This window comes from Amblyomma maculatum, chromosome 7, assembly GCF_055883805.1.
Source record: "Amblyomma maculatum isolate TAMU_Amacu chromosome 7, ASM5588380v1, whole genome shotgun sequence".
Taxonomy (NCBI): domain Eukaryota; kingdom Metazoa; phylum Arthropoda; class Arachnida; order Ixodida; family Ixodidae; genus Amblyomma; species Amblyomma maculatum.
The window spans coordinates 75,256,166-75,328,254 of NC_139350.1; the positions used below are offsets into that span (position 1 = coordinate 75,256,166).

Here is a 72,089-nt window from a genome sequence, read left to right on the forward strand (position 1 = left end):
ATGTCAAGTAAAACGGCTGTGGGGATGTACCAAACGTGAAGGTACTCTTCAAGAGATGAGACATGGGTAATGACATTATCAGTCACAGACCTATTTTGGCGAAACCCGTTCACTTTTTGAGAATACTCATTTCGGCTCTCGAGAAACCAGGAGACGCGTTAGGAGATTATTCCCTCCATAAGTTTACCTACACAGGGCGATGGGTCGGAAGGATGCGTAACTTATTGTTTGTTTAGAAGTTTTCAAAATGGGCACTATTTTCGCCAACTTCCATTCCGCAGGAACATTACCAGACATCCTGGAAAAATTGGTTTGGTTTGGTTTGTGAGGTTTAACGTCCCAAAACGACTCAGGCTATGAGAGACGCCGTAGTGGAGGACTCCGGAAATACCGACCACCTGGGGTTCTTTAACATGCACTGACATCGTACAGAACACGGACGCCAATCCGTGTCGCCTCCATCGAAACGCAGCCGCCGAGGCCGGGATTCCATCGCGCTTCTTTGGGCACAGTAGTCGAGCGCCGTAACCGCTGCCCCCTTCCCCCCCGTCGGGGAAGGAAGAATGATAGAGTCGAACGCTGAGCTAGTTGGTCACACATCTCTTGGAAGAAAGACAAGGAGGAAGTTGGCTGCAGACGTGAAGTGAAGAGAGAAGATGTGCGGTTTCTTGTCAATATAGTTGTCAGTGCAGTGTTGTCCTGGTGTGTAACAACACTTATGCTTTGTGTTGCTACCTGCTTTGCTGCCTTCTTCCAAGAGAGGGGTAGGCAGAATTGTAATACCCCAGGAGTCGAAGACTGAAATTGTGAGGTAGCTCTCCCGGTTACGTCCGTCTGTTTAATTCCGTGATAGCAATAGATAGCTCTTCGATTGTGAAATATAGGTCCATCGCTGGCACTGCCGCCTGGGGAATGTCTGACACGCCATGTGTGGAGAGTGCTGAAGGCCCTGATCCCACTGATAGTAGTCTGCAGTATTCTTCTGAGACTTTTTTAATAGATTATCGTTCATGCAGAGATAGTGCTGTGAAAGGGTGAAGCTGTTGGAGGGGCGTGCGCATACCATTGAAGCACTGAGACCATTTCTGTATGGGTTCTTTTGCTGCACTGCCGAAATACGCGGATTTTTTTCTGAAATTTGGAACATTTTGAACAGTAAATGGCTAATGCATTGGCGAGGGCACGTTTTCATCGCCAACGAAACCGCTGTAAACTCGGAAGCAGACCTACGCCCCTCGCTTTTTTGCGAACGCCGCCGGATGCCATCCGCACTATAGGAGCAACGGTGGCGCTACCTCTAGGCTGATCTCGCGGCGAATAGTGCGGCAGGGGTTCCTTCTTTGCTCATCTGTTTTGTGCGCGTGTTCTTTTCCCCAAAAAGCAGTGTTTTCGTCCGAAATCAATTGCCTCATCACATGGAAAGAGGGAAGAAAGATTCTTGTCAGCGGCGAGCACAAGAAAGATGTCCTAGTGCATTAAGGAGCACTGAACAAGGGTAATGGGGTACGCCTCAGTTCGCAGGTCGAGCCTTTTAAAACGTTTCCACAAGCGGACTTGTCTTCGTCTGGGCAAAGCGATCATCACTGACAGGTGTTTAAATACGCTTTTGCTCTCGAAGAAGAAAAGCTGGGGAGTGGAACGTGGGTGAGAAGTAGGTGTGAAGGAGTGGGGAGGGGAGGATTGGTGAGAAGAAAGTAGGTAATTGAGTGAAAAAAAAAATCTTCAGTATGTATTTCTCGGCCTGGAACCAGGGATTCTGTATCCTGCAAAAGAAGTAAAAGTGGCAGTACCAGCAAAAACTACAATACCGAGTAGATGATTTGTCACAACTTAAGCGGATTTGGTGAGGATACACCTTACGAAGGGACAGGCTTTGCACATGATAAGGCATATATCTAAGGGGGACAAGTCTAAAAAAGTTTGGGTGAGGGGATTACTAAGTCACAGGATAATAACCCCACAGGGAACCACAACTGACATGAAAAAAAAATCTTCAGTATGTATTGCTCAGCCTGGAACCAGGGATCCTGTGGCATGCAAGATAAGTAAAAGCGGCAATACCAGAGAAAACTACAATACCGGGTAGCTGATTAGTCACCACTTAAATGGGTTTGGTACAGACACACCCTACAAAGGGACAGGCTGTGCAAAGGGCATTGATAAGGCATATATCTAAGGGGGACAATTCTTAAAAGGGAGAGAGAGAGAAAAAGAGAGAGAAGGCAGAGAGGTTAACCAGGAAAGCTTCCGGTTTGCTACCCTGCACTGGGGAAGGGGAATGAGGAGTTTAAAGGAGAAAGATAGAAGAGAATGATAGGAAAGGTAAGGCGGCGAGGAGCACAGTCACAGTTTCTCAATCAAGTTTGTGTCTCTCATAAAACACATAAGGCTTTGTCTAACGGCAAAGCCTTCAAAGGACAATTCTTAAAACTTTCTGCAAGGGTTGGGGGGTAACTACTAAGTCACAGGATAATAACCGCACAGTGAACCACAACCGACATGATAAAAAAAAGTTCTAGGACAACCTCAAGCAGTATGCGATAAGGAGGAAATGTGTTTAGAGGAACATGTACAGGTTATGCTATTGCAGAAGGGAATAGAGTGTGCATGCCTTGTGAGTAAACTGTACAATTAACGCTATGTGGGATTCTTTTCCCAAATAGTTATGATGCAGAGGGAATATACTTAAGGGATTCTAACGTTCCCTTAGATATATTTATTTCTGCTGGTTCCAATGTTCTAAATACATGAATTCGATATGCCTCTGTATATTTTCTGTCTCTTGCAGATTTAAAGCCAGACTGGAGAATATATAATTTATTTTCTTCGAACTTTTGGTCTTTCTGATTGAAATGCTGGGAAACTGCTTTCGGAAGGTTTTTACCTGCGTCTGCCCGATGTCTATTAAGCCTTATGCATTTACCCTTGTTCAGTGCTCCTTCATACATTGTAAACCATCTTCTTCCTCTCGTTCTACCTAGCGCCTTTAAGAGTGACAGATTTTCAAGATATAAAAAAGAACTGAACAAGGGTAAATAGGGTACGCCTCAGGTCGCAGATGATCCAACGTTTCGACAAGTTGACTTGTCTTCGTCTGGGCATAGCTATCATCACTGGCAGGGGTTTAAATACGCTTTCGTTTCCGAAGAAGAAAAGCTGGGGAGGGGAAAGTGGGTGTGAAAGAGTGGGGAGGAGAGGATGGGTGAGAAGAAAGTGGGTCATGAAGTGGAAAAAAAATAAACAATAAAAAAAAATCTTCAGTGTGTACTTATCAGCCATGGAACCAGGGATTCTGTAGCCTGCAAAAGAAGTAAAAGCGGCAGTACCAGGAAAAACTACAATGCCGGTTAGGTGATTAGTCACCACTAAAGACGGTTTGGTGCAGATACACCTTACAAGTGGAGGCTATGCAAAGGGCCCTGATAAGGCATATATCTAGGGGGCCAATTTTAAAAAGGAGGGGTAGGGGGGGGGGGAGGACATAGTCACAGGATTATTATCCTGTGACTATGTACTGCCCCCCTACCCCGTTCCTGCTGTAGAGAAAGCAAGGAGAAAGTTGGCAGAAAATGGAACATTCAGATTTCACCAGAAGGGAATTTGAAAGGCACTCGCCCGGCTTAAAAAAGCTGAAATAGATGAACAAGACTCGCATTTTTTAAAGAGGGCCCATCACCATCACTAATCCGCCTGCAGCCGAGGCTCTTGAAACGTACGCAGCACTGACTATAGCTGAAATAGTGAGTATGGAATGCAGCATGATGTGTTGTCCGTTACGAACAATGATGTCTGAATGTCCAGTTTGCGATACTTCTGGTTGGTTTTGTGGGGTTTAACGTCCCAAAGCAACTTAGGCTATGAGAGACGCCGTAGTGGAGGACTCCGGAAATTTAGATCACCTGGGGTTCTTTAACGTGCACTGACATCGCACAGCACACGAGCGCCTTGCTTTTCGCCTCCACCGAAAAGCTGCCACCGAGGCCGGGATTCGATCCCGCGTCCTTGGGAACAGTAGTCGAGCGCCGTAACCACTGCACCACCCCGGCGGGGTTTGCGATACTTCTGTAAAATAAATATTGATCTGAGTTCTTGTTTTTTGATTTTTCAATAGCAAGAGACGATGTGGTTACACCATAAAGTGGTTACACCATTAGATGAAATAACAGACGTTCGCTTAGAAGGAAAGCTGCTCGAGTATGTGGACACGAATGGGGAAAGATGCCTCTACTTTTTAAGCTTCAGAGCTCTGTCAAGTCAACACTACGAGAGCTGAAAGAACTTGAAAAGGATGCAAAAAAAAAAAAGAATGTATATACTTGTGGCCTCGTCTCTTGGATTTGTCGGCTTGTATTTGTTAAAATAGTTCTTATAGCCATGCGAAGTGCTGGACTTATTATGTTGTTTGCTAAAGCATGCTAAAGCATGAAAGCATTTGGTCCACACTAAAGCATGTGCCAACTATACCCGCAACGCATACTACTTATTACGTTTTGTGGGAATATTTCGAATATTAAGAACCCTGGTAAAAGAGCAGCCCGTGTTTCCGAAGCGGCCGGTAAAAAATTGAAGTTTGGCGTTTTCCTTGTCCTTTGTTGGGCTCAACGACCTACATTTTCATGAATGCTGAATTTCAGGATGGCTACCCTGCTGTTGCATTCGAAGATGGGAATATATATCTGAGTCCAAAAACACCCCTGCTGTCTTTGAAGATCCGAAGGTTGTTTTTGTTCACCTCGTAGCAGGCGTTATCTGCTCTGAATGAGATTTACTGGATTTTGAACGCTAAGTATTGAACTGTGCAGCGCCCTCTCCCACTGGTTATGCGCGCTATTTCAGCTATAGAGAAGGCACACCAAGGCGTCGAATAAGCGAGCCATTTCAGTGCAATAATTCCCGAAAAGGGATCTCTGAGCGCCACTGTCTCTCTGTCCAAGCGTTGGGAAGCGATGCCTGCCCTACCGAACAGCGTCGCAAACAAGGCTTATTAGTTTCTTTAGGAGAATTTAACATTCACCGTAAGTTATATAGGTCTAAAGCATTGCCATTTGGTGAAATTCTCAGGTAAAAAAATAATAAAACAGCCAGTAAAAGTTGCTAGCTTATGCTTGTTCTTCCAACTAGGTTTTTTTGAGTGGTTAGTATCTGCTTCTAGTTAAAAGCTACTGTTGAAAACTAGAAGAATATCTGACCCGGTTAGTTCAGGGTACTAGGTTCCTGAAATAGTAGTCGTTACTGGCACGGCTTTTACTACCGACAGTTACTAAGAACCTAGTGAATAGTGTGACAAGCAGTTACTAGCTTTTTGTTAATGTTACGACCATTTTTTTTTTAAGAGTGTACCTCTTGCTCTTAGCGAGGTCTTTTTGAAGTCGACGGTACGTTAGCCTTTTGTGCCGATAGTGTCGTATTAAATCGTGGTAGGTGCCGAGGGCTTCTATGGCGATGCGAGCAATCGAGTCGCTGCTGACAGTTCGGCCGATAGATACTCGAGCTATGATGTGGCCTGCCTAGTTCACCGGATTTGAAAAGTGAGCCAGCACCCAGATCAATCCCATGTTCTTTCACCCTAGTTATAGCTACCTCCGTAATCACTTGTGCTTTGCCAGTGTGAATGAACAGACCTTCTTCGTTGGCCCTACAACCAGTGGAGTTCCTCAAGGTCCTATATATACTAAGCCCGCTTCTCTTGTCCGTCTTTATTAATGACGTTTTCTGCGTGATCAAGAACGCCTCTCTCCTTTATGATGATGATATAAAATATTCAAGCTAATACATTCTTTTCAAGATTGCTTGTTGTTGCAATCGGACACACCTGCTTTCTCTAACTGGCGCGCGAAGAATGGGCTTAACATCAATTATTCCAAGACTAGGCTTCTCTCATTTACGCGTAAAGCGCACAGCTTTCTCTACCCTTATTCTCTGAACTCTGTGCTGTTGTACAGGGTTGATGAAATTAATGACCATGGTGTACTTCATGACTACCTTCAGCTTCTCGTCACATATTAAACGGTTTGCTCAGCGGGCTATGCGCATAATCCGCTTCATCTGAAGGCTTCCTAGAGAGTTCCGTGCCCCACTTCCGTTCTTAAAGCTGTACCTGTCCGTAAGCTTGCCGCTTTTGAAGTACGCGTCGGTTGTTTGGAATGGCACATGCAAATCGATCTGTGGCAAGGTCGACAGAGTACAGCAAAACTTTTTACGGATATTTCAATATTGCTTTCCTCGCGCAACTTCCTCCTCTCGCTCCACAGGGAGCACGCCACCGCATATTTCTTCTCTTGTCTGCCGTTGTGTCAGGGCAGATAACATTTTCCTGTACAAACTCTTTATTCTGTGCCCTCAGCTTATAGAGTACATCCTACAGCGCCTTCCATGAAAGAGCATCAGGGTATTCATACTATTTAAAGTTTCCCCGCTTCTGCATTCTGTCTCCCCTCAGGACAGAATGCAGAGGCTGTTTAAATCTTTTTGTCGTCACCTTGACATCTCACTAAACTCGTTCCCTTCATTTATATTGGATGTTCGTGGCGTTGTATTTTAAACATTTTTTTATCACGTATAAATTCCACTTCCAGCTTAAATGTTGTATTTACTGAACTATTGCTTTTTCTCCTGTTCAATGCTGTCTGTTACCTTTTATCCGTTTCTTATTCATGTCCTAATTTTTAAATTTTATTTTTGAGCCTGGCTGCGCCACATTGAATTGTATTTCTTTATTGTATTTCCCTGTATTTCTAGCTTGTGTTTTAGGTACCACATATTTCTTCCGCCTGGAATGGTTGTTTAATTTATGTATATTTCTATATTACTACAGCCAATGGCTGTTCCTGGATCTTTTTCTCTATTTATCGTTTTTTTTTTTTCTGCTGTGCTCTAGAAGACATGCTAGTGACTGATTTCATTCTCTCCGTGACTCTTTTTCTCTAAATTTTATATCATGTGTAATTTTTTTGTTTTGTGTTCTGTGTGCATGCGTGTGCATTTTTTTTTCTTATTTGTGCTGCAGCACAAATACCATATGGTGGTTCCTGCACACATCAAATAAAGATTAATTGATTTTCTTTAACGTGCGCTGATACTGCATGGCACACAAACGCATTTTCGATTCATCTCCATCAAGCGTAGCCAATACATTACGCGGGCACTGGATGCACCCCTCGTAACCTGCGCTAATCGCAGTTATTGCCAGTGTTTATGCGCGATCTACTCGGGGTCACAATGTTTAACAACCCACTTCAAAACGCCACCAGAAGTGCATCTTGTATTGATTACATCTTTTGCAATACAGGTAGATGTGTAACCAGGATGAACTATATGTCTTCAGTGGCCAGATGCCGTTACTCGCTGTCCCTTGCGACAGCACGCCTTACGCATGATTTAAGTGAAGTTGTCTCACAATCTGTACTTTGTGTATGCCAAAAGAACACTGGCAACCACGCATTCATTCCTGCAGTGGAATAATCTAGACGCAGCACGGATTAGACCTCCAATTTTTCACATTGCACCAGAGTCGTGTTGAAAACAAGCATGCCAAATCAAACGATAATGGTGTGTCAATCAACATTCAACTGAAGCGCCCAGCAGGCGCCCAATGCTGAGAATCAGAACTGGCGCCAGAGCGAAATATGATCGCAGAAGCGTTATTAGGAGAAGCGCCACTTCCAGCTGTATGACACCTGGTTCGATATATCGAATGTTCCTGAACGGGAGATCGATAAAGGCAAACCACACTCCCATAATTTTGCAGGGCATTTTCAATGTGATATGTTCTGAGAGCTCAGTATAAATAATTTGGTATACCCAGTTCAATCTATCATGAATCGACTGTATTCCAAAAGCACAGCAACCAGACCCGATTAAATTAGGTTTCATTGCTGAGCTATAGGCATGAAAAATAACAAATTACTGCCCAGAGCTGTAGTAACAAGCCAGCCAGTTATGTATCGAAGCCGGTGTCCAAGCTGTCCCCCGCCGTGCTCGTCCTCGAAAGGGTTCTCTTCTCACCCGCCGTGATCGGTTGCGCTGACCGGCGGTCTGTTGAGGTGTACCTGCTGAGCACCTTGGAGAACTACTCGGAGTCGAACAAAGTTTACAGCATGTTTATCGCAACTGGTCTCTTCTCCCCAAACTCACCCCTGACACCTCGTTAAAAAGGGTTAGCTACACAAAGACCGTAACCTTCACTCAATAGGGATGAAGTAAACTCTCTGGGCGGGGCCAATAGGCTCCAGGATAGCTCCTTGTCACACCTGTAGTGCTGTAAACACAACATCACACGTGCGCATTCCATGGAGGTCAAATCCGCAGCCGTCGTCACGTGCGCCCGTGCCGGACAGCCCGATCCCGTGGGAATGAGCTTCGTGGCATTCGCTGCTCCTTTACCTAAGAGCCCAGCACGCACGCACGCACGCACGCACGCACGCACGCACGCACGCACACACACACACACACACACACACACACACACACACACACACACACACACACACACACACACACACACACACACACACACACACACACACACACACACACACACACACACACACCGTGAATGATCTCCTAACCTGCGGTCCCGAAAACTGCTGCTCGCCTTGCCGACGCGCGGATATCCGGAGTCGTCTTACGGGCGGCGTTCCGTCGGCGACTTGAAATTCGCGCCAGCCAGGCGTTCCGCGATCCAAGGTCACGGGAAATGAACGAAAAGGCACGCACCGCGCGCCGGCTCTCAGGTGCACACAACACCGCAGCTGCGCTCTCGACGAGAAGGCGCCAGTCCGGAAGCTGGTGGTGTGGTATGTCGCGTTGGTGAGCGCAACACTTCCTAAGTAAGCTGGTGCCAGATTATTGGTTGCACAGCAGATGAAGCTTAATATAGCGCAGGTAAAGGAGAGAAAGCCCAAGGGTCAGCAGTGACACAGGTCACGATGTTGGTTGCGCATATGCTTCCAATTCAAGCTGCAAACAAAAGTAGTAATAAAGAAGACGGGCTTACGCTCGAGCCGCGTGTTCATCGCCCTGTGCTCGCGTCTTGCTGGCCTCGTAGATCTCACGCTGCTGGTACGCTTACTTGAGTTCGCAGGCATTTAGAAATAACCCGCTTCTTTACATTTGTTGGAGGTGCGGAGTACGATCCATCCTCTCGCTCTGGAACTCCGCAGCCGCACGTCACCACCTCATGGGATGCCTGAAGTAGTCACGTTTCCGGATCTCAACGCCAGCGAGACCTCGTCATCTTCAGCGGCACCGACGACAACGATGTTGAGGAGTATTTCCCATCCTATGAGCGGGTGAGAGCTTACAAAAAATGGGACGCAGAACCCGCTCATGGAAGCGATTTTTTATCTCACCGACGTAGCAAATATTTGGTACCAGAACCATAAAGCGGATTTTGCATGCATGGTCTGTGTACAAAGCTAAAGCTCCCGGCAATGAGAAAACTCCGCGCCGAACAGTGCTTCCAAGCGCTGTCACAGCAGGTCGGCGAAAACTGTACAGCTACATACAGACTTCGTCGACCTGCCCAAGCGCGTGAATGCACATATGTCAGAAACAGATCATCAAGCACATTATCGAGGCAGTCTATGACGACGCATTTACGATGTTGGTAGCGCAAGACCTGAGCACCGTCGCAAAATTTGTCACACTGTATCAGAGTTTCGAAGAACAAAAGCCACGCACATTCATTCACTTGCTGGCCTGACAGATGCAGGTGAGCAGTCATCGCTCCTGCCGTAGATTAAGAGCTCCATCTGAGAGGAAGTTGCTCGACAGTTGTTCCTTATTTGTCTCCATCGAGAGACCTAACCACACCTGGCTATCAATGTGCACCAGTTTATTCAGGAACCGGGGGCTCAAGTTCCTCCTCTTCTTCAAGCCTTTCACTCCATACCTCTCGTGGTCCCATTGACATATGCGGCTGTTGCTGTCCGACGACTACCTGCATACGCTCTGCATAGACAACCTGCCTATTTCAGCCTCCTGGTCCCGTTCTAGAATCTGCAGATTTTATTTAACCGCCTATTTAAAATATCTAGGCACAGCCCAACGTTAAAATAGCGTAGAGTCTCTGGCATATACTAAGGCATGTATTTTCAAGCCCTCCTCGCAAAAGAATATTTCCTTCTAAGATCACCCTTGTCAATGTCTCAGCGGCACCAATGCGCGCATTTGCGCGTCTTTACACAATAATTCATTTCGCCCCCCCGCACCTTCCTCCCTCTCACTACCCAGCTGAACCTCACTGAGCGCTCCACCCGGCGCGGACCACAACCCCGCATCCCCCTCGCGACGCCACAGGGTGCTGGCACATACGGGAATAGGGGAGATGAGTTATCTCGCAGCTCCAGTTCGAGGTTATGTCATCAGTCCCCCAATTCCGCCGGAAATTCTGTCATATCGTTTCACGACTACACTAATCACGTTAAACCAGACAAGTGGATGTATCTGCTATCACATAAGAAGCACAATAAAAAAGACAGGAGGTAACGTGGCGTCCGTTCCACACACGAGCCTTCGAAATTAGCACACATCTGCCAACGCAATGCAATCCCAAAGAATTTTGCGAGATAACCAGATAGATCACATATCAAGGAGTAGTTAAAAAGGCGCCGCTATCGGCGGACTTAGTACAGTCCCTTCCCTAGAGCGGTAGGAGCCTTTACAGGCCAGCTCAGACCCGTTGACTCCATTCCGTGCCACTCAGTGCGCTCACAAGGTTGCCGAGTGCCACGGGCTCGAAGCCACGTAGAATAGTGTCCACATATGGATCAAGGCTGGCAATAACTGTTTTCGAATCCAAAGTATGTACTTTTAAGGTGCGTTTAGGAGTCCCAAAATCTTGCACTGCACTGCCACACTGTCACGGATTTCATCAGGGAATTCTCCTCAAGATTGCCGTTGAAATTTTAGTATCGATCCGAAAGTGAAACAAAACATGGCGTTTTCGCACCTCATATTTGGCCAACTTTGCTAAATCGGCGGCAGTATTTTTTTTTCGTTCCTCTACAGAATAAAGGCAAGCTTTTGGCAACGACAGTTCTTTTTTTTTACGCCATCCCATTGCATGACAGTCGAATGAAAGCAATATGCACGACGGGGTGTGAGGGCAGTTGTGCGCTGCGGGAACTGCAACACGTGATGAACGGAAGTCGCGTGTCCATCAAGCTTCCTGCGCACCTCGTGCGCTCTTTCGGTTGTGTGCGGAAAGAATGGCTAGAGTTCCTTGTCCTGCAGCCTTGAAAAAGCGACCATGGCTTCGATCTCCTCACAGGCACTAACCACTAGACTGCGTTAATTAATTCCTTGTTTTTAAATGTTCGACAATGAACAGCCAAAACACCAATCCGCAGTTCCACAGGCTGGCGAAATCGTGTAACGTTTTACAGTGTTTGTAGTGCTCAGATACTAAAATAAAACCCGTGCACCGCAGCAAATTCGAAGAAAGAAACTTCTTCTGGGAAGCGAGCATGAAACGTCGTAGCAGTCGCCGTGGCCGGTCGGCCCGTTAATAAGGCGAAGACATTATTTGCCTCATTAGTGGCATGAGCAGTGTGTGGGCAGGAGGGACAAAATATAACGTGAATTAATATCGACATTGTGACTCAACTGTTCTCTGTGCAGCATTAAAGGTGACGTCATACCATTGCGCTTCTTAATCAGCACATATCTGAAAGCTGGAGGCTAACATTGTAGAACCATTTCATGTCTTATTTCTAACCATGGGGTCCATGGAGAGCTGAGACGGATTCTGCGCCTTCCTTTCTTCAATAACCACACCAAGAAAAGACGTTTAAGTGTCTGCCAGTATCTCGACGTTAAACCGCCAAACCAACCAAACCATGCTAACAGTGCTTTCACACGTAATCAGTTTAGGCGGAGTTAAATCCCATCAAACCATTTAAGCATTATTTCTTGCTAACGTACGTTCGTGGCGACTGAATGCTCGTTTCTGAAAAGATTTTGTCTTCATTTTGAGCTCCCTAACTCCCAGTTTCTTAAATTGTTCCGTGAGACACCGGGTATCGCAGTATCAGCTCAAAACAATCAGAGGGGCGCTCAAGCTTTGTCTTAAAAGTTCGTCTTTTTATTCCGTGAATGCTTTTCTAATTTTTTTGTTTTTTGGGGAAACGAAGGCTCAGTGTCACACTGCTCAGTGGACACATGAACATTTCACAGGTGCACTGTGTCGACGTTTCGAACCACTATCGCAAATTATCTCGAACTTGACTACAAGATGGATGATAAATGGGAGTCGAAATTGCATGACACGACCATGAACGTTGCATAAAGTGCGGCTGCGTCAGAATATTGACTAGAAATGAAGTGTGTATTTTCTCGAACAACCTTGAGTTTTTTGTTCGTTTTAAAAGCTGATCCGACATTGCTTTATCAATGAAATAAAATCACTGCAGCGTGTCAAAGCGCAACCGGAACTTAACCTGAATGTTTTCCCGGAACCGAAGCTAACCCGAAATTTTTGGCCATCTTGGAACTGAACCCCAACCGGAACAAATCGGAGGAACCGTTAGGACCCTGTTCGTACACGATTCCCACCCACCTTTGCCGGCAACTTACCTTCATTATTTTAATGCGGTAGCGTTAAGGAGCTCGTGTCGCAGAAAAGCCGGTGTCGTCGGCGGCGTTGGCCGTGAGCGATAAATCCCGGCATGCACTTCATGCATGCACTTCATAAATAAAAAGCAACTTCCAAGATGGGCTGGGTGGGAATCGAACCAGGGTCTCCAGAGTGTGAGACGGAGACGCTACCACTCAGCCACGAGTTCGATGCTTGAAAGGGGGTACAAAAGCGCTTCTAGTGAATGCGGTGTTACCTTAGAAACGTGCCGTAGAACGTTATACTGCGGTGTATATCCGTAATTAAGAGCATGTTACTTACAGAAATCGCAGTTACACGAGTAGCGAAGTAAGTTTCCGCTACATTTCTTCTGCGCACATGCAGAGCCATCTTGCGGCAAACACAGAAGAACCCCTCCTCGCAATGTGCGGTGCTGCCCCGACACATGGCGCGCCACTCGCCTCTGACGTTTCGCCGTGCACCCTCACGGGTTGTAGAATCAAGCGTCTTTCCTTTCTTTAGATCACTATCTTCGCTCACCCGCTTCTCCCCTTCGGGCCGCGCGGGTACCGGTGCGAGGATGCCCCAATACCCTTGCGTTTAATAAGTTTTCTCGCTCTCTCCCCTTCCAACATCCAGCGTGCGTCACTCGAACAGTGGTGTTTAGGCGACGCGGCTCCTCTTTTTGCTCACAGCGCGATTGCTAGGTGCAGCGTCTGATGCCGGACGCCTCTGACGTGATATCTGCGCCGTAGCGCTTCTGCTGGGAAAGCGTCCCCTGCGATGTGTGCCGAGCTGCTTCCGAGGAATCATGCTTCTGCGTGGTGCTCCCAAGCGAGATAGAGGACGATCCCATCAAGGCGTCAGCCCCATGATCGCGTCCGCCTTCATGGCGCGTCGCTGCCCGGCTTTCTCCCTCCGAGACACCGAGTTCTTTGGTTCGTTCGGCTTGCTCAGGCGCACGTTTCGTTGCCGCGCCGAACGCTGTGTGACTCAAGAGCATACCGAGCGAATGAGTGGGCGGTGCGAACGAGGGGCAATAACGCTATCGCGTTCCACTCTTGAAGGCGAAGCTTAAGCGTCCTCCAAATTTTTTTCCTTTATCGCTGCTTGCAAAGCGCTCTTCTCCTTTATTTCCAAAGCGCCACTGCGCACAGCAAACTGCATAACCATATTGAAAACTCGACCCTTGCAAAAATAGGACAAGAACCGAGTAAACGTAACAATATATTGCCACATGCACAGCACCAACCTCTGGTGTCGGGCTATCGTTTCCTCCCGAACACGGGTGGCCGCTGGCCTGCGCAATGGCGCCGCTCTGAAGTTGCCTCATGTAACGGCCTTCCTAGGCAGTGTAATAAAAACGCATAATTCGTAAGTTGAGTAACATATTTGGATAAATAATTATATAATCAAGTACATCAAAAATGAAACAGCGAATGTGTAAAAAAAATGTCATGCTGGTAATTTTATTTTTCCATCGTTCGACGCCGTCGCAATGAGTCACATGGTACATGCATAGCCGCCTAATGCGAGGTGACTCCAGCACATGCAATTTCATTTCATTTATTGAAGCCTTAAAGGCCCGAGGGCATTACATAAGGCGGGGGCAACAACATTGTACAACAGCATACCAACACCAGTTCAAGAAGCAAAACAAAGAAAGAAAACGAAACAAACAAACAAACAAAATATACAGGAGCAGACTAGTGTGCATTGTCAAATAGAACACTGAAGGTGACTCGTTAATTTTGCTCGAAAAATTTCACGATCTTTGCATGAAGCAATAGCGTCCGGTAAAGCATTCTATTGGGCTATTGCATCTGGAAAAAAATAGTTAATCATTGCTGCAGTGCGGCCAAAAATCAGATTTATCGGGTGACTGTGATTAAGTCGACGGGACATTCTTGAGGGAGGTTGCAGGAGAGGGTGCCGGTTGTGAGGATGGTAAAAAAAAGAGGGAAGGAGGCAGAGACGTGATATTATGCGGCGTGATTGAAGGCTTGGGAGGGAAAGAGTTCGTTTTAGTGCTGTGATGCCCGTTTCACGTGAGTACTGTGGCATGATAAATTTGGTCGACTGTAGACTTCAGAATGGTAAGTGACGCAGTATACAACAAGCATTTCGTATTTGACGCCGTAGTCTCTACATGATATCCTCAGCGGACGATGCGCTTCTAATGCAACTAGTATTGGTTTTGAGCAGGAAATTGAGCCGGATTATCTTGTGTTGCAGATCTTCAGAATGTGAGTTATTGTTCGTTTTAAAAGCTGATGCGACGTTCTCTTATCAAAGGACTAAAATCATGCCCGATCTCTGTTCTTCTTTTTCCTCTCTTCTGTACCTCGAGTCTATGAGGTGCCGGTCGATTCGGCGGGCGACGTCTAGTTCTCAGACGACGAATTGAACAGCTTTAAAAACAACCACAACAAAAGAATAGTGAGACGTGTTTACAAAAGCGAGAAAGGACTACATTCGTGCAACAAGGGCTACTGACATCTGAGCTCTTTTATAGCTTTCCTATCCCGGCCTTCCACTACAGCTGCATGGGGCCTGCGTGCATCCGCTGTCGGAGCCTAGCCTCCAGCCGGCGGTCGCAGAGGAGCACGAATAACCGCATCCGAATCTTCCAGAAGGGGAAGGGGCGCTGGGAGAGAAGACAAGCACCGCAGCACTGGCGAAGCTATGCTTCTCTTCGGCGACCCGCCAGAGAGTCGTGGAACTTTGCCGAAGCCGCAGTTCATAAGCGCGGTTTTCTCCACGTCGCATACAGCTGGACCCGGTGAGTGCGGTAGGACGCAAAACCTGGCAGCTGTGCTTTATTCCCCATTGCAGAAGATCCTAGCTGCTTCTACCGCAGTCTGTCGCCAGACGGCCTGGAGCCCGTGTTGACGGAGGTGGGGAGGCACGCGCCGCGGTCCAGGGCGCGTAATTGGACGCGCTTCTTTCGCGACGCTTCTTGATCCTCCCGTTTGAGCCTCTTTCCTACGACTGGCCCGCAACATTTGCAAAAAGACGACCGCGGCCTTACAAGCCCCACCATAAGAGGAGTACTGGGTTTGGTTTGGTTCATGGAGTTTAACGTCCCAGAGGAGAGACGCCGTAGAGGAGGACTTCGGAAATGTCGACTTTCGAGGGCTGATTAACGTGCATTGCCATCGCACTGCACACGGGCGCCTTACTTTTCGGCTGCATCGAAAAGGGCCGTTGCGACCGGGATTCACTTCCGCATTCACGATTTCTGGGTTTTTGTTCCCAGCCAAGCTGAAAATCCACAAATTGCCGCGGCTTTTCGTCTGCCGACATGAAGTGCGCATGTGCAGTGCCTGTGTCAGTGGTTTTTCGCACGAACTGGCAAATTTGGGACAAACACAGAGGAGGTGTTCTTCGATGGTTTCCAGAGCACCGCAATCACTGCATGAACCGTCGCCTACAGACCGCAGATGCGCTTACCGGCGCACCGTCACTCGACTCTCTTGGCCCCAACTGTGGAGCGAAGCATGTGGGGCGCATCGTGTGGCTCGCCTGAGGCACCACGCAGCATATTCCATAGGGCGCATCGCGCACCGTCTCAGGTTCCCGGCAGCGTCATGTAGCCAACTCCGCGCAGACCTCTTTACTATCCTGACCGAGGCCGCTATTTCGGAAATCACTTTCGCCGCAGTTGGTAATCCCGCTTCGGGAGGTTGCCGTCATAGACTTGTCGGCCATGGCGCCCTGTTCGCCATTTTCGACCACGCCTGCCGATGTTGGTCCGCTTGTCGTGTTCGTTACCGCCAATGCGTCAGAATCGGCTTCATTACACCCTTTAACTTCTAGGTTTAATATCGCGTCTGTTCAGAAGTTTTACGTTGATCGCTGTCTGCAGCGTGGTTTTGGATGCACCTGACGTGACGTTCACGGCCTCGGCTTGCTGAGCGCTCGCGGGCGCCTTCGCGCCTATAGCTCGTGCAGCGCTTTCTGCGTCGTATGCGGCCCGGAGAGGTGCCTTTTCGCACGCACCGATTGACTCATTCTTTCCCTGCTCACTGCGCGCGGTACCGTCGGCAGAGGTGGACAACCTTATGAACGTCGACCTCAAACTAAAAAAGAAAACCTCAACCTCACGGAGTGAGGTGAGGTTGAGATAAGGTCGGCGACAGCTCGAAATTTTTACGTGAAGTCATGAAATTGGACCTCAACCTCACGCGTGAGTTTGAGGTTGATTGAGGCCGTTATTGTGTCAGGTCGAAATTGTGAGTTCCAGGCTTTTTGCTGTTGCCGAGACTTCGAAAAGTGCCCCTTTTGAGGCGGAGTTCGAACGTACCGCCGAGGTGTGCCCGCGGAGACTCTTGCATGGTATTCGGTTACTCCCCGTTTTTTCTTTTTCTTGTTTACGGAATGAACCCTTCGTGACCTCCCCTCGACCGTACTCTGACTTGTTTGTGCTAATGCTTGGAGCCGGCTCAAACACCCAGGAGCGCGCAATGCACTTACCGCTCGGTGACCCGCGATGCCTGCGTCGAATGCCGCACAGGAACAAGCAAACAAGAAAGCGAAGAAAATTGTCTGCGCAGACGGCGCCCAGCAGTACTGTTTGTCGTCTGCATGCCCGTTTGCAGACGCTGACGTCACGGCTGCTGCCTTACATTCGGTGAAGGACCCCGAGCTACTTTACACGGAGACGTAACAGAAACTGGTGCAGCGAAATTGTTAGAGAACATGATGCTGACAGATAAAAAAAGAACACGAACAAACCAGGAAAACAGGCAGAGACCGTCAGAGCATTTATCGAGGTCCTCTTTGTAATCGTACGCTATATTTCTATATTCCCATCCTGCAAATTTATATTCTTATATTCCATAGAACCGCCTGTCTTTGGTCTTGTGCTTTTTGTTAACGCCGAATCATTGCAGTGTTGCATTCTTGCCCGAGCGGTGGGCCTGCTGCTTTCTCCACCTGTTCAGCTCCCCCTGTTCAGAACGCGCCGTCCGCGGGAAGCTGGGGCCAAAGTGTTGCTGGCTCCGCCGAGGGGACTTAAAAGACCAAACACTCAGCATGGGCTCCCCCCTTTTTCCCTGGACATGGCAATGCCACGCACGGCTAAGCGTGGGTGCTCGGAGTAGGTAGTGTAGCACAGTACACATCAGCACATACTTTAGCAGCTGCCCCTGGCGGCGAAATCAACATCTAAGAATTAATTGTTCACTGGCTGCATAGAGTAACTACAATATTAATGTCTTGGGCTTTTCCTAGAAGCCATTTATTATGTTTAACCTGAGAGAAAACATAGGCCGAAATGACCAAAATGTATACAAAAGACGTCAGAGCAGGAGTCAAGTGCACAAACAAATCGATTTAATTAGGCAGCTTACACTCGTAAAACCTGCCATCAAGGCAGCGGAAGGTAAGGTTGAAACACGCCACGGTAGGCTTGGCATTGCTGGCTGGTGAATGAAACGTTATAGCAAGAGGTGTGAAGAAGAGCGGCGGGAGAGGCGAGTGTCCACACCGTCATGTGGTTTTCCAACACAGCGATCTGCACATGGAAGGCACGAACAGGGCGGCCTGCCGAATCTCGTGGAGCGATCCGCACCCATCCTGTTGGCTGATTGAGGACGATAGTATCGACCACCCGAATATTGTGGAAAGTACTTCCCACTCTCACGGAAATCCTGAAAACACAGACCAGAACAAATGTTAGCAGTACACAACAGTGGCACTGTGCGTTCGTGGTGCTACGCATGCATGGGAGAGAGGCTGAATTTAACCAGCGCTAACTGTTTCGGGCAGCCTCCCTAGCCAGGACAGGGGTTCTGAAACGGTTCCTCGTACTGCTTCGCGGCCTTCACGAGCCACCTACTGTAATTACCCTCCGCCCCCCTCTCCCACAACCACGGTTCCATTAAGCGTTCGGGACGGGCGCAGTGTCTGGTTCTTCGAAACCCATTTTGTAGCGTTAGACATGGTTATTTTATTCCTCTGTTTCGCGCCGTCAGCGAAAGCACTGTCCACAGCACAGACCATCGGATCGCACCAAGTTGTTGTGCGCCGCCTGCCTGCGTAGTTGCGACAGGAACGCTGGCCGGGGCGGTTTGCCCGGTGCACTACAAGGGGCGCCAAGTTGCGTTGTCGTCATACCTATCTCTAGACATCCGGCGAAAAATGTGAAGCTGGCATGGCCAACAAGGCGACGCTCGCGTGGCGGCTGGAATGGAGAGCTCAGCCGCTTTAGTCCACCTAAACCAAGACAGAAAACTTGCGCATGTCAGAGCTATTTTCATGGACAGGGTGCCCAACCGGAACCGAAAACCGGAACCGAGCCCGATTGTTTGCCTGAAATTGGACCCCAACTGAACCCGAATTTTTTTCCACCACGAAATGAACCCGAACAGGAACAAATCGGAGGAACCGTTCCGAACTGGTTCACGGTATGGAATTCCGACGCACTTTTGCTGGAAACTTACGTTCATTATTTTCTAGTTTACGGCTGCTTGTAAAGCGTTTTCGTTTATTTCCAAAGCGCCACAGCGCACCCCTAGTGAAAAATCCCGTATCGCGACAAACGGGTTTGAACCGGTCCTGTATTATCCCGTATAAATTTGATACCAGTGTGACCAGTCCTGTATGAAGCTTAAACGGGTTTATATCGGAGAGTTCATGTCCGGTAAGAATCTGAATCCGTACGGTCCAGTCCGGTATAGAGTTAATACAGGGCAGACCATTTCCAAAATGCATCTTATACATGACATCCCAGTCTTTTATGGATATGAAACCGGGCGGACCAGTCCTGTATTGAGCTCATATACAGGACAGGTCATGTCCGGTTTAACAGAAACCGGACAAATCCGATATGAATGAAACTGATACGGGACAGAGTATTTCCGCTTCTCAGTACAACTCCGGCGGATCGTGAAGCTCAGCCAGGATGACCATGTCGGAACATGCCTTCACGCTAAATAAGCATGAAACCATATATAATACACGTTAAAACGTTTCTGTATATGTGGAGTACGCGTTGTTTCGTACATACCTAGAAGATATGAAGCCGTGGATGTGTGCGCTAGCAAGTACATACATGCATCGCGTTTTGTTTTTGCGTGTGCAACAGTCGCTGCAGCTTGTACGATCTTGCGGTGCATCTTCATAATCTGCGACTGAAGATCTGCCACCTTCAACGCAAAAGTGCAAGCAAGAACGTAGCGTTTCGTTAGCGCGGATAAAATACGCTCGAGAATAAATGAAACATAGCTGACCAGGGAAATATGCACAGGTCAGCCGGACATCGGGAGTCGCTTCCTCGAGTATTTACGCATGCAAAACACTTGGTCAGAAGTAAATTCATTGACGTCGCGGCTCCGCTGGCAGCAGGTGAAGCTAAAACAAGCAGTATTTTAAGTGTTGGTGCACCGCATATATCTATATGTAGCAAAAATTGCATGCGTTCAAAGACGATGACAAAACACATCAGCACTAGTAAATTGTGACATTCGGAGGTTTGTCTGCAAGAAAGCGATACATTGTAAAGATGCGGGACACGGATAACCCTTCGTGATAGCCAGGAAAAAGATGCAGCGTGTTTGAAGGGCGATCGTTCAATTACGACCACAAATTCTACACCCTACAAAAATACACAAACTATAGAAGAGCAATCTCGACTACATAAGCAGGTATATAACCACCATCACCGTGTCCTGCCGTGGTGTAGTGGCTAAAGTGCGTGCTTGTTGGCTGAGAAGACCGAAGTTCGAAATCACATGTGAATTTTTTTTTTATTTTCTTTTTGTTTCTTTTTCTTTTTTTTTCTTTTTCAAATGTAGTGGTGTTATGTAGTGTTCAGCCTGTATCAGTTAACCAGAAACCGGACGAACGCGTCATTTCTGGAACTGATACCGGGCAGAGTATTCCGCTTCTGAACAGAAGCCGGGCCGATCGACGAAGCTCAACCAGAATGACCATGCCGGACACTACAGCGCACTAAATAAGCATGATACCAGACATATTATACAACTGTTCTGCATATAAAGGGCACGCTTCGTTTCCCAAATACCTCGAAAATGCGAAGCCGTCGAAGTGTGCGCTAGCAAGCATATAGGCGCGTCGCGTCGCTTTTGCGCGTACAACAGTCGCTGCAGCTCGTACGATCTTGCGGTGCGTCTTCATATCTGCGACTGAAGATCTGCCGCCTACAACACGAAAGTAGAAGCACGAACGTATCGTTTCGCTAGCGATGACAAAAAATTGTTCGAGAAAAAATAAACAAACATCGCTGACCATCGAAAGATGCGCAGATGAACGCACACCGGGCGACGCGTTCTCAAATGTTTACATATTGAAACCGCTCAGTCGGAAGTGTATTCATTGACATCGATGCTCCGCTGGTAGCACGTGAAGCTAAAACGCCAAGTATTACAAGTATTAGTGCACCGGATATCTCTGTATGCAGGAAAACTTACAAGCGTTCGTAGACGATGAAAAACACATCAGCACTAGTAAATTATGATATTTTGAGGTTTGCCTTCAATAAAGCGACGCATTATAAAGATACGGCACATTTGTGAACCCTCGTGATAGCCTGCAAAGATATTCAGCATGTTTAAAGGGCGATCGGTGAATTACGGCCACAAATTCTACTGCCAAGGAAAATACACAAGCACTAAAGAGCAAAAGTAGCTACATATACTGAATAATAACCACTGTAACCATAACCCGCCCTGGAGTAGTTGTTAAGGTGCCCGTCTGAAAACCATAAGGACGGAGGTTCGATTCCACATTCGGTAGTAAGATTTTATTTTTTTTAATTTTATTTATTCTTTTAAATGTAGTCGTTTTATTTTATATTGTTGCGTGCTTTTTCCACCCTGGCGACGCGTTTCTTTCCGGAAATGAGGGTCATCAACCATACAGGCCATTCCGGTATCAGAGCTTCGCGCGGTTTCATTCCGGACTTTCCAGGGCAGTACAGGAATTTGCTGAAATAGCCCCCAATCCTGTATCCCAGATCCTGCACAGTAAACCTGTATACGATTTTCTGTACGAATTTGATACAGGATTTTTCAGTAGGGACCGCAAACTACGCAACCATATTGAAAAACTGTCTTTAGCAAAAAGATGAAAAGAACAAGGAAAAATATGTTGCCACATGAATAGCACCAATCTCTGGCGGTAGGCTATTGTTTCATCCCGAACACGGGGGGCCGCTGGCCTGCGCAATGGCGCAGCTCATGGAGAAAGTTCCCTCATTCGAGAGCCTCTAGGCAGTGAAATAATAGCACATTATTCATAAGTTGAGCTTATATATATATATATTGTAGTGTGGTAATCTTCATCGTTATAGCCACTGACAAGCGTCGCGTGCTGCCGCTCTCAAGGACGAAGAAGTTGGTCGCTGCCTTGCTCATTCGCCACGCCTGACGCTCCGCTGCGAGTTCCACCTTCTCGACCTGACTTATGGAACTACTCCTACAATACAGACCAGCCCTCGCCGAGAAATCCGCCCGGTTCCGACTTTGTATCTCGTGACAATCAAACGTATACAACTCGCCGATCACCTTCCCCTCGTCGCCGTTCCCCGTCCCCACTTCGACGTTCTACCGGCACTGTTGAGGGAAACTAACAGTCGCAGTTCCCGGGGCAAGAACTGCGCTTGGTTCGAACTCTTCAAGTCCTCGGTGTTCTCCCACTAACGCACTTCAAGTGTCTGTCGACGGCGTCGCCGTACTCACTCTTGTCGACACGGGCGCTGCCGTATCCGTCATCAGTAAAGCTCTTTGCCGTCGTCTTCGTAAGGTGACCACCGCGCTTTCCGACTTTTCGCTTCGCACCGCCTCATCACAGCGCATTCATCCCTCAGCGGCGTGCACGGCCCGTGTTCTCATCGAAGACGTCTTATACACAATCATTTTATTGTACTGTCTCGCTGCTCACACGACATAATCCTGGGCTGCGATTTCCTTTCCACTCATCGTGCCGCTATTGACTGCGCCCGCGCGGAAGTTTCCTTTTTATCTCTTTGTGATGCCGTCTTGTGTGACGTCCCTACCCGGCCTGCAAAACTCCTCGTCGCCAATGACACAGACATTCCTCCATTCTCTGCTGCCCTCGTTCCACTCTCCTGTGAAAGCGTTATTAGTTCGACTGTCTTCTTCACACCTTCCGACGCCGCTTCACGCCATCCGTGCCTCCTGCTTCCATTTGCTGTCCTCAAGTTCGAAAATGGCCTTAGTGCAATGTACGTCTCAAATCTATTTTCGTGCCCGTCCGTCCTGCTACGCGGCGAGTGTCTCGGTCGTATTGAAGAACTTGATCCCGCGCTTGTAAATACTCTTCCTGCAACGACTACTTCATTAGACATTAATGTACTCAGCTCTTGCGATATAGCGACCGCTTCGACACCACCCGATGTTCTTCAACAAGCTATTGACTCAGATCTTCCACCCGCACAACGCGATCAACTCGCTGCTCTTCTACAGAACTTCACTTCTGCCTTCGACCTTCCTCACACTGCTCTGGGTCGCACGTCTGTCGTTGCGCACACAATCGACACTGGTACAAACGCACCTTTACGACAGCGTCCTTATCGCGTGTCGGCCTCTGAGCGCCAAGTCATTGCTGACAACGTGGACGATATGCTTCGCCGGGGCGTCATACAGCCATCTAACAGTCCATGGGCTTCTCCGGTTGTTTTGGTCACCAAGAAAGATGGTTCCATCCGGTTTTGCGTCGATTACCGTAGGCTTAACAAAATCACGCGCAAAGAAGTCTGTCTTCTGCCGCGAATCGACGACGCCTTGGACTGTTTACAGGGAGCCGAGTATTTCTCCTCTTTGGATTTGCGCTCCGGCTACTGGCAGGTACCGATGGCTGATGATGACCACTCGAAAACTGCCTTTATAACACCGGATGGATTATACGAGTTCAACGTTATGCCATTTGGCCTCTGCAATGCCCCAGCTACTTTCGAGCGCCTGATGGACACTGTTCTTCGTGGACTCAAGTGGCAGAGCTGTCTTTGTTACCTGGATGACAACGTAGTTTTTTCTACCGACTTTTCTTCTCACCTTCTGCGCCTAAAGCATGTCCTCACATGTCTCGCCGATGCTGGGCTTCAGTTGAATTTGAAGAAGTGCCACTTTGCCGCTCGAAAACTCCCAATTTTAGGACACATAGTCTCTAAGGACGGCATTCTTCCCGACCCCACCAAACTTTGCGCAGTTACAGAGTTTCCGAAGCACCTCCCTGAAGCAGCTCCGGAGCTTTATCGGCCTCTGCTCCTACTTTCGACGTTTCACCTTGATCTTCGCCTCTATCATCGCTCCTCTGACCCAGCTCCTTGCCGGCAGCTCCGACCTTTCCGCCTGGACTCCAGCCTGCGATAAAGCCTTCGACACTTTACGCCTTTTGGTTTCTCCTCCCATTCTGCGCCACTTTGATCCGACTGCGCCTACGGAGATCCACACTGATGCCAGCGGTATCGGGCTTGGTGCCGTCCTTACCCAACGTAAGCCTGGTTACAGCGAGTATGTTGTGGCATACGCCAGCCGAACATTGACGAAGGCAGAATCTAATTATTCAGTCACAGAAAGGGAATGTTTGGCCATTATTTGGGCCATCGGAAAATTTCGTCCCTATGTGTATGGTCGACCGTTTTACGTTGTGACCGATCACCACGCTTTGTGCTGGCTTGCCTCTCTGAAAGACCCATCCAGTCGCCTTGCTCGCTGGGCTCTTCGTCTCCAGGAGTTTGACATTCATGTCATTTATCGATCAGGCCTGAAGCATACGGACGCGGATGCTCTTTCCCGCTCGCCATTGCCTAGAGATACTTCGACTGACCACGTCTGTGCCTACGATTTGTCGACTCTTGCCACTATCGACATGGCTACCGAGCAGCGGAATGACCCCTGGATCAATGCACTTTTGGGTTTTCTCTCAAGTCCTACTCCCGGTCATTCATCCAAAGCGCTCGTCCGCCAAGCCCACCACTTCTCCATTCGTGACGGTCTTCTCTATCACCGCAATTATTTGCTTGATGGACGGAAGTGGCTTCTAGTCATCCCGCGTCATCTCCGTGCCGATATTTGTGCTGCGTACCATGGTGACCCACAATGTGCTCACGGTGGCGTATTGAAAACCTACACGCGCCTACGTCTGCGATTTTACTGGCGTGGAATGTACCGCTTCGTACGACATTTCGTGCGCGCTTGCGAATCTTGTCAACGCCGAAAAACTCCTCAGAAGTCCCCTGTTTCGTTGCAGCCGTTACCCTGACCTGCTCGTCCGTTTGACCGCGTTGGCATAGATCTCCATGGCCCTCTTCCTACTACTCCTGCTGGAAACCGGTGGATTATTGTGGCAGTAGACCATCTTACTCGCTACACTGAAACATCACCGTTACCCTCTGCCTCCGCAAGAGACGTTGCTTTGTTCATTCTCAACAACTTGATTCTTCGCCACGGGACTCCGAAGGAACTGCTCAGTGACCGCGGACGCGTTTTCTTGTGCGACGCTCTCGAGGCCCTACTGAAAGAATATCGCATCATTCATCGCACCGCTACTTCTTACCACCCTCAGACGAATGACCTGACAGAACGCTTCAACCGTACACTGAGTGACATATGCTGGCCAAGTACGTCAACGACGCTCATTCCAACTGGGACCACGTTCTTCCCTTCGTAACCTACGCGTAAAACACTGCGATACAGACCACCACTGGATTCTCTCCCTTCTTTCTTCTTTACGTGCGCGAGCCAAATTGCACAATGGACGCGCTTTTTCCCTACCGCCCTGATGTTTCTGAATCTACGTCACTCTCGGACGCCGCCCAGTACGCAGAAGAATGCCGTCAGCTCGCTCGTTCGCTTACAAAGGAAAACCAGTGGCAACAAAAACACCATAGTGACACTGGCGAGGCGCCTTCATATGCGCCCAACTCCTTGGTGTGGCTCTGGGTTCCTGCCACAACCGCCGGCCTGTCAAAGAAGCTTCTTGCTCGGTATCACGGTCCCTACCGAGTCCTTCAAAAAACATCTCCTGTGAACTACGTAGTTGAGCCCGTTACGCCATCTGCGGACTTGCGTCTCCGTGGACGCGAAATAGTTCATGTGAACCGAATCAAGCCCTACTACGATCCGTCTGTCCTTTCGGCTCCATGTGTCGCCAGGATGGCTCCTTCTCTGCCCGGGGGAAACTGTAGTGTGGTAATCTTCATCGTTATAGCCACTGACAAGCGTCGCGTGCTGCCGCTCTCAAGGACGAAGAAGTTGGTCGCTGCCTTGCTCATTCGCCACGCCTGACGCTCCACTGCGAGTTCCTCCTGAGCGGCTGAATCCATCTGGGTTTACCGAATAAACACACCCCTACAATATATATATATATATATATATATATATATATATATATATATATATATATATATATATATATATATATATATATATATATAATCAACAACTCAAAAACGAAATGAGGGATCTGATTTCACAAATTTCACACAAATAATTTTACTTTCCCGTCGTTCGATGACGTCGCAATAGCCCGCATGGCACGTGCATAGCAGCCATATGCGGTGCGACGTCAGCAGATGCAGTTTGGTTGACGAGACTTAAGCAGCCGACGCTGATGGTGGGAAGGCCGCCTTGGACGGCAATTTACCGCTCTGTTCTCGAGTTGTACCTGAACTCAGGACAAAGACGATCTCATAAATTGATTTTCCCTTTTGCCTTATCTTCATTTTGTCCATATCGATGTCTGTTTGTTTTTGTTTTGTTTTTTTGCCTTGGAAAGGACTCGGTAGGGGCCGTGATACCGAGCAAGAAGCTTCTTTGACAGGCCGGCGGTTGTGGCAGGAACCCAGAGCCACACCAAGGAGTTGGGCGCATATGAAGGCGCCTCGCCAGTGTCACTATGGTGTTTTTGTTGCCACTGGTTTTCCTTTGTAAGCGAACGAGCGAGCTGACGGCATTCTTCTGCGTACTGGGCGGCGTCCGAGAGTGACGTAGATTCAGAAACATCAGGGCGGTAGGGAAAACTATGTCCCAAGTGAAGCTCGAATGTTCAACTATGAAGACTGGGTGGAGCAAGGAACTGAGTGGACTTACTGGCACGGGCATTAATTCTCAAGCTCTGTTTAGTGTGCTATCGTTTCTGCCTGTAAAGCTATGGTGTCGAAAAAAAAAAAAAAGAATGCGTTTTACTGCTTTATCCACTATGCCTTATGCGAATACCTAAGACAGTCTAGGAAGGTGGCACTGAAAGCTAGATGTGCATCGTTGAGAGAAAATGTAACTATGAGTAACCTGTTCTACGCGCTGCGTGGTGACGGGGGTGATCGGGACAAAAACGCTGAAAACCGGCGAGAGGGACGAGGTTAAGCGGGCCGAAGGAACCTGCGACTAGGCCTTAAGGAAAAAAAAAGCAGACGAGGGAATGGCAGTAATTGTGCAATCGATGAACTTTAGCGCGAGGCCCTCGATATTCGTTATGTTGACAAGCGAGGAAAGGTGCCGACCAAAACAGTTACCACATGGAAGCGGCTACGTAGGATCGCCGGCAACATGTACCGCTAAAGGCGGCAACACAATCTCCACCTAGTGGCTCGTTCACACTTGAGCATTCGGTGGCGAGAGCGTGTGAATTCCGCTGCCGCGGGAGAGAATCCACCCGAAATCTCGGCGGACAGCCAAATCGGTCCGGGACCGATTCTCGCCGCCGGATTTTTTTCCGCCGAGTTCATCAGCCAATAAGAAGGCGAGGAAGTTGAGCCGGCGCTGCCCGCGGCTTCGACCAGTTCGCATCCCTCAGGGGTCAACCTGGCAACAGCTACTCGCAATCGACTATCGGCTCACGATAATTGTGACGGCCAAAGCCGAAATGCTTGCGATGCCGTGACACCGTGAAGCTATATTGTGTATCTTTTTCGGCGGTATCTTTTTTCGAGAGTTTTCACGTTTCGTTACGTCGTTTCGAGTGTTTCCAGAGAGACGATGATCGGTGGGGCTGTGCCTCATAGCACAATGGCGATTAACGTGCAACTAAATCTGGAATTGAAGAATGTGATCTACATGCATAACAATCTTCACAGCGTTTCTTGAGGCCACTCTAACACGATGATTACTGCCAAAATGTTCACTGCAGGCTCAAAACAGGGCCTACGCATCAGATAGCGTAGCCCGAACCGTGGCCCAGTATAAACAGCAGAAAAAGATAGGTAAAACGAGGAAGACAGTAATTTACCGGGCGATGGGCCTATGAAAAAAACAACAACAAAGAGTTCTTGTAATGCACAATACTTAACGTATTTCGCAAGCTTTTGCGCACCTTCTTGCACTACGTATAAACAAACCGATCCCTCGGTCATCGCATTGCTCTTCAAAATGTTTACATACAAATAAGATCTGGTTATCAGCAAACTAGTGTCCCCGCTGCTGCGCTTGCCGGTTTTGAGGTTTCGTCGCACTTCTTTCTTTCAATGTTTCTACTACAGCTCCGTGTTCAGCGAAAATTACGTCTACGGTAGCAGAGCATGACCGCAGAGCCGGCGCTCCTAATTTTGACAGCACTGTGAAACTCCACATGTTAAAATGATTCCAGTACACAATATAGTGCGCACAGGTAACCAGAACATTATAGTTGCAAGTCCTGAGAGCAGGCAGCAAGCTCTGATTGTCAAGAAGTTGTAATTTTTAGAGCGGCAGCAATGGGGGCCTGTGCACCTCGAAACGTGAAGTTCCAGCATAATAAATGCGGCCTTGACATAAAATGCAAAAATATTACCTAGGTCGGCATATTTAGGCGTGGCCGAGTGGTTAGCGCAGGATGCCACGGAGCAAGCGATATTGAGTTCTCATCTCGTTTGCACTGGTAATTTTTTTTCTTTTGCAATTTCCTTTTTAGGTTTTTTAATGTATTTGAGGTGCTTCGTTACCATTTAGTTTTTACTTTTTCTCCGGGCGACAAGCGCAATAGGGAAGAATACAATAGGGGAAGAATGACATTTGGAATCAGATCGACGCTTGGTATGAGCGGCAAATAGGGCCCTTTTATTTACTATGCCTGCAAATGGCACGTTGAAGTTATTGTTGCCAAAATACGTGGGTCAAATGTGCCATGATTTAGTGAACAAGTGAATGATAATGAGTTTTTCATTCGGCACTCAGCATATGTATGCTTTTCGTGGCATTCGTAGCTGCAGCCGAGCAGTCAGGTCAGGGTTAACGGGAGCTCGCAGTCAAAGCGGCGACGGCGGCGATATGTTGGCTCAGAAGTGTGAACGAAGGAGCGTGTCGGCGGCAACGGATTTCGCTCGCTCATTCCGCCCAATGCACAAGTGTGAACGAGGCATAAGAGTTTACAAGCCGAGGACAAGCCTGAAGCGTTTCTTGTGGCAGGAGAAAACTGCCTGCAAGGACGTGGAGACAACAGCAGTTCTCTGAAAACGGAAGTACGCAGCCTGCTCTACGCCTTTGAAACGATGCTCAGAATAAGCAGAGTCGAGTGTTTTGAAACTTTGTTTGTTTGTGCTGTTTAACATCCCAAAGTGATCGACGTTATGAAAGACGTCGTAGTGGAAATCTACGGAAACAGTGACCACCTGGGGTTCATTAACGTGCACTGACATCGCACAGCACACGGGCGCATAGCTTTTCGCCTTTAGTCAAAAGCTGCCGCCGAGGCTGGAATGCGATGCCGGTTCCTTGGTCACAGTAGTCGAGTGCCATAACCACTCCGGCGGGGCTTATGAAATTTAGGAAGAAGTTGCGGAGCCCAAAACTGTATTCACTAGGTATACAGTAGCATTCGCTGTGCCATCTACACAAGTCAGCGTCGAGAGAGCATCTTGTAGAATAAATCAACAACCGTTGTCAAGTCCTATTTCTTTGGTCTTTCTATACTTGTGCTGGTAAAACATTAATCTTCAACAGATACAGGATAGGCGTCAACCTACCTGCCTAGACGGCGGTCTGGAGTCCTTAGACCCGGCGTCGTGTTCTGCCAGTCGGATGATACGCAGCTGAGTTTCGGGGTGTGAGCTGAACAGTAGAGTCTCCCAAAATTCAGTTTTTGTGTCGTGATTTATACTTTTGATTTCTGGACACGGTCATTACATATGTACCAGATCCGCCTTATCATCACATAGTTTGTACCTATCTGAAAACTGTTCTGGGTACCGATGGCTAAGGGTATGGATTCGGAAAAATCTTTGTTTGCAAGCGCCTCCAGATGAATTACTGGCTGTTATTTAGTGTTCAATCTGCCGGGGCGTATTCTACCCTATATAGCCGATAGTGCTCAGTAATCTCTTCATAGCTGACTTGCTTGTTCCAGCTTACAGGAGGTTCAGAGTCTACCCGGACATGATGGGTGCATTTGTATTTCACCTAAACAGACGAGAAATGCAAAGGCAGCCGCGTGCTGTGTGGTATACAGTCACAAATATGGTATATACACTTTTAGTCTTGCCATGTGTGCTAGTTTTGCATTGGTTTGATTTGAAATTCTTTGAGTAGGAGCTGGACGGAGAATTGTTTTACAAGTAGTAGTAGAGGTTTCACTCTAAACTGACTGAAGAATGACTGTTGGAGTTCCTTGTCCTAAACGTGTCTAGGGCACACGGTTGTGATCCGGTAGCGGAGTAGTACTAGTGCGTGCTGCGATGTGCGAGCAGGCGGGGAGAAGGAAGAGGAGTGGCCTGCTGAGAACACTGACTTCGACTGAACAAATCGTCATCATTATCATCAAACGCAGCCATCACAACGACCTGCACCACACCCTTCGACACAACAACTACGCGGGAGTGCGAGAGGGCGAACTAAAGCCGCATGCGCTGATCACACTCAGTCACGCAGTGAAGAAGAGCAAGTGGACTAGAGCAAATACCACGGTTTGGGCGTGGAGGGTCAAAGATATTACTCGCGAAAAGGTGCTTGGCACTGTTCCGTGTCAAAGTTTCGCAGAACCGTCAATAATTATGCAAGACAACGGCGTGAAAAACGGTGCAGAGAGGCAAGAAACGACTAATACAAAACCGATCGAACTGGGTATATTTCGCGCACTCTCGCATTAACTGCAGAAGGCATACAGCAAAGGAAAAAAAAAAAAAAAAAACAGCGAACCAAAACGATCACTCCTAAGTGTTTCATATCTAAGTAGCCAATCTGTTCTTGGGTAAGCGAAGCGAAGGCACGCTCAAACATTTAATCAATGTTTTTGGACAATAAATGCTTCGCACAGTTCATGCGGTCGGCTAATACAAGTGCGAAGGATTTATACTTAAAAAAAATAAGGAATGCCTTCACAGGTTGCCACATGCATGGTTCGTGCGATTCTTCTGTCTACTGTGACATCGACTGCGTGCTCTCTCAACCTGTTGCTTAAGCAGTGGCCGGTCTGGCTTACATAGGTAGTTCCATATGGCAGAGGTGAGAAACATGAACCAACGCAATGGCTCAATAGTCTTCTCTTTTGCAGAATAATTTACTTTACATTGGGAACTTATTTTCTACGGTTGTTCTGTACCATTCGCCAACGTACGTACGATTCCTAATATCGGAGACCTGACGTGCGAGGATGCTTGCGTATTTAGACGAGAATGATTTTATTCCGTCGAAGTTCAGCAGGCTGGCAAGACCTTTCCCTCCGTACCACGAGCAAAACGTCGGGCTCTACAAGAGTTTAGTTCCGAATCCATGAATAAAGTAGGGCGCCCTTGCGTCTCTTGTCTGCTTTAGAGAACCACCTCAAGGTTGAGGCAGAAGGCTCTTTTACCAATACTTACAATCTGCTGCCCCAATCGGTGATTGCATGAGGCGCAAGACCGCAGCCTTCATTCCCAGGGAACCTCGTTTTTCCCAAGCCCAGTAAGCTACCCACATATTGGGCAATCCACAAGTTTCTGATGCGGACAACAAAGCGCTCAGCCTTGGGTCAAACTTTTGGCTACACTCTCAGCTTGACAGAGTGGAGCTGCTTTTGCTTGTGAGAGAGCGCGTGGAAAGGAGGGATGCTGAGGACCTTGGCCGGTGGATGAGCGAAGGTGTCAACGTCGTAAGAGCCGCAATAGACAAGCGTCATGTTTGTAAACAAAGGTGGCGCTGCGATCGGCAGCTTCATGAGGTGTAGGCAGAAACGCAGCTTGCCTACACTGCGCCAAGCGACGCTGCCTGCAAAACCAGCTCGCGCGTGCGAATATTCTGAAGCGTAGGCGTCGCTTGTGCGTAGAAATGGTTTTGTTAATGCCTGTCGAGTAGTTCAGCTCTGTTTCAGCCGATTACTTCTGGAATTATCTGGCAAAGAGCGCTGCATTGCCTTCCTTCTTCATGGCCTCAGCAGCGCGCAGCTACGTACTTGGGCGACTGTATACACATATATAGTGACTGATTAAGTTAAATAAAAATTAGAAAGTGTAATGCATATAAAAAACTAATAGCCAAAATTTTACAACTCCAAAGCCTATTGCTAGCGCATGCCAGGAGGACGACAAATGATTGACTGGAAGTGTGCCTTTTTTTTTTTTTCATATGATGACTCTCTTGATGCGTTATCTGCTGCTCTAAGCACCTTCACTCTAAAGAAAAATATTACCAATAACTATAGTGAACTATAAATCATATTTCTAGCTAAGTGTGCTGGCAACGTAAGTCAGAATTTCACTGAATAAAAACTGAATCTTTTCTCTCTTGTTAACATTCGCCTAGTGCGCGCTGCTGATTGTTTTATACTGCTCGATAAAAAGACATCTGACGCCTGTTTCTTCGTTCAGACGTAGGTACAGTCATCCACAGGTTAATATATGGGTGAAGGTCCGTAAGAATGCTCTCATTTTGTTCCCTTTGCTCTTTAGGAGAGGTGCATGAGCGCAAATTCACCATTCTCCACGATCGTTTGCAGCGAAATTTGCGCAATCTGCTAAGCGTTTTTAATATTCTTGGAAACGTTTTATTCAAAAGCGCGTCATCTTATTCTCCCTATTTTGCACCTTCATAGCCGATTCCACTTCGGGACATTAAACTCCCTGTGTGCCAGAAATACCATATTTAAATATATTCTGCTTAATCAGAGTTGTACGTGGATATTTAATTCGTTCATGAAAATCTTAGTGACCTTCAAAAAGAAAGTTTAGTAATCTGAGAAATAACGCTGCGTGACTGATCGGATCCTAAATATGATTACTCGTTTTCTAGGGCCGGTGGTGAAGAATCACTCGTTGAAACTCGCGAAAGTGATACCAAAGAAAGGCTGTTTCACAAGTTCGGGCCTGTTTCGGCAATATCGCACAGGAGCCATCACTCAAAGTAACATCAGTTACTTTCGCAGCAGCTTTTGTGTCCATTTCTGCGCAAACATATGCACGGGTACAGGTGAATGGATCTCACAGCGCTCTTCTTATGACTTGATATAATATATACAACAAAACGTGCACGAGCTGCAGGCGTTTGTAATTGCGCTATTCGTGGTGCGGCTGAAAAGCAGTCTTCACAATTAAGAGTTGCAAAGGAACCGATAAAGTTTTAGTGCAGAAGTGCAACGCAAATTAACCGCGAAGACATTCCGTCGCCGAAGGGTCTACTTGTCGCGCTCAACGCCGTTGCCCTTCTCTCTCGTCTTTATTCGACTGCAAAAAACATGAAAACATATGCCATTATCTTTTTTTGTGTTTTGTGGCGCAACTAACCGCACCACAGCTTGCATGAATATCGGGAATTTTGCCCGAAAACACAGCAAGCGCCGCGCATTCAATGCAGGCGACCCAAGCTTTTGCCTACACCCCGAAAGTCACTGCTGTCGCCAGCGCCGCCGCATGTCCGCTGACGTCACAGGCTGACGCTTGTCAATAAAAAAAAAAATAAAAAAAAGCCTGAAGGAACTGAAGACGCCCGCATGCCTCAATGCCGCTAGGTAATCAAGCGGTTTCTCTGTTATGGAATGGACACTTACAAACAAAAACAGCCATGAAGCAGTTGCAGGTAACTTCCGTGCTTTGTAAAACGTGAAAGTTCTAAATGTCAGGAGATTAAAAGCGGTGCAACGAAGTGCAGTTAAACAAGCTGGCTGATTAATTAATCTTATAAAGAACTTCAGCTAGCCGGTATTACACTATATAACCCGTAAAACCTAATTTCCTTTTTTCTACCAAGCTACCTGACAGCACTCGGTCGGCTTTCTTGCAACGGGCGTTGTCAGTAGTGACGGTTGACGACCCGTTTCTGGTTAAAGTACTCAAGCGAATACCGATTTTTTTTTTTTTTTTTCAGTAACAAGAGTCTGGAGGAGTTTAGTGCTCTTTCAGTTCACTTAAATAACACGTATTATTCCTTGCCACGAAGTGCGGAGTGCGATGTCGTCACAGAACATCAATGAAGAAAAAAAAAAATCAACCACCCGATTTCAAAACTCTGCGGCATAGACACTGGAAGTTTTCACGAGTTTCCGTCCTATCTGCGCTCTACCTACGCTGAATTTGAAGAGGTGACGCTCAGCATAGAGGACGTGCATAGGATCTTGTATGGCGCTGACCAAAGATGCATGACGTCTATACTTATCATCTTCGTGAATTCGGGCAGCGGCTACTCTAGAAGTTGCGTAGCCAGGGGGTTGTTTCGGTGTCCAAAAACCCCTCAAAAATTTTTGACCTCTGCATAGCCCCCCCCCCCCCCGCTCCCCCCAAAAATTTAGAAGGGTGAAAGAAAAAGTGGAAAAGCTGAAGCGTACACGACAGACGAAAAGTGGAAAAAATAACTACGACATCTTGTCGGTTGATAGGAAACCACACGCCTTCGCACGTCGGATACGATGAATAGATGAAGGACTGGTTCTATCGACAGTCAAGGCGACTATATGCCTATGAGGGACGCCGCAGCAGACGACTCCGGGTAATTTCTCCACTGACATCGCACAGTACACGGCCGCTTTGCTTTTAGCCTTCGCTGACGGATAAGATTACATCCGCATTCTTGCATTCAGCAGCGGAGCGCAATAACCGCTGAGCCAGCGCGGCGGGGAAAATTTAAGAATTTGGGGGCTGATGGCACAGGGCAAAAATAATCATAGATCTTTTATATTAGCGGTTAGTATGGTTTAAAAACAATGCCTGATGAAGTTCACGTATTGTAACCGGATGTTGAGGGGGAAAAGAGAGGCAGCGGAGCTATGTCGTGTATACGTTATCCTATCAACAACGACCGCACAGCTGCGGAGGCTCTCTTAATTTTTACTTCAGAGAACAATCGAATGGCCTGACCTAAAAAAAAAAAAATCTAAAGAGCACTTCGAAAGTTGGGCCACTAAAGCGCGATGAGGCGAAAGCCATTATAGTGCGGTGGATCGTAGCCCGCCATTACGGCACATCTATCTCCCTCCCTTCTTTCGCTTCCACCTTCCTGCCTTTCTTTACGTCGTGGCACATGTGTCAGCGGAGAATTGTGACAGATACTGCGCCTTTTCTATCCTGTAAATCAATTTGAAATTCCGCTGATGCCTAATGTACTAACGCCTCCTAGGCATCTGAGTCTGCTTCTGTTTGCTGTGTGGTGCGGCGTTCGAGGAAGCATCAAATGAAAGGCGCTGCACAGACGCCTGGATAGGACGCCCGGCGGGATCAGCTTCATCTATGCATGAATCACCTGGTGACGTCATGACCTGTCGTGACGGTACATGGCGCATCCCTTGTCGAACACAACCTGCATTCCATTGAACGCATCAAAGTTCACCGGCGTCCGATAATTAGCTTACAGGAAATTAAAGGCGCAGTATCTGTCACTCGCGGAATCCCGCTATCCTCACGGTAGACAAGGGGAATTATGATGAACGTTTCACGTTCCGGGGCATCGCGCTGTTAGTACAGCGCTCAGCTGGGGATCCAAGGAATTGATGTTCGATTCCAGATGAAGATAAGGTTTATTTATTTATTTGTAACTGAATCTGCATTTTAAGTGTGACACCCTCTGGCGACAACTGCTGACAACGATGAGGTATTAAAGGCTTTTGCCTTACAATAAAAAATCCCCTCTGCTTCGCATTGTTTTATAGAGTGCTCATTCCTTCCATCACAGAAGGCCCGTCACCCATCGTCCGAACTCAGCCTCGGACAGTTCTACGACGTATAATACTGCGTAAATTCTGGATTTATTTCTACAGGTCGATCGTGAGGAAGGCGGAAAGGGAGACAAGGAAGGCAGGCGACTGTTTGCCAGTGTCAGGGGAGCAACCAACACGAGCCTCAGCAAGCTACACACGGGAACTGTTAAGTGAAACCAAACGTGCAACTCCTCCATGACGTCACGAAGAACCGGGCTCAGCTGCGCTAGTTCGAAACTGCGTCAATATGGCACGGCATGTGACGTTCGGCATGTCAAAACTGCATCACAGCTTCACGAAGCACCGCGATGGTTTCCCGGAATATTGCTATCGACTGGCTTGTTTGACAGACTCACCGACACATGAATATGGGGTCAACAGTGGTGTGATTGCATACGCGACTTTGATACAAGCACAATCATCATCATCATCAGCGGCACTATACCCACTGTAGGGCGAATGCCTCTCCCGTTTAACCCAGTCCTGTGCTAGCTGCATCCATTTAACAACCCTTTGAATTTCGTAATCTCATCCAACCATCTAATTTTCTGTAGCCCCCAGAAACGCTTATACCTTCCCTTGGAATCCAATTGGTTACTCTTAGAGACCATCGGTTATCCTCTCTTCAAAAATGTCTGCCCATGCCCATTTCTTCTTCTTAATTTCGACTAGGATATCAGTAACTTCAGTTATTTCTTTAACCCACTCTGCACGCTTTCTATCTATTAGCGTTACATGTACCATTTTCCGTTCCATGGCACTCTGCGTTGTCCTCAACTTAAGTAAAACCCTTTTTGTTAACATCCATGTTTTAGTCCCACAGGTCAGCACCGGTAGGATGCAACAGTTATACACTTTCTTCTTGAGTGATACCAGTGAGCTGCTATAGTCATAATGTTCGAGTACCTTCCAAATGCGCTATACCCAAATCTTATTCTCTTAGTTGTTTCCTGTTCGTGGTCCAAATCTGCAGTCACTACCTGTCCTAAATAGACATATTCGACTACCACTTCCAACGCATTGCTAACTATTTTAAACTGCTGTTTCTTTCCCAGATTGTTGAGCATTACCTAAGTCTTCTGCACATTAATCTTTAGGACAACGTTTCTGCTTTTCCTGTCTAGATCGTTCATCATTAGTTGCAGTTGGTCCCCTGAGTTACTTAACAAGGCAATGTCATCAGCGAATCGCAGATTCTTATGAATTAAGATAATGTTAGAGTTCTTCCACGACTCCGGTACCTTCGATGTCGTCAGGTATTGCGTAGACAGGGTGGCCAGTTTTTCTAGCACAATATCCCCTCCGTCCTTTAACAAATCTTTAGTTAACTGACACTCCCCAGCTGCTTTTCCCCTCTGCATCTTCTAAGGCTTTTTTACCTCATTCTTCGTTAGTGGCGGAACGTCTGGTTGCTCTTCATAACAGCCAATTTCGTTCTTGACCTGAGTACTACGGCTACTGCCCTCGGATGTCCATGTTAGTAATGACATTGCCCACCTTGTTCGTCAGTGCCTACATCCGAATTTAACCTATGCCTACTATCTTATTTACTGCTTTCAGGCTACGATCGTCCTTTAGAGCATGCTCAATTTTCCCCACGTTATTCTTCCTTATGTCGGTCACCTTGCGCCTACTGATTTGATTTGATACCTCTGTCAGTTCTATCCGGTCTGTTGGGTCGTGATATAAGCAACCTGTCATCAAAGCGACCGCGGAGGGGAAAAAAGTTAAAAAATAGGCGACACACATTATGGCACATTCATATTGAAATCTTGCATCCCTCATAAAGATAAAAGCTTTTTATTTTTTTCCTCGGACAATAAGCCCGCATCTTCTCTTTCTATTTGGACGCATCATCACCCACTTAAATATCGCATGTAAAACCAGTATTCACACGCTTGTGGCCACCCATGGAGCCGTATACACACAACTGGGTCACCGTAAGCGTCATCTGCACGCCTTCACACACGGCTGATACCAAAATGAGACGCGCGCAGTTTCCTCGAGCAAAGCTACGCCTGTAGGCTTCGTACAATGTGGAAGAATGGTTGTAGCTGAATGCTGGAACCTGCGACAGAGCGCGCTTGGATATGGTCGAAAATTTCCGGCCGAAATACAGAACACTGTACTGCAATGAACACTACCGAAGTCTCAGTTGTGGCGCCTCCGTTTGTGCCTGCATGCGTTAGCCAGATAATTAGTACATGACTACTTTTTCCACTAGTTCTCCAGACGCGAATATTGCAGCAGGACCGCGATGCAATTATAAGCGAAGAAAATGCCGTTCCAATCCGCGCTCCCGCGTGAAACCTTTCTCGAGTAGCGGTGCATGCCGCTGCGAGCTCGGGCCACTGAAACACTCCTCACGGTGCACCAGAGCAGCATCGCGTTTGGATTCGAGCCGATCACAAGGAAAGCTGCACGATTTCCAGGACGAGGACCCTGGGGAGAACAAAACGGGCCTACGAGACTTGGCACCAAAATGCCGTCAAACCACGCGTCCCACATGTGCTCGGCGTTAGTGTCGTCCACAAGACTTCCTCTCGGGCTGCGTCCTATGCGATAGCATAAAGTGGTCGAGTCTACGAGAGTGACATAAGCCAATTAACTACCTTTTGGGGGTAAAACTTTCGTCCCGTCTGTATACAGTCAACGTACATACACACCGCGTGAATTGGGATCTTGCGGTGAAACTGAATATTTACTTCGTTGCGGCAGAATCCCGTCCGATTGCCAGTAAGTGTCAAGGCAGTCGTCAAGCAGCTGTTGGATGCCATACCCTGCGAAAGCGTGCGAAGAAGAGAGGCTACTTGAGAATCGCCTGCCAGAATTCGATGTTCACTGGTACTCTGGATCCAGAGCTCACCGCGCATGCAGGATGAGAGGGACCATACGGCTTGTTCTCCGACGTCCCGGACACCGCGTTCAATCTCCAAACGTGGTACGACAGCGTTCATGGTCCTAATAGGAAGAGAAGGAAGGAAAGGGGACAGGGTCAAACCCGTTAAACAGATGAGACGCATTACAACGCTCGCACGGGTCTAAAAAAAAAAAAAAAAAAAAAAAACTACTCTCCCGTCCACCCTATGAGCAGTATGACAATGATGAGTATACATTTAGATGTTGTGAGGATCAAAACGCCTCTCGTGCAAGGCGGATAACGTTACAGTGAAAAGAAAAGAACGAGCTGCGTTTCGCCGCACGCCAATATCCGCGGGTGGTCTTTATTCAACTGTCATTTAGGCGAAAAAGCGAGAACGAGACCACGACGACATGTGGTTCGGATCTGCTCTAACAGGTACCTCATCAACTAGCCCACACTTTGTCTAATTCAAGCGATATTCAGCTTCATAAGCAATTATATAACAGCGGGGTCTGATTGCGCGTCAATGCGGGTCACTCGAGTGCGCACCCGCAACCTGGTGCAAGCGGGGAGGCATTCCTTTTATTCTTTAAGACCTCCGCATAACGAACGCAGTCCACGACTGATAAATAAATCATCGTCTAAAAATACCATAATTACCTATTTATTTCTGAAAGAACGAGCCGAAAAGGAAGAACGTATGATACACATATACCGGGTGTCCCAGCTAACTTGAACCAAGGGTTACAAAATAATATATTTGAGGTAGGTCAGTGAAACTAATTGCATACAACTGCCAGCCTGTTTGTGCACTACAGGCAATTTTTTGTTTTGCAATTACTTAATTAGCTAATTATGTTAATTTCTCTAATTTAATAAATATCGCCTTTAGACCAAACATGTGCATTGGAAACTTGTAGAGCACCTTCAGAAACCCCCATTCCATTAATTGCGATAATGAAAGTATCACGTGTATCTTTTTTTCCGGGCTCAAAAGAAAGCCAACATTGAGCGCCTAGAGACATTTCGACCGAGCGTACACAAATAACTGCAAAGGAAGTAACAGGTGACTTCAGGGTTATAACGTGGACGAAATGAGGGCTATATTGCACACGTATAGCATAGCGGAACGACCGAGAACCGTGAGAACTGGTAGATGTGGCGCCTTGTGGCTGAAGATCTTTTCCCTAGTTCCGGAAATAAACTTAGCATAAGGAGCATTTAAAAATTTGAACACGCACAAAACAGCTACACTTGCATGCTAACGAGTGACACAGAATAAACAGTCAACCAAACAATGCTAGACCACGTGATCATGTCCGCAAAGATATGCATAGGAATGGCAGTTGGTTTGGTGTGATTTGTAGGGTGGTTTCACTTCCCAAAGAGACACAGGTTATGAGTAACAGCGTAGTAGAGGACTCCGGAGATTTCGACCCCCTGAGGTTGTTTAATGTGCAGTGACATGTCACAGCACACAGGCGCCTCGCTTTTCGCCGTCATTGAAAAGTGGCCGGGTTTCGATTCCGAGTCCTTGGGTAGAGTAGCCGAACGCCCGAAGAAATGAGCCACCTCGGCGGGAGAAATGGGTATTGAGAACTCAACAGCCAAAGGACATGTTGAACACTGGTAGAACAACTGAAGTAACGAAACAAGTAGTCAATCCACGCCTTCAATGGCCACTCCGCAATATGGAAATTAAGCTTGTAAAAGGGACAAACGCATAATTAAGTCACCCGCACGTACGAAATAAGCGTGGCTCTTCTCGATGCATCCATGAAACGATCATGAAGCGGCAGCGGTAAAAAAGAGGGAACGCGCTTACCAGCGTTGTTCGCGGCGCGTCGTGGGCAGCTCTTGTGGGCGACCTTCTCTCAGTTCTCTGACTGCGGAATTAGAACGACCCGAGGGACCGATTCCCGAGTGTCGATTAGCGACATCCGGTCGGGCGAACGCCGCAGAGGTTCAAATGCCGTCTGTGGCTTGGACAACAGTAACGTTTACTTGGGTGTAAATAAATCGCATATTTGTAAGCATGAATGATATTTCGCGGGTCGCGTCTATGTATGTAGGAGGAGGAGGACTGATCATCTGTACTGTCGAAATGAGTTTAGGAGGGGGAGATATAAAAGCACGTGATTTTAAATGGAGAGGAAAATGAAGAAGAGTAAGAAATGGCAGCCAGGAATTCTGGTTCATCTTAAAACCCCCGGAAGACAGAACGTAGAAATAAGAAGAGCACAAGACGATGCTGGATTTGGCTCTTGGAGGCTGGCGGTAGTAGACGGTCACAGGTCAGTACTTCTACACGCGAGCTATTGTATATATTTACTTATTTACGTACACTGCGTTGACTCCCACCGTTCTGAGGCATTTTTTTTTTCCTTCTTGGGCATTGTTCATCCTAATGCAGCCAAACGCGAACCGTTAATAGGGAACACATTCTATAAAAGTGTCATGTTGCCGATATTCAAAACAGTTACAAATTGTGCCGAACTCTTACAAATAAGGTTTTAAAGCAAACGGGAGTACGAAGCTGACAAGTACAGTCGTCAAGACACTTAACCGGAATGCTCGACAGCGTGCCCTTCACGACGCCAGCGCCGCGAAGCGTTGGCCGCTGTTGTAAATTGCATTGAAATGCTTGCGGCTGCTGTGAATATCTGGAGCGCAAATTTATACGACTCACATTATACCGATCGCGGTCTTGATGGGCCCGGGTCGCTCCTTTCCCCCCGTCGTTGTTGTCAATGGCAAGAGCGGAAAACAAGTTAGTTTGATTATTTGGGCAACCTGACATGTCTTGCGACTGCTGGAGTGCCTTCACGTTTGGCCGTGAAGCTCAAGCAGCAAGCATGCAAGCCTCAAGAAGCTTAACAACTCATATGAGCTCGCGTCTGCACTGCTTTTTCTTTTTTCTTCTTTCAACCGGCTTCTCTGAAGACCAACTTGAAAGACGCGTCAGCAGCCGCACGCCATGTCGGGTTGCCGAGATAAGCAAACTGCACTGTGTTTACTGTACGCTGCTTGACCTGAGCCACCAGCGAAACGTGGCGACACGGGTGCAACAAGGCCGCGTTCAAAGCGGCCGCGAAAGACAGTCATTTCAAACTGCACTCCCCCTATGACAGCTGTGCAGCTGCAACGGATAATAATTACAAGTGTCTCGCAACTGAACCGAACAAATCGCGATAGGAGGCGCTATTGTTTGCGTACGCGCGGCCACTGACAGCATAGTATCTATGCCGGTAGTTTAGGCCGCACTATTTTGCAAAGCAGGCTTGGGCGGCAGAAAGCCGTCGATCAAACGAAGCTCGAGCTTTGCTGTTTATTTATTTATTATTTACCCACAGCGAAAGTTCCGCATTACTGCGAGGGGAGCGGGATAGACACATACAGCATAAGACTGAGCAAACTTGACAAAATAGTAAACAAAAGCAGCACGATCATCCAAAGATAACAAAGTAGTAAAAAATAGCGCAGCACACAAGTCAACGTACAGGCAATGAAACAAAATTTCTCATCTGTATTTCACGCAGGCATACTGCGCAAAGATGAAACCAAAGTGGAGTACACTATGAATACACATGAAACAGGAAAGATGCCAGATGCGCACGGATAACACTTCCTAAGCTAACGATTATTTCACCCAGAAATTAAAAAAAAAAAAAAAACTGCGATAAAGACACCGTTGTTCACAGTGCTGGCTAATAACTAAATAGGTCAGATCATGTGGGCAGCCAAATCGGCGCATAACTCCGCCGATAAGCAATGCACAAGCACAAGTTTTCATTCATGATGCGGGCTTTCGCATTGTCCAGTGCTGGAATAGGACGTGCCTGGCACACTCGACGGCATTCAGCGTGTAGGGCAACAATAGCGCCGCCGCGTCTGGCAATTTTTACCCTGCCTTAACAAGTCATTTGTACTAATCTTTTTTTTTTCGTTGAAGCTGCACATAAGTCATCTTCATCGTCGTCATTATCATGACTGTTAATTCAACAATCCCTAAAGCTGGACAGCCTCTCATAGCCCTCCAGTAAAGTCCATGCTAGCCATGCTACTCCGGCTGCGGCCCCTCATTCCGGTAACCTTCCTGATCTTATCCGCCAACCTCACAGTTTCCATGCTTGCCTTCTAGTGGAATCACTTCCGCTAAAGTACGGGACCACGGTTACCGTGATATCGCGAAGCGTTCCGTGTCCATGATCTCAACTAAGATATCAATTGCTAGCATTCGCTCCTATCGCATTCTGTCGCTTAGAGTTGCGTCACAAAGCTAACATGGATTACGCATACGCCTTCGGAAGAAAATCACGAGATTCGCTCACCTCTTATTTCAAACGCAGATAGCGCTGTCCAGCAGGAATGAAAAGTGAACGTCGTCGACGTCGCCGCAGCACTTCGCTGCGCGAGGCTGGCGCGGCTTACGGCACAGCCAGCGCCGCTTAGACACCAAGCGGAGGGACAAAGACGACGAAGCTTCGCCTCCAACCTTGGCGTGGCCTGGTCGCTGCTCGCTCTATTACTGCGTTGGATGGGTGCCGTTCGTCTTCTTTTCCGTTCGTCTTCTTTTCAGCACATTCGTCAGTTCAGTACGCGGGCTATCTACTCTCGGATCACCGCCAAGCTATTGACGCGCTTCTGAGTGCATTGGTAGCCGCCATCGGTGGCGATGGGGAACGGGCATATAAGCTTCTATCCTGCCTCTGGTTGCACGAACATATGTACTACATTCACTCTCGCAGTCATATGATGAACGAACGGCAGAACGTTTCCCAGCTCAATGCCACTTGCAAGTTGCAAGCAACTTCTCCCTAGAAATCCCCAGCCTCCCCTGTTCGCCGCGTGGAACATGGCGGTGCTCGGCGAAGCGAGAGCCGTCCGATTCGCTGTGGATTCTTGTTTGCTCACGAGAGAAAAAGTGATGCGTAACACCTTTGTTTACCACTATTCACGCTGTATAGACAATCATCTTAACATGCGGGGTATTCAGTTATGAGCCTTCTTCGGACAGATGGTTGTGAGTACTGCCCGTCCCTCTTCTGGTTACTTGACATACTTGCGTAGCTCAGTGCGTGTGTCTAGCGCTACTGAAGAGGAAGAAATATACTCCATATATATCCCGAATGCACGCGTGTACCCTCGTACACGGTGTGGATAGCGTCATTAATGAGAAAATTGATAGCAGGCGAACACATACGTTCCAGTACAGGGAGAAATGAACTCTCTGATTACGTCTGAGCTCCATGCTTTGTGACTGAACTTCGTGCCTTCTATTTACTGAAAACTTTGGTACAAAAACATAGAATGGATATAGCTTCCACTGAAGTGTATCATTTTTTAGCTATTGAAAAACACGCAGAATAGAAATAAAAGGCACACTCAGTGCGGCGTCTCAGTCGACGAGACAATTGAATTCTTTGGCACGCCTCGTCATTACTTATGTGTATAGAAACATACTTGCCTTAGCTAGCCATAATTTTGTAGGTCTACCTTCGCCACACACACTCCAGAGAATATCTCGAAGCAAATAACAAGGTTAATGAATCCTAAAATGCTTCTGATATCACCAATACGAGTACCGTTCTTGCTATCAAGCAGGGCGGAAGAACTCACTAACCTCCGCAAAAGGTACACGAAAGAGCTTGCACAATGTAAAACCGAACGACCAACGGGCTTCAACAGTTTCGTGTTCGCCACAATACTCGCTCTAAAGATGCAGTACTCTCAAGAAGTTAGCATAGGGTTGGTAGAGTTTGGTTTGGTTTGAAGGGTCTAACGTGCCAAAGCGACTCAGACTGAGAGACGCCGTAGTGAGGGACTACCGTAAATTTCGATAACCTGGGGGCAATGACATTGCACACTAAACGAGCGCCTTGCTTTTCGCCGCATCGAAAGAGCGGCTGCCGCGGCCGGGATTCGGTGCCGCATCCACTGCTTCACCTATCGAGCGCAATAGCTACCGATCTCCCGTGGCTTTTTTTTTTTTCATTTCTGGCGTTTAGACCCACATGGACCACTGAGCCACGGTTGCGCGTCAGATGCCAGTATCGTTCACGGCGCCGTGGAAATGCTGATACGTACGCACACCGCTCAGTATGAACAAGAGCAGTGTATAAATAAAACCATTGGGCTTATAAAGTACAGTGGCACGCAATTTGTGCAAGAACCGTTGGCTTAAACTACAATAACAGGCGGACTTTGACCTCTTCCTACTATATTTTAAGATCTATAATGTTCACGCTTAATACATTATAGTAGAACAAAACGGAGGAAATGAACTAAACAGTCGTTCAGTCGCTTCCGATTCATCGTGACCCTATCGACCATATCACGTCACGCTTTTCGGTCTCTCACATTCTTCCTAACATCACATAACTTCATCTGCTTCGCCTCGACGATGCCATCTAACCACCACGTTCGCTGCCTACCCCTTCTCCGGTGACCCTCGACCTTTCCCAACATCAAATCTTTCTCCAGCGACTCCTCTCTTCTCATCAGATGACCAAAGTAGCTTAGCTTTAACTTTAGAATTTGACCCTCCAATGAGCAGTCAGGGTTTATGGTCGGCAGTATCGACTGATTTGATCTTCTGGCAGTCCAAGGAACTCTCAAGAGTCTCCGCCAGCACCACAATTCAAACGCGTCAATTCTTCGGCGGTCAGCCTTCTCCACAGTCCAACTCTCGCATCCATACATCACAACTGGAAAGACCATAGCACGAGTTATATGGATCTTGGTTGGCAGACTAATGTCTCTTCTCTTTACTAGGCGGTCAAGGCTAGCCATGGCTCCTTTCCCAGAAGCAGGCGTCTCCTAATTTCATGGCTGCGGTCTACTTCCGGGGTAATCTTGGAGCCCAAGAAGAGAAAATCTGTCACAGCTTCCACTTCTTGTCCCTTGATGCTCCAGGACTTGACAGGGCAAGACGCCATGAACTTTGTCTTTTTAATGTTCAGTTTAAGCCCAAACTTCTCACTCTCTTCTTGTACGCGCATCAGAAGTCTCTTGAGTTCCACTTCACTTTCTGCCATTAAAGTGGTATCATCCGCATATCTAAGGTTGTTGATACGTTTTCCAGCAATCTTCACTTCAGCTGAAGACTCGTCCAGACCGGCCTTCCTCATGATGCACTCAACATATAGGTTAAATAGGCAGGGCGACAGTATACAGCCGTGTCTCAATCCTTTCTCAATCGGAAACCAATCAGTAAGACCATTCCCAGTTCTCACTGTGGCCTCTTGCCCTTCATACAGGTTCCTGAGGAGACAGATGAGGTGAATTGGAACTCCCATCTCTTGGAGAGCTTGCCACAATCTGCTGTGATCTACGCAGTCAAACAATTTCGCATATTTAATAAAGCAGAAGTAGATGGGTTTCTGGAAATCTTGCTTTTTCCATGATCCAGCGAAGGTTGGCAATCTGGTCTCTAGTTCCTCTGCCCTTGCGAAATCCAGCTTGCACGTCCGGAAGCTCCCGATCCACATTGTGATGTTATATATGGGCCCAGGTCCGTTCAGGAGCTCTGGGCAGGTAGCAGAGCAGGTTCACAGACACACGGACGCTTTTCTTTTCTTGACCAAATAACGTAACTGGCACAGACATGCATACAGCCTAGCTTATCCCAATAGGATATGTCCCAATACAAAACCGTCCTACTTCTGGTTTGGGACTTCCAGTCGCCCGAGGACTCGGTAGCGCGGCAGACCACGCTCCGGCGTCTGTATCCGGCGTCTGCTTCACAGTCCGGGGTACTGCGGTGTACCGCGGGGTACCGCGTCACGCCCGGGTACTGCAAAGTGCGGCACCAGTGCGGCAGCACAAGTGCGGCGGCCAGGCACGCTGGAGCGGTTGAGCTGTCTCCGCAAGCTGTTCGCCGGATGGCGAAGCGTTGGGCAGTACCAGACCTCGGACCAAGTGCCCGACAGGTGCTGGCGAGCCGGCCTTGAACGCCAGGCCCAGGACGATGAACTCCGCCGCCAGCGACGCCCAGGAGCGTCCGACCCGTTCGCTTGCCGGAACAAACTCACGCGCACTGGCACGCCCCGCACGCGGCCACACTTCACTTCCTTTCGAGCCACCCACACACTCGCCACAATCACCATCATCACAACCTCCCCCCGTTTCAAGACAGTTTCTTGCAACTGTTCTGGCGCCGGGGAGGGGGAAAACGTGGCGGGGAGAGAACAAACTACAACAATAATAAACCCAAATCAGAAGCACACAAAACTTCACAATGCAACACACGACTTCGTTTTTTTAAATTTTTGTTCGGACACCAGAAACACACTCCCACACCTTTCACACGCTGCTCATGTAACATAGACACAGGACTTAAACACTAACACAAGAAATACAAGGCTGCAGAATGCAGGCTCAAGTTCACACACGGCTTACGTAGTCAGCGCCCACATTGTCAGTTTCCTTGACATACTCTTTCGCACTTCATATGGAAGCAAGTTCCCATAGTTTGCGACACCTAAGCATCAATGGTAGTCCTTGCGTGGCACAAACTTAATAGCGGGATACAGTCACTGTAGTCACATTTCTTGCGACAGATGGGATGTGTGTTTGACATGTTTCCTTCTACAGCGGCGACAGCCACGGTGGGGAAACTGGTACGCAGTTTCTCATATTTTTTTCACCATGTTGATGTGGAATTGTTCCTTTGCACCTCCCAAGTCAGTGAGGTAGTTAACCTCGTTTCTCACGCCCACAACTTCAAATGGACCTCGCCATTACATGAATAGTTTGTTTGAATAGGTCAGCAGGAAGATGAGCACTTTCTCTCCAGGCTGTAGCTTCCCCGGCCGACTCTTGCGGTCGTAGTATGTCTTGTTTTGTGCGAGCCCTTTCTAGGTGGTGGTGGTGTTTTGATGCCAAAAGGCATATATCGAAAGTGGTACAGTCCAGAAATACTGGAAAAATCCGTTTTTTTTTCCTGCTTCCAGCAACCATAGTGACCTTCCAATGACGTACCCTTCGTAAAATTGAACTTGGAGAAAAACGTTTTCTGTCCTGCAAGGATGAAGACGGCATCAATGCGCGGAATGAACCCACAGTCAGACTTCAGGACGTTATTGAACTCCCGGAAGTTACTGTACAATCGTATGCGTTGTCTGACATCTTAACAAACACAATTGGCGCATGGTAGAGAGATTTCGACTTCTCGATAATTCTAAGACGCAACATCCTCCGTTATTTCACAAGCTGCTTTTTTCCGGCAGTGAGTACGATGCCACTGTTTTATGGCATGTGGTTTCATTTCCGTCCTTGACTTAAACCGAATGTGCTTGCGGAAATGAGCTTTGCACGTCGAGGTTCTTCGCGCACTTCTGCACTTTCTCGCACAGCTTGCTTCTCGTAGAAGGTGTTCTTTCCGGCCACCAACATTCTTCTTGAGATGAACCATCACTGATTTTACGGCTTTGGGAACATGGAAGATCTGCGGCCAGTCTTTCGCCTCCGCCTGTTCTCCAGATAGTCTAGAAACATCAGAATATGTACTTTTCTTGGTATGCCTCGGTCGCCCACCTTTCCGGCGGTGATCCCAAGCAGCACACCAGCATTGGTCCAACAATGGTTCATCACTGGAAAAGAATGGCATCAATATTGGACTGATATTGGCATTTGGGCATTTTACTACATTCTCCATTCTTGGCCCATCTTTCGTTCCAAGATTGGTCCAGTGTTCAACCAAGCTGGAGCCACCAATGTAGGCACAATATTAGACTTTCCATTCATGCACCATGATTCTTGCCAATACTGTCCAGCATTATACCATCATTGTATTACCAATATTTGTTTAATACCAGCTATTCCATTGATGGCCCATTGTCAATGCCAATATCATACCAATGGTTAGCCATTGCAGGTGCACTGGCTACTCCATTCATGCCGCATATTGTCGATACCAATATTAATCCAATGGTTTATGGGTACACCGGCTACTCCATTCATGTGCCATTGATGATGTCAAGATTACACATTTTGTGGCACTGCCTGTGCAGGCCATAAAATGCAGCCTTTTTCATTCTAGCCATATTCGTGACAGCACATCGAACTTGCTGGGACAATAATGGCCTTTCAAATAGGAGTGGCCATATAAATTCAAATTGTTGCTCATGAGCAACCAGTAGATATTCACGAAACAAGGGCATGGTTCACAAAAAGGTAATATTTATTGCAATTGTTACTATAGACGGCAGTTGTTACTAGCCAGCGCTGAGGGCACACACAGCAGCAGTTAGCGGGGCAGTGGCAGGGTTGGTCAGGGCAGGGCGGGCTCTCGGGAAGTGGAAGGGGCCAGGGAGCTGGAGGGCACACTCATGGCGTAGTGAGGGGGCTGACCCTGCAATTGCATTCACAGGTGGCATGCCTGGTTCGCCAGGGGAGGTTTCAGCATAACGCCTTTTTCTTCCACCCCCCCGTCACAGGAACCAGGCAGCCACCTGCGAATAAATGCGTGTGCCTCCAAATCGTCCACCCCAACTTTTTCGCAAATGGCACCTGCACAAAAACAATGAGGAAACAAAATTTACAACACTATTACGAGGCATATAAAATCGCGCGCATTATTTTAGGAAGATGTAGAAAATTCCAGGGTTCATGTACCGAAATTTATGGTCAATGAGAAACACTATACTGATGAGTTCCAGACTAGTTTCAGCTGCCTTGGGTTTATTAGGATGAAAGACGCACATACATTGCATAGCATGTGCCCTGTTGCATTTTGATCGCCTCCACAGCAATACGGCTGAGACAGCCAGTGTTTCATCCCACACTAGGAATTAGTGCTTGATTATCGGCTGTCTCCGCATATGACTGGCGCGCTAGTTTTTTGCCGCTCCTACGCTTTCTGCGATGTGCAAACAGTTTATACTAATAATCGTTACCAAGAGAATGTTCGGCGACCATTTTCATTTTTTTTAAATGGCTAGATATAATATACACAAGCGATCTAAGCCCACGACTGCTGCACTGGCCGCTGGTTAGCTGATATACGCTTTTGACTGGTTTTGTGGGTAGTTCACTTAAACGGGAGCTCACTTAAACGGGTAGCTCACAGGTGCATCATTTTTACACATATACTGCTTGTCCAAGCAAATTTGATCCAAGGGATAAAAAAAAAACATTTCGGAGGCAGGCAAAGAAAACCAGATATATATTGCTGGAAGCTACCTTGAGCGCCACAGAAAAGGTTTTGTTTGGAATCCTTATTGACATTATTTACCTAAATTACTGATTAATGACTTACACAATAAATGGTGTTGCTACTTTGAAGAGTACCGGCACAATCCACGTTTGATTATTTGTGATAAAGAACCCTCACGTCTGCATTTTGAACGCCAGATATAATAGGAAACCACGAAAATACAGAAATCTGATTCCCGGACAATACAATTGAGGACTTGGCTTGGCTCGACAGCCCTGTGTAGCGTTAGACCTACAAGTTGCCTATGGTTTCTTCGTCCGCGCCAGCACATCGTCCAACAAGACTGTATTTGTATTTTACAGCTGAAAAATACTGTTAAACTCATTTATATCCTTACCGCTTTGTAGTCATTATCCGCATTGCAAAGTTCGGCGCGCTCATTGTAACTCGAGCCTTCATGTGCGCCAAAGGGCCGACGCGAAGCAACCATCGCCAGCATATCACCCTTACTCATGCATGGGGCTAGCAATCTTAGCGGCAGGTTGTTTTGTCCGCTCAAAATCATGTTGTGAGCAGCACAGTTGAGGTGCGCGAATGGGCTGGTAACGGTTTCGGTATCTACATAATCCGGAATTTATCTACAGCTGGAAAAAAAGGTACACATGAGGTTTCTAACCGCAAATATTGAAACAGGGGTTTCCGAACGTGCTCACCGACTCTGTAAGTCCTATTTATTGTCTAAAGTGTATATTTAGTACTTGAAGCGAATAACCTCACTTCCCCACGTACAAAAAAAAAAAAAATTTTCTGCGCTGTCCTAAGTGGCTGCCAGCAATGCACCACCGGTTTCCATCGTCTGTTTCTAATGGTTTATTTATAACCCTTGGCTCAAGCTATGGGGCGCAGCAGGTGTAATGTAGCTTGAATAAAACCTGCAAGAGATCATATATATGGGTACATTTGCAAGGTTTACAGATTTCACTTACAAATTCTACAGGAATCGCGTCACTCCGGCCTTTCTTTAAAATTGACACGTAATAGCGCTATATCCGTGGCTAAAATAAAGTAATCAACGCATTAATTCAGCTTAGCAAATGCAGCTGTAACAGAAAGTGAGGGCTGGATACACCTAAGGTGTGCCTAGCTTTCTAATTTTCTTAGATGGCACAACCGTTCGAAATATGGAATATTAAAAAAAGCCCTTGATATTGGCTTTCTCACAGCGTATTATGGGTGCCTTAGATAAGAAACATAGTCGAGGTCCCATGGCCATCTTTCGTTTCCAATGAAATTCTTATATGTGGTGGGCAAGTATCTAGACACAAAAGAATTAACCTTAGTTTTTCAAGATACGCGTAGTTTCCTCGAAAAAAAAAAAAAAAAACAATTGTATGGTATATCTCTAGAGGTAGAAAACGCTGTTTTTGCCATTTCAAAATGTTGCAAGTTTGGATGCCATGATTTTGTCATCTGCTCTTTTTTACTCACTAAATATATGCAGGTTTTATATTTACAAACACTATTAGAAACCTATTTTGTTTTTGCAGTTGTGTTATTAAAAAATCGCAAACTTTTCTTCAGGAGCGATACGCTGCAAAAATATTCATTTTTAACCTTATGTACTGGCATATGATGCATTAGGTTGGTTGCACTAAATATGTTTTCACTTCCTGACGCATGTTCTTAATTCCAGGCAGTATCTGGAGCTCCAGACCACTAGGTGTGTTCTCCACAACGCATCAAAATTGCTCAGAATTCGAAAACAGCAGTAAAGGGCAAATTTGCTGCAATTAAAAAAGATCATCTTCGATTTTCATTCAAATCCCTCTCAAAAATCTTCAGTACCTCAAAAATATCACGGACTAAAAAGTGTTGCGTTATACTGTTTAAAAATATAACATTAAATATTAAACCGAGTGCTTGTGCTGATAATGGCCAAACTCAGCCTGCATTCTTGCAAGATCCAATAATATCTTGGCACAGAAACTATTTTTCTACATTATCTAGGTTCCATTCTTTATTTCTGAAAAAATTTGAAGCTCTAGATTTGTGTGTGTATCTGCATATTAATTTGAGATTGGACAAAAGTAAGAAAATGGTAAAATAAGGAAAACTGATTAGAATTGAAGAAACGGCCGCAACATCAATTTTTATCAAAATCTGTGGAAACAATGCAAAGTACTTTGTTAATTTGAGTCAGTAAATATATTGAATTCTGCAAAATGTAATATTAGAAATATAAAAATGCTTGTTTTTGTTCTATAGATGTGCTTATATGGCTCCCCCTTATGGAATAGGCATCAAAACTTCAATTTAGTATTTGCTTAATTTAGTTACATTTTACCTTAAGTAAAATTTAAAACATTGTCAGCGCTTAACACCATTTTTCTGCTTCTGGGACAAATACTTAATATAGCTTAAAATGGTATTAATTCACTATTTCTGTCAATTTCATGGCAGAACGCAAGTGAAGGCTGAACTTTTTCTCTGTCCTGCATTCTTTTTTATTGCTAGGTGCAATAGTATTCAATCTAGGTTATTAATATATTATTCCATTTGTCAGCTTTGACCACCACTAACAATACTATATTTTTGAAGATGATTTTTCAATGTGTAATTTTTATAATTACAATCTTAAGCAAATCGCTTTCCAGCATAATACTTTTGGTGGCGTTACAGAGAACACACATAGCAGCTTAGAGCTCCAAATTCTGCCTTAAATTAACAATATGACCTGCGTAATAAACACAGAATATTTTAGTGCAAACAACGCAATGCGTCACGCCAGTATGTAAGGTTGAACATTAACATTTTTGTAGCGCGTTGTTCTTGAAGCAAAGTTTGCGTTTTTTTACTAAATCAACTGCATCAATGAAACACACTTTTAATACTTCTTATACAAGTAAACGTTACCCAAATGCGGTGAGTAAAAAACAGTGGATGACAAAATTTTACGCAACCAGCCGGCCTCCAAACGTGCAACTTTTTGAAACGACAAAAACGGCGTTTTCCAGCTTTAGTGATAGGCGTTTTTTTTTTTTTTTTCGAGAATACTACGCCGCATCTGGCAAACCTAAGGGTCATTCCTTTGTGTCGAGACATTAGCCCACGACATATGAAAACTTAATTAAAAAAATGGTCATGGCACCACGATTACTGTTCCTGTCCGAAGACATCCATATTTGTTTTCATTTCGTCTCTTCAACAGGCTGGTTTAGCCAATGCGGTGAATAAAAATATCATCGCATATATTAAAGATTTTCGCGCTATATGTTATCCCTAAAGCTACCTATATTGTCACAACTGTCATACATTATTTGTAGCTGAAACATCACAAAAGGGATTCGATTGCAAATTGTTCGCTAGTTAAATAGACGTACGAGATGACACATGTATACTTTGTAGAATACAATTTAGGAAAGAGCAGATACAAACTACAGGCGAATAATGCTATGATGTGGAGCCTATGTATTACTCCGGTTAACAGTAAAAAAATCAACTTTTAACATATTAATATATTCGACAAACTATTGCATGCTCACATAGGAACACAATTAATGAGCTCATCCACACATCTAATGTCTATGGGCATTAGACGTGTGGATGACTTCGTTTTATTCCAATTCGTGCGTCACTCAAAATAATTGAACGAGAAAAAAGTTAATGTCTACACAATTTTCAGTGAGTATACCACAAATTATACTAAGGTGCTTCATATATGTCACATCACCTAGCAAGTGAAATGGGATAACAGAAGTAATCAGACTCTAACCCTGATCAGCATTTCGCTTTTGCGCCATCTTTGTAAGTTTTTAGGCAGGCTTTTCCACTGATTATCCTCTTCTTTATACCCCTGCCACCCACAAGACACAAATCTTCTGGGGGTACCGAACTGTTGGTTTTCGCACCAGTGGTACAACTTAATCGATCCATTTATACGTAGAAAACACTCTCGATGCGCACCTAAAAAAATGAAAGCATGTATGTGTAGGCGAAATCATTCACCGGCGATTTAATAATATGATTTGAACAATAAAATCAAAGGATCACACTCGAAGTAACAAAAAAGTGGTGGAGAGATAGGAATTGAAGCAATGAAAGGCGGTTGCTTTCTGCAAAAAGCCAATAGCAAGAGGTCCACCGTCTATAAGAATAGGCAATAAAAATAAGGCATATTTAAAGGTGCATGCAGCAGTTACAGTGATGCAGTGCTACCTTTTCTGAGGCAGGCTTTTCCGCTGATTTTCTTCTTCTTTATTGCCCTTCCAACCACAGGACACATATCTTCTGGGGGTTGTCGGTTTTCGCACCAGTGATACAACTCAATCGATCCACTTCTACGTAGAAAACGCTCCCGATGCGCATCTAAAAAAAATGAAAGCATGTATGTGCAGGCTAAATAATTCACACATGATAAAACAATATGATTTGAACAATGAAATCAAATGATCACACCCAGAGCAACAAGAAAGTGGTGGAGAGATAGAAATTGAAGCAATGAAAGACGGTTGCTTACTGAACAAAGCCTATAGTAAGAGGTCCTGCGTCTATAAGAATAGGCAATAAATTAAGGCACGTTTATAGGTGCATGCAGCAGTTAAAGTAATGCAGTGTTACCTTCCTGTTTCACTGCAGTGATTGGTATAAATATTACAGCAATTGCTAGGCATCTCAGGTAACCCCATTGAAAACTTCATCCAAAGTACCGAGGAGCAGTGGCGTGTTATTTGCAGCTGTTAACGGAAAGACAGGCTATCCTATGAGTGCATGCGCATTTCCTCCTTTTTGTATACTTAAATAAAAGCGACTGAACAGTGAGTGTTGTAAGAGGTGCAGCGTCCCTAGGAATGGGGAACAAAATTAAGTTTTAGTAAACAGAGGTACAAAAAGAAGCAAATATGCCTGCAATAATAGCATGATGGCCTACCTTTTGATCAACAGCTCTAAACAACCTGTCACTGCCAGTCGGTTCTTTAGATAGGCTTATCAATGCCAGAGCTTAAAGCTAAGAGCAATACGAGTAATGTTTATTGCGGTCACGGCCGTAAACAATTCTAGCGGAACACTCCATTACTGTAACTATTCAACCGTCCATTTATACATATCGTTCATTAAAGAACCATGCACATCATATTAAGTTGCTCTTTTCTACTCCCAAATGATTTCCTATAGAATTAGAATACGTGGATCGCTGCTTCGGTTTCAACATTCTTGCACGATGGCTATGGCGTGCACTTCATGCATACGGTACGGCACGTGAGGTACAAAGAGCTGTAATTGCCGAACAGGCGGACCTGACGTCCTGTCCCATTTCGCCTGAAAGTGCGCGCCGTCATCGAGCGCTTCGCGAGCAATATTTCGGACGATATGGTTGCCTCATACTGGCCGTCAATGTTTTGTACATTGTGTCCCGCGTGCACGTTGTTTACTTTGCAGCGACAGGGACGCAGTGCACACACGGCTGATGTGCCTTTTTGCTTGTATTGTTATTTTCCCCCGCCCTCGAAGCCCGTCTGCGAAATCGCTCTCCTATTGTCGCCGCTTTCTGATAACGCCCTCACCTGAAGGCACGTGCTCAGAAGGGGGGCGTCGATTAAAAAAATTTTGAAAAGGGGCTCACTTGCGCTGTTCACGGCTTTCAATTCCTCAATATGATATTAACCATTATAAAAGTGGAGGTTCATTATGACTTAATTATAGCCTAGTCATCAAGCGGCATCACGCACATGTCTGCCCCACTGTAAAATTCGCTTACACAGACGGCACGAACAGTTTTCAAAACTTCGTCTGTACATCTGAAAACAAAAAACTGCCCTTAACTCTTAACAAAATCCAAAAACTGTGCGAACATGGCTTCCTGCGCGCAGAAGAGAGGCTGTCCAAAATATATGTACAAAGCCGGGCGCATAGTATCTGGTTACTAATTGGTTGCGGCGCGCTGCACAGTCAAAAAAACTGCGCAAATGGCTGCCTGCAGTGTTCTGTCACGTGTTGGTGGCATACACACCTGTTACGCACGGCTCCTCTATTTTCGGCGCAAATGCTATTCATATCGCAGCCAGCAAACAAGTCCACGCACTTGCTTGCATGTAACCCGGACGAAAATTCGCTTAGTTCTTGAAGTCATGCTTCGCGCAGTTGTTTCGAGGAGAATAAGGAAAGAGAACATTTGGGACTGGTAGGAGATTATATAGAACCAATTATGAAGCAATGGCATGCTGCAAAGATATATACTCACGGTCTAAGATGACGGTGTTCACTGAGTCCGATAATGCCGATGGTATCCCGCCGTTGCTGTAATCCGTACTCCGGCGACATTTCACAGCTCAGCTATTCACTGATATGTAGCAAGCACCAACCGGAGCACATGGACATGTATAGGCGCAAGAGAAAATTATGCACAGCTCAATGAAAAAGAAAATTAATGAGGGAAGAAATTAAAGAAAGGTTTAAGAAGCTGTCACAAGTCTTGTAGCGTCTCCAACAAGCTCCGAAATGAACGCTTCGGGAGGAGGCCGCACAGCAGCGCCGCTGGGCATGCTGTCTGTTGTGTCTTGCACGTAGACGCGTAGGCGAGGGGGAACAACGACCCGCTCAACCAGCGCGTGATTCCCGCCGCGGTGTTGTGTTCGCAAGGGCTGCGCGTGGGAACGAAGGACCAACGACCCTCTCAACATTCCATTCCGCCCTCTTCTGCTTGCACCGGCCAGCCGTGACTTCGGACCGTGCCGATGAGCGGCCGCCAGCGCGCACCGCTCGAGTCGAGTTCTAATAAATAGTTTTGTTTTGTGTGTTCGCAAACGCATTGTTTCTTCAAGCCAACCACGGACAAACATTTTCTAAAAAAATAGAAAGCCTCCCCATCTACCATCCACATTCTTGCGTAAATCCATACAGCTGGTGCATCGACAAATGCGCGCGTCCCCTCCCTTTCGCCACCTATGATCGAACAAAGGATGGTCGTTCGACCTTTTATATTTACTTCAAAATATTATATACTGTTGCGTAATATTATATACTGTTGCGTGATGACTGATTAATAATGTCAAAGAGGTGGAGTTCCGAGCTTCTCTTCTATTCTGGCCAACTTTGGTTATAGATTATACAAATTATGCTCAAGTTAGCTAGCTGAAAATTATCCGACTAAATATATACATGTTTTTATTTGTATTCAGTTAGTGTTCGCTTTTCGGGTATGAGTAGATGTTTTTATAAAAATTCTAAACATCAGCCCAGGAAACGAAAATTTTCCTAATTTGCAGGCCTTTATTTCAGAAAAGGTTCATGGTAGAGCAGCAAGAATTCCACATTATGTTCTCAGCATAATTATCCGCAAACAGCTAAAGCTCATATTTTTATGACATTTGGATACAGAGATACGATCGCGCTAATTTACAGAAAACAGCGAACATTGAAAATTTTTAGGAAAACAAAAACAGTTTTCACATTGTTTAAACTTTTTCCACCTATTCTACACTACCTCAGCTTTCAAAACCATTAAAACACCTTGCATAATTTTGTTGCGCAAGTAATTATGGCCACATCGATAAAGCCTTTGTCCAATTATAGCGCACTGCGCTGTTCTGAACATTCTACGGAATTTGTGAATTGTTCAAGGTTTTTAAATTTTGGCATATAATTTTGTAACAGGGAGAAATATATTTACAAAAGAGGATTAAAGATATATACATTGAGGAACAGCCAAGGAGCCAGGCTACGAGGGCCGCCCATTCGACGCACTTCTTTTTCCTAATCTTCCACAAACGAGCGCGCCACTTCGTCCTCATCATTCTCCAGCTGTAACAATATTTCTTCGCTCATGTTTTGTCTCGACTTCGCAAATCGACGGTGACAGACACAGCAATGAATGATTCAGAATCAATTTTGTGCGCGTCGAGGTCCTGAAGCGCTGTGGCATCAGGCAATACACAGACGTTTTTCGCTATCACCTTCACCTTAACGCGGATTGCACAAAAAGACGATAACGTTCAATGAGCAAGCAACGTATTCCAAATCATTTTAGTAGAATGAAAGAATTGGAAAGGGCATGGAAAACTGCCTCATTAAAACAGTGTTTGTAGGCTGCATTCGTTTTTTCGAATGACTCGACAGCGCACATTATTTTCATTCCTGTACAGTTTTTTTTTTATTCCTTTGCCACCGCCTAGCGCGGTTGGAATGGTCAAACTCTAAACTAATAGGCGGAAAAAGCTATTTTTTTTGTTTATTGGCGATATATATGTTGTGCGCCATATAAATGTACCGGGGCCTTCATGCTCGCAGTCTGCACGAAAAGCTCTTTTTTTTTACCACCGTGTGAATGCCCAAAACTAAAATGGTAACCTCGCGAGTCTTCCGGCTTTTCATTTTCCAGTGATTGCGTCTAGAAAGTACACACATCGTATTCGGTCCTTTCTCCAGGTAAACAGACGATGCTGCGCGTAGTTCCTTATGGATAATACAAAAGCACTAGAACAAAAACATCGCTGAGAAAATGGTCATTTGTTCCTTCAACTTGAGGCAACGTTTTCCTTCTCGGCAATGAAAAAGCTACCTTCTAATCACTAATTTAATCTCACATGAACATGCTATGGCGACACGATTTCGTTTTTATGCGCGTTCTCACTGACAAACTATAGGTTACGTATAGATGCAGGGATGTAATCGGCGTCCAATACAGGCATATTGGGTCGTGAGTGCTAGCCGGTCTGGGGTATACATATGTGGTCGCACGGTCGTGCTATCATTAGATATAATTGTGCGACAAACGTATGCGCCTGCGACGAAATCTGCATGCATGCCAATAGGCTAAAACCATAAACACATATAGCTGACCCCCAAAGGTGCGCCGCATATGAGCGCACCGAAAAGACGAATCCAGACAGTTGCAGCGGTACGTGCTTGAATGCGTTATAGTAATTGTCGTCCCGTACGTGGTACTTGGTGAGGTCCGAACGATCGGCTGAAATGTTGTCGGAATTAAATGCCGCGGTTTGGCGTCCAGCGCACGTGTATTCAACCATAAAAATGGAGAATTTGTTTTGATTGAATGGTCAACGGAAAATATTCACTTCGGCAGCCCATTAAAGCTGCGTTTTTAGGATGGCAATGACATTTGCGAGATCAGGGGAAAAAGTGGTCCATCGTGGGCAGTTTTCATACAGGGATAGCTAATACTGGAAAAACACAAGACAAATTGCAATGGTCCATTACAGCCAGTTTAAAACAACGGAACGGTCAACGTCGGAAGAACACAGGACACCTTGGTTCATTGTAGCCAGTTTTAAAAACTGAACGGGCAACGCCGGAAGAACACTGGACAACATGGTCCATTGTAGCCAGTTTTAAAAAAGGAACGGCCAACGACGGCGGAACACAGGACAACTTGGTCCATTGTAGCCATCTTTAAAAAACTGAACATCCAATACTGGAAGAACAGAGGATAATATTGTCCATTGTAGCCATGTTTAAAAACTGGAACATCCAATGCCGGAAGAACAAAGGACAACTTGGTCCATTGTAGCCAGTTTTAAAAAACGGAAAACCCAATGACGGAGGAAGGCAGGACAGCTTGGCCCATTATAGCCAGTTTTAAAACCCGTGCAACCATTATTGGAGGAACAACGGCAATCTCGGTCCAACATAGACATTCTGTATGCACGGCAGTGCCAATATCGGAAACTCACTGTACATCTTGGCCCAAGCTAGCCAGTGTTGGCTACTGGCAGCGCCAACACTGGGAGAGCACTGGCTAGACTGGGCCATTGTTGGACATTGTGTTGACTGGCATGTCCTATGTTGGGAGCATGCTGGTTAGGCTGGCCCAATGTAGGGCCACTGCTTGCCGTCGTACTTACAACATTGGCCCAATGCTTTGTGCTGCCTGGGATCCTCACCAGGCGTGTGAGTCGCTGCAGCTGTATCTAAAGTAAGATAGCCATCTCGACGTTCCGGAGAATTTCCAGTGCTGCTCAACAGTCCATTTGCGAGCTTCTCACGCTCAACATTTCGTAGCAGCCTTATATAACCTAGGCCAGCCACAGTCTTGACTCTTAAACTCTCGTTATGCATTTTCTCATCTTCACGCATGCTCACATTTCTGCTCACAACGACTTTATTCTCAACCTTCTCATGGATGCATAGTCCTTCCCTGTGATCCTTTATCAAGGTGCTTACGTTTTCAGTATTACTGTGACAGTCAGTAAGGCACCTTTCCATGCAGACATATGTCCTTATGGAGCTCTTAACCTCGTTAAGAACAGAGGTGAACATATTAGGACGGTGTCCAACTGTATCTATGTCAAAACAGAGCACATGTAGCGCTGAAGGCTTCGTAAGGTCTTTCACAGCTTTGTACTCATGCTCTAGATGTGATCTTACACTACTAGCAGGTGCTGCGGCCTGTAATGCCCCATGTGCTTCATTAAACAGTAGGGTCACTTTGTCAGGGCTGCTCTGATCCAACCCAGTAGCTCTATCTATGTAACGTCCAACACCATGAAACGAGGCGTTTTTCTCCTCCGCTGTCACGCGTTTTCGAAGCTCTAATAGTGTTTTTTCGGTCGCCTTCAACCACTGTTCTCTTTCACGGAGTTCTGTAACCTCATGCAAATGCTTGGGTTCGGCATTAGGCGTAAGCCGCCCATCCATTCGCGTTTCTGCCCAGTCCGCTTCTAATTCCTCTTTGTCAATGCTAAGCTGTTCTTCGTACCAGCCGAGGAATTCTTTAAGCGTCATACCTAGCTGCTCGCTCATCAGCACCAACGCCTCGAGCTCCATCTTTGCTCAAACGTCGCGATGCGTGTGAACCCGTCCTCGACTCTCTGCCCTCTCTCTGACGGATTAATTCCTCGAATCCAATGAATTCTAGGAATCCTGGCAGGCTCGCCAAATTGTGATGTTATATATGGGCCCAGGTCCGTTCAGGAGCTCTGGGCAGGTAGCAGAGCAGGTTCACAGACACACGGACGCTTTTCTTTTCTTGACCAAATAACGTAACTGGCACAGACATGCATACAGCCTAGCTTGTCCCAATAGGATATGTCCCAATACAAAACCGTCCTACTTCTGGTTTGGGACTTCCAGTCGCCCGAGGACTCGGTAGCGCGGCAGACCACGCTCCGGCGTCTGTATCCGGCGTCTGCTTCACAGTCCGGGGTACTGCGGTGTACCGCGGGGTACCGCGTCACGCCCGGGTACTGCAAAGTGCGGCACCAGTGCGGCAGCACAAGTGCGGCGGCCAGGCACGCTGGAGCGGTTGAGCTGTCTCCGCAAGCTGTTCGCCGGATGGCGAAGCGTTGGGCAGTACCAGACCTCGGACCAAGTGCCCGACAGGTGCTGGCGAGCCGGCCTTGAACGCCAGGCCCAGGACGATGAACTCCGCCGCCAGCGACGCCCAGGAGCGTCCGACCCGTTCGCTTGCCGGAACAAACTCACGCGCACTGGCACGCCCCGCACGCGGCCACACTTCACTTCCTTTCGAGCCACCCGCACACTCGCCACAATCACCATCATCACACACATATTGCTGCAGACTACCTTGAAGGATTTTCAACATCACCTTGCTAGCATGCGAAATAAGCGCGATCGTGCGATAGTTGGAACAATCTTTGGCCCTGGCTTTCTTTGGAATGGGGATGTAAACTGACCTCCTCCAATCTTGTGGCCACTGTAGGGTTGTCCAAATTTGCTGACATAATCTCTACAGAACGTTAACAGCGTCATGGTTGAGGTTTGAAGCAACTAAGCTGGAATGCCATCAATTCTGCTAGCTTTGTTCTCAGCAAGGCTGGCTAAGACCCATTCAACTTCACGCTTCAGAATGCCCGGCTCGAGATCAGTAATCACAACCGTCTTATGTTGGGTTTGCACATCCGGGTCCTTCTTGTACAGTTCTTCTGTGTATTCCTGCCACCTCTTCTTGCTCTCTGAGGTTTCAGTGAGGTCCCTGCCTCGTTTGTCCTTTATCACGCCCAGCTTAACACAGAAGCTTCTATTGATATCTTTGATTCTCTTATACAGAGCTCTTGGGTTCCTTAATTGGCTGTTGTCCTCAACTGCTTGGCACTGTATGTTCAGGAAGGCATTCTTATCTCTTCTTGCTATTTTCTAAAAATTCGCATTGAGAACCTTGTATCTTTCTCTTTCCCCCATAACTTTTGTCATTCTCCTTCCCTCAGCTATTTGCAAAGCCTCTTCAAATAACCAATTTGCTTTCTTGCATTTCTTTTGCTTTGGAACTACCTTAGAAGCAACTTCTTGTATTATATCGCGAACATCAGTCCACATCTCTTCAGGCTCTCAGTGTTCAATATCTAATTCTTGAGATCGATTCCTCACTTCCACAGCATATCCTGATGGAATTAGATCCAGATCATACCTGAAAGGCCTTCTAGTTTTCTGCGTTTTCCTCAATCGAAGCTTAAATTTGGCAACAAGAACCTGATGATCGGTGCCACAATCGGCCCCAGGCCTTGTTTTTACTGCTTGTATAGTGCTTCTCCATCTCTGCCGGCAAATAATATAATCGATCTGATTCCTGTGCAGACCGTCCGGTGAAGTCCATGTGTACAAGCGCCTCTTGTCCTGTTGAAAATGAGTATTCGCTATGTTTAGGTTGTTTTCTTGACAAAACTCTACTAGCCTCTGCCCAGCTTCATTTGGCTCACCAAGACCGAACTTGCCTGTAATTTAGGATATTTCTTCACTCCCCACCTTAGTATTCCAGCCTCCTGTGAGAAAAATGACGTCTGATGATGGAGTGCGGTCTAAAAGGCATTGCAGGTCAGCATAAAATCTCTCAACGTCAGCTTCTTCAGCAGTTGTGGTTGGTGCATAGACATGGATAACTGTTATGTTGAAAGGGTAACCTTGGATCCGAAGTGAAATCATTCGGTCGTTTTTGGGTTGTACCCTAGCACTGCTTTACCCATTCTTCTGTTTACTATGAGAGAAGATCTATGACGCAAGGTAAACTGGATGTCGTTAAGCGAAAAATGGACAGATTGAACATTGATATCTTGGGTATCAGCGAGCTCAAGTGGACCAGAATTGGAGAATTTATATCCAGCGACTATTATGTCTTTTATTGTGAGCACGAATCCAGGAGAAGGAATGGGGTCGCTTTCATAGCTGCACAGATATGCAGCAGATAAACTGAATACACCAATCCCGTATAAATATCTAAGTTTCAGAAGAACAGTGACCAACGGTAAAAAGTGAAATACCTACAACGTTAGTGGCCATTGGTGATCGCTTGGAACGAAACCGTAGACCGTCAAATTGTAAAACAATTGTATAATCTGGGCTACACCTTGGGTCACCCCCTGCATTAATGCATGCCTGTTGTCCAAGCTTCTGATCTCCTTACATACGCGAGGTATGCAGTGCAAAGGAGGATGTCTTTAAGGAAGCAGTTAGACTACATTTCCGATCGAGAAAGGAGTGAGGCAAGGCTGAATACTGTCGCCCTGCCTATTTAACCTATATGCAGAGTGCATCATGAGGAAGGCCAGTCTGGACGAGTCTTCAGCTGGAGTGAAGATTGCTGGAAAACGTATCAACAACCTTAGATATGCGGATGATACCACTTTAATGGCAGAAAGTGAAGTAGAACTCAAGAGACTTCTGATGCGCGTACAAGAAGAGAGTGAGAAGTTTGGGCTTAAACTGAACATTAAAAAGACAAAGATCATGGCGTCTTGCCCTATCAAGTCCTGGAGCATCAATGGACAAGAAGTGGAAGCTGTGACAGATTTTCTCTTCTTGGGCTCCAAGATTACCTCGGAAGGAGACTGCAGCCATGAAATTAGGAGACGTCTGCTTCTGGGAAAGAGAGCAATGGTTAGCCTTGACCGCCTAGTAAAGAGCAGAGACATTAGTCTGCCAACCAAGATCCGTATAACTCGTGCTATGGTTTTTCCAGTTGGGATGTATGGATGCGAGAGTTGGACTGTGAAAAAGGCTGACCGCCGAAGAATTGACGCATTTGAATTGTGGTGCTGGCGAAGACTCTTGACAGTTCCTTGGACTGCCAGAAGATCAAATCAGTCGATATTGTCGACCATAAACCCTGACTGCTCATTGGAGGGTCAAATTCTAAAGTTAAAGCTCAGCTACTTTGGTCATCTGATGAGAAGAGAGGAGTCGCTGGAGAAAGATTTGATGTTGGGAAAGGTTGAGGGTCGCCGGAGAAGGGGTCGGCAGCGAACGCAATGGTTAGATGGCATCCTCGAGGCACTGTTATGTGATGTTAGGAAGATAGTGAGAGACCGGAAAGCGTGGCGTGACATGGTCCATAGGGTCACGAAGAGTCGGACACGACTGAACGACTGAACTGAACTAGACTACATTCTCTCGATTGCGCCACTTGTAAGTGCCCACTTGGCAGCAGCGATGACTAAGCGGGTACCACGTGGAATACCCGCATGTTATCGGCGCTACCATTTTTTTTTTTTTTAATTCTGTACGGTGTCGTACCAGTTCACGTCAGTCTGGTGGACGCAAGCAATGGCGCTGTGGCGTTGCACAAAACTACATCAAGGCATTTTATGCACTTTGTCGAAAGGTTATTTTCTAAGGTTCGGTTCGGGTTCACGACTTTCGAGTAGAGGTTTGCATTTCATTCCGGAGCAGCATTTTATTTCGACCTGATCCGGTTCGAACTTTCTCGTTCCGGTTCAAATGGTTTCAGGGCAAAAATACTGAAATGGGGATCCGTTATTATCACATCTGTTGATACGGATTCTCGGACATCTCTAGGCATGCTAAAGATTCAAAATCCATTCACGCACTCTCGGGTGCTAAAGGTTGAGGTTCACTGACTGCAGCTGCAAATCAAATAAAGCAAATTGTTCAGCAGTGCCAAAAAATTTCGCGGCTACAAAGTGAGACAAGACACGGTTTGTTTGTTTTTGCCCCCTTTTTTTTTATGAACGCCATAATACAGTACTTTGGAAACATCGCCGTGAATTACTAGACATTTAACAAGTGCTAGTCTTATTGACATCATTTAACAGCTTTTGCTGAGTATGCGTAAGTATGCTTAACTGTGAGGTTATTTATCGAAAAATGAAATAAGAACTGTGCAATTTAAAGGGGTGGATTGTTATTCCGTGTGATATCTCTGCGGGTGTTAGAGGAGGTGCGCGGGAAGACATCATTCTAGATGAGCCAATCGTCCTCCATTATATACAAAGAGCCTCATGACCACCCGCATAAGGAAGTCCGGAAATATACGAAAATGACCGCTGAACCAATGAGGGGCTCAAATGAAGCAGAATAGCCAGCGGTGTTTTCCAAGGCTCCTCGAGAACCGTTTATATTCGCATCATAAATCACGCTTTTCAGAAGCGTCCAAGGGATAATGCACGTTACAGAGAGGGCATTAAATACCATTCGCCCAAGCACTGTCATAGTTGTAGAAAGCAATGCTGCGCAGCTTTTGGAGAAACTTTGAAGCTAAAGAAAGTTGGCTTGGATGCTGAAGCGACGCCTCAAACCGACGATGGCTAGAAGTTCGAGCTCTGGATCAGGTTTGGATTTTCTTTTTTTTTATTTGAGTTACGAAAAGGTTCTCCTTTTCTCTTTTTTGTTTGTTTTTCGATTTTACTCCTCTCCCAATTACATGGACCTTGCACTCTAATTGAGTCGCTGGAGAAAGATCTGATGTTGGAAAAGGCTGAGGGTCGCCGGAGAAGGGTTAGGCAGCGAACGCGATGGTTAGATGGCATCCTCGAGGCACTGCAGATGAAGTTATGTGATGTTAGGAAGATAGTGAGAGACCGGAAAGCGTGGCGTGACATGGTCCATAGGGTCACGAAGAGTCGGACACGACTGAACGATTGAACTGAACTGAACTGCACTCTAATTACAGCATACAGAATTTATTTACAGCTATACATACATTGCTGCATAAATTCACTTCTGTCAGGGTGCGGCCTATCATCGAAGCTTGTATGCCCGATCTAAAAACCGACTCGCTCGCTGCTTTTCACGCGTCAGAAGACAGCGCAGTTACCCGGCAATAGACTTCTCCCGGCCTGCATCACGAATGACGAATCGGAGGAGGGGCCAAGAGGGCGGCCGCCCCGTGATGGGCAAAACATTCCGCTGCTGGTGGCATGGTGCGGAGGATTTGGTCTCGTCTGGTGACAACTTGCTGCGTTTTTCGCAACGCCGTCAAAATGCCGCGTGGTGTGATGCGATATTCGATCGCAGATGACCAACTAGTAAAAACTGACAAGATTTACAAGTACAAACTTATAAGAAATTACTCTAGAGTGGTACAAAAAAAGCTCGGTTCTTTTCTCACACTAGCCAATCTACAGAAACACCATTATACTTACCTTCATCGCCATCAACCGCCATGGAAAATTCCTTTCTCGCGAACCAAATATGGCCGTCAACGAATTTCTCGCACACTTCCAAACACACTAAACGACTTCACAAAGAAAAACATAACCGTAATGGAACTTAGCAAAAAGCATATCTTAGAAATATTTCTGTAAACAGCTTGCCTCAAAGATTAAAAATGTATTTCTTGTATTTTTTTTCTCATTGAAAATCTGCCTATAATATTTATTTTACTCATTGTATAGTATTCAATGTGTATTTTACGTACAATCATATATTATTTTCATTTTGCATCTGTATATGACAGTGTAATAAATTATACTTTCTACAATCATTGAAGAAAATGTTATACCAAACAGTGTGTCACTGTTGCCTGCGTGGGAGGAGCGTTTTCAAGCTGCAGATGTGCAGCTTTTTCTTCTTTCCCCCTTTTTCGCCATCTATCCCTTCCTTGGTGAAAATAAAATGTGAGTGAAAAAAAAAAAAAAACATGTTTCTTCCGTTTTATACGCGGTCCAAATATGTTTTTCAGCTGTGCGAAGAGACAAGCAAAAAACGTCGTGCGCCGGCAGTCCTCGACATTGTTCTCGACCGTAAGCACATTTTTCTGGTTTAGAAGAGCGGTGGCGTAATTCTGGGAAAAGAGAACAAGCAGTTACTAGTTTGCTTTATTGCCCTTCCGAATGAATCGTTCTGAATGCTGGCCAATTGCGCTCTGAAAGGCCCGGGCGGCATGCGATCAATTGCAGCGCTTTTAGAGATTCTTGCTCGGTATTGAAATTATTCCATTTCAGTAGGCCATGTTGAAGGAACTAGCTCTCTTACCAAACGGCTCCCAAGGTCATGCCAGAGGCATGATCGCAGAAGTAAAACAGCATCCCTTGACGGAATCGGTATATAGCTCGTTCAAAAGCTATCGTGTCCCAAGCGAAAAGCGTTTTTACTGAAATCGTTTATCCCTTATAAATATTTCTGCGCCTTGAATGAATAATATTTTGCGGTACAAATCTCGCTTTGTTACTTCTCTCACTGGTGTGTTATTGCTAGCTTCCTTGTAACACAGTTTTGGTGATAATACTACACGACTAGGCGAAAATAATTTTATGCCTTTATCTGGGGTCCGAACATAACAAAAAACTAAAAATGTCTGTACTTGGGATGGAAATCATCCAGCCAAGCACGAAGCTCGCACGTGCGCTGCTGTTTTCGCTCATAACGGCCTACGCTTCGTGGGGCTCACAGTCGATTTTGTGAAGATTAAAAAAAAAAAGAAAAGAAAAGAAAATGATGCTTGTAATCTGCCTGGATAACCCATTTTCCAGCATGCCGTTCTATGAGTTTCAACTGTTTGTTAGGACTTCAGGTCGTCCGCAAGCGGCCGTGCCAGTTCATTGAAAAAAAAAAAAAATAATTGCATGCATGCTTGCCGATACTGTTATATTTTTCATGGCAAAATTGCTATTAGGTGCGTGTAATAAGGAGTGCCGCATATTGTGCCGGATGCGAATATGGCTATCGCAAGATTTGAAGCAACAATTGCACAGCAGCGGCTTCCTGCCGCTCTTTGCAGCAGGGAGACCCGGCTGAAAGGAGCGCTTTTGCCTACCAAGCCCGGCACCCCCCCCCCCCCCCCCCCCCCGTCACGTGCCTCCCTGACGTCACATTGTTTGCAAATAGGGAGAGGTCCATTGGCAGGATGGAATTTTAGCCAATTTGTTTTGAGGCAATCCGCATTAGCAGCAAAGAACGACAAACAGATTTACCAGCGGCAGGCTTCCAGCGCTTGTGTGCATCGCATGTGCGTGAGACCATAAATATCGTTACAATAAAAAAAGAAAAACTTCGGTAAACTTAACTTAGCTACACTAACGAAAAAAAAAAGTACTCAAATTCACGCCGACGACCGTTGCGTTCCGTGTCTTGAAACCACTCTCTGCACCGACACTTGGCCGTGTTCCATTCTGAAGGCCTTCATTTGTTTCCTTTTCCTTTTTGCCTCCTTCTTTGTACTAGTGAGACGCCCAGCTTGCGTGGACCTTTGGAACCTGGCAGTCGCGGAGCCAATGTTGTTCGGCGTCGGCGGTGACAGGATTTTTTTTTTTTTTAATAACGTTGGTTATTGCCTCAGAGCATAACGGATTATGTAAAGAAATTAAAGGGGGTATTAAATGAAAGAAAAAAAGGTTCGCAGTTCTAATAAAGTTCAAGAGAGAGCGATGATAAGGCCCTTGCGTCCATGCAATGTATGAAGATGAGTTGCTCGGCGAAAGGTCCACTGCCGTCAAGTGCCGAATTCTCGTCGGCTTCAGTGCCGGGCAGACCCACAAGTGGTGAATATCTGCCTCGTGATCTTCTGACTTGCAGACAGGACATCCTCGACGTTGATATAAATATCGATATTGAGGCTGTTGCGAATTTGCAAGGGGTCGCAGCGGAGCACCAGAGCAAAATGACCAGCGTGGCAGGCTTTTCGTTCTGAACAGCCCGTGCCGTGCTTACGCTCCGAGCACGCGCTGTACATCTTTATTTTCCTCTAACACGGGCTGGTAATGCTGATCTCGGCGCCTCCGCTTTATAGCGTCGGCGGGCGCTATAAGGCCATGTTCGTGTCACAGCAGGTGTGAGGGCAACCCCGACCAGGATCCTCCGTAGAGCAACCTCCTCAGCGCGGGTAAGACCGCTGGGGTGGATTACCGCGCACGGTGGGACAAGAGCACGTGTGCGGCGCCGGAGCTGCTCCTTTCTTGTGAGAAGCAGAGTGGCATCATCCATAGTGAGGAAGCTTGTCACTGGTGAAGGTAGAGTCGCCTGGCGGGTTGCAGAATCTGCAGAGGTTTGCGAACTGAGTAGGTCACGTGGGACCCACTCGACTGCGACTGACGCGTCGGAGCAGACGTATTGCTTGTAGGGCGTCGGTGCGGATGCCAATTTTGGCTGTAGGTAGTAAGGTCGTGACGGATAGAGAGCGAAGAGCCTCCTGGACAGCAACCAGCTCAGCACAGAAAGAAGAAGGAGGTTCTGCAAATTGATATCTGGATGTGCTATTAATCGCCTGCTTACAAGGACAATGAATTGCAGTTGTCGTTTCACACCCGTAACAGGAATCCTCGTCGCCTCATCGGCGCCCGTTCATGGCCCCTTCTCGGTTCGGATGTCTGGGTGGTCTGGCGTCCGCATCTGGTTAGGCAGCCAGCGCGTGCGCACACATACGCACACAAACAGACACACTTGCGACCGGCCGCTTGGCTGACGTTGAGGGCGATGAAACCGACGTCTCCTGACACCCCTTTCAAATGTGGCGTTTTTAATTTTGTCCGCAATACGCACTGTACACGTTATAAAGCAGTCTTTCCTGTTTTCCAAGATTTCCACTCCGGAAATACCCTTCAAATTTTCGTGTTCTTTAGAAGCCATACTTTAGCAGGTATATGGCGAAATGAGGCGTCTCAGCCTCCCGCCTCCAGCGTTATCAAATTCCCGCCGAAGAGGGCGCTGATCTCTTGCTCTTGGAACGCCACCTGGCCCAGGTTGGGATTCCTCCACGTGTCGTTCGAATATTTAGGGGAATCCCCCAAGGCGAAGTAGATTTGTAATAAGGCGGTATTTACTCATTGGCATCCACCCAAGTGTAGCCATACGGCAACAAAGTAAGCCATACAGATTTATCAGAATTAAAGAAAAATTCGTCCTGATCCGGGGATGGAACCCGGGACCACCGCTTTTCTCGGGCAGTCGCTCTACCACCTCTCCCGTAGTCCGAAAGTCCTGGGTTCGATTTTCAAGCCTCCTAAATTAACCAAATTTCATTCTGAGCTCAATGACTCCTTCGGTTATAGGAACACCGCTAAACATTCGGCGTCAGTCTACATATTTTTACCTTTTCCTGAATACCTATGGCCCAGTTGAGATAACCATTTCCACGTGGTGTGGACAGTGAACGGATAATGAGAAGAGGAAGTGTAGCTGTTAAATTAATTCCGGTATGAACATCGGCAGTGCTGGTTTTATATGCGATTCAAAGTGTAATTGTGCGGTCAGCTATGTCGTTCTCTCCGTCTCTTCTAAGCGCACAGCCGCTGGACTGAAAAAAAAAAGGTAACAAGTGGCTCGGCTCACTGAACACAGCTTGCTAATGAATTTCAAGACGGGCAGAGAGGTTTCCTGAAAAATAAATATAACAGCATTACCGCAAAGGTTGTTCAACTTATCATAAAAGAACTGCAATTGCTTTTTGTTAACGAGCAATAAATTTTAGTGTACATAATACTGCGCCATCTGGCGCTCGAAAGCTGTCGCTAGCATTGCGTGTGACTATTTCGAGCCCTATTGTCAACTATTCTCCCCTTTGTTAAATTATGACGCTTGGTGACGTGTGCAGCAGGGCGGTGTCAGGTTACGTAAAGACAGAATCCGGTTGCATATTCTCAAGAAAAAAAAAACATTGCAAAAAAAAAGAGCGGCGTAATCTTCCACTATATATCTATATATCTACTGTTAGAGCGGTAGCAGCTGCCTGTACACCTCGAAACATTAAGATCCAACTTTATAAATGCGGCCTTGACATAACATGCAAGGATTTCTCGGTTGCCAGTCGAAAAGATACTGCCAGTAGATACTCGCCTGTCTTCCTTCGTCGTTGGAGGGTAACAGTGAGCCGTGTGTGGCGCCGATCTCTGGCGCGTCCGATTCTCTGTCGGCTGTCAATGTGGCAGCGAGTGATATGCTCCATTCAGGTTCGTGGGCCGAACCCTCGAGTGTCTCAGAGGAGGACATGGACAATACAGCGCCTTTGAAGCATCCCGCAGATGATGAGGTGTGCATCGATGGTGCTGGCCAGAAGGAACACTGTGTAGAGGCCACAGGAAGGGTGACTTTAAAGAGGAGGGCGATGTCTGCCAGAAAGGCCGCCAATTTGCAGGCGGGCCACCCCATTCCAGGGGAGGATGTTTAATAGGACTGGTATCAAAAATAGCTAGCGTCGCAGCATATCAAGTCGCTTTCTCTTAACGTCAGGAGTATGCGTAATCGTCGGAGGCAGCAGCAGTTAAAGCATCTGTTAAAGAAATGGAGCGTGTCTGTAGCAGCGATTCAGCAAATAAAGTTGTCCTCCGATGAAGATACGGAAGCTGCTCTCGAGCCGGTTTTGCCGGAATATAACATTATTGTTAGCCACGCTAGGGGCTTGTGCGGAGGGTGTAACCTATTCCTGACCAAAACGCTAGAGATGACAGCCATGTCTTATTGCATAGATGACGAGGGGCGACTTATATCCTGTGACCTCGCAATCTCAGATGTGTAGTGGCGAATTATTTGTGTTTACGCCCCCGTCAAGCAGCGAGACATAAGGCTTTTATTTTCTGTCAATAGTAAACCATTTGAGCACAGATCGCAAAATTATTATGTTGGGATATTTTAATAGTGTTTGTAGCGATGAGGACCGATCAGTGTTATGTAAGAGATATGACCCTAGTGCTGCATTACTTAACGATTTCGCTTGTGAATATAATCTTGTGGATGTGGGGCAGAAAAAAAGGCGACAGTATTCATTTCACTCATTTTCAGTTTTCCTCTAATGCCCGCCTAGACAGAATTTATGTTTCTGCAGACTCGTTAACAAATGTGTTTGGCTACTGGGTGCGGCCCATCTTCTTCAGTGACCATTGTATGATGTCTCTTCAGGTAGGGAGCTACAATCAGCACATACTTCCCCCTCGGGGGGAGCTGTCGAAGATGAATAACTGTCTGTTCTCAGATTAAATCTTTAAGCGTGCTGTACCCACTTGTTTTAAATACATATTTTCATGCCATGATCTGTCGGTTTTTCAAAAATGGGACTTGTTTAAACGGGAGACCAAAAACTTTGCAATTGAAGCCTCTGCAAGAATCATGTTCCTGAAGAGACACCACCTTCGTGAGGTTGGGCGCACTCTAACTGAGCTACATGAACTAGAGAGGGTTAGCCCGGGTGCCTATGTTGAAGAAATTAATAACGTAATGGCAGAGCTTCAACAATTTCTGACGGAAAGATACAAGGGGGCCCTGATAAGATCTAGGACCCGAAGGTTTCTTGATGAGCAACCTTCACG

At 46.5% G+C, this 72,089-nt stretch overlaps 1 protein-coding gene and 1 long non-coding RNA gene across 4 annotated transcripts; both read right to left on the bottom strand.

The window, feature by feature from the left end:
• Positions 1–17,890: 17,890 nt before the first annotated feature.
• On the bottom strand, positions 17,891–43,150 carry LOC146183666 (anaphase-promoting complex subunit 10-like). Of its 3 annotated transcripts, none has more exons than XR_014708793.1 (4): positions 42,824–43,150; positions 38,496–38,590; positions 38,335–38,409; positions 17,891–18,231 (listed from the first exon to the last, which is right to left on the bottom strand). XR_014708793.1 is itself a non-coding variant. In XM_084609183.1 (4 exons), coding segments are annotated over exons 1-4 (222 nt in total). In that variant the 5' UTR covers positions 41,184–41,446; the 3' UTR covers positions 17,891–18,220. The 3 variants fall into 3 exon arrangements, 2 of the variants coding, with proteins under 2 accessions (XP_084465309.1, XP_084465311.1); XM_084609183.1 differs by lacking the exon at positions 42,824–43,150 and adding an exon at positions 41,182–41,446 and having other exon boundaries at positions 38,296–38,409; XM_084609185.1 differs by lacking the exon at positions 42,824–43,150 and adding an exon at positions 41,182–41,429.
• Positions 43,151–48,303: 5,153 nt separating this feature from the next.
• On the bottom strand, positions 48,304–56,277 carry LOC146183667 (uncharacterized). Its single transcript, XR_014708498.1, has 3 exons — positions 55,889–56,277; positions 53,866–54,015; positions 48,304–49,004 (listed from the first exon to the last, which is right to left on the bottom strand). It is a non-coding gene; the product is annotated as an uncharacterized LOC146183667 (long non-coding RNA).
• Between the last annotated feature and the right edge of the window lie 15,812 nt (positions 56,278–72,089).

Excerpts from the sequence above, each read along its gene's own strand:
- LOC146183666 (XM_084609183.1), bottom strand. Across the intron at positions 38,410-38,495 it reads CCTCTCATCCTGCATGCGCG|GGTATGGCATCCAACAGCTG; the intron begins GTGAGCTCTGGA and ends ACGCTTTCGCAG.